General features: G+C 36.9%; 7 protein-coding genes and 1 pseudogene across 7 annotated transcripts; 6 read left to right on the top strand and 2 right to left on the bottom strand.

Moving 5' to 3' along the window:
• The first annotated feature begins 236 nt into the window (after positions 1-236).
• LOC121430202 lies at positions 237-1,923 on the top strand. Its single transcript, XM_041627480.1, has 2 exons — positions 237-592; positions 1,278-1,923. Exons 1-2 carry the CDS (start codon positions 321-323, stop codon positions 1,921-1,923), a joined length of 918 nt encoding a protein of 305 aa, XP_041483414.1. The 5' UTR covers positions 237-320.
• Positions 1,924-7,911: 5,988 nt separating this feature from the next.
• Positions 7,912-11,618, top strand: LOC121430065. Its single transcript, XM_041627339.1, has 2 exons — positions 7,912-8,267; positions 8,953-11,618. The coding sequence occupies exons 1-2, from the start codon at positions 7,996-7,998 to the stop codon at positions 9,596-9,598; spliced, it is 918 nt and encodes a 305-aa protein (XP_041483273.1). The 5' UTR covers positions 7,912-7,995; the 3' UTR covers positions 9,599-11,618.
• A 3,249-nt stretch (positions 11,619-14,867) lies between these two features.
• Positions 14,868-16,877, bottom strand: LOC121430355. The gene is made up of 2 exons (XM_041627635.1): positions 16,569-16,877; positions 14,868-16,366 (listed from the first exon to the last, which is right to left on the bottom strand). Exons 1-2 carry the CDS (start codon positions 16,844-16,846, stop codon positions 15,718-15,720), a joined length of 927 nt encoding a protein of 308 aa, XP_041483569.1. The 5' UTR covers positions 16,847-16,877; the 3' UTR covers positions 14,868-15,717.
• A 645-nt stretch (positions 16,878-17,522) lies between these two features.
• LOC121430329 lies at positions 17,523-20,335 on the bottom strand. The gene is made up of 2 exons (XM_041627607.1): positions 20,018-20,335; positions 17,523-19,193 (listed from the first exon to the last, which is right to left on the bottom strand). The coding sequence occupies exons 1-2, from the start codon at positions 20,302-20,304 to the stop codon at positions 18,548-18,550; spliced, it is 933 nt and encodes a 310-aa protein (XP_041483541.1). The 5' UTR covers positions 20,305-20,335; the 3' UTR covers positions 17,523-18,547.
• A 3,913-nt stretch (positions 20,336-24,248) lies between these two features.
• On the top strand, positions 24,249-27,064 carry LOC121430356. Its single transcript, XM_041627636.1, has 2 exons — positions 24,249-24,609; positions 25,924-27,064. The coding sequence occupies exons 1-2, from the start codon at positions 24,338-24,340 to the stop codon at positions 26,558-26,560; spliced, it is 909 nt and encodes a 302-aa protein (XP_041483570.1). The 5' UTR covers positions 24,249-24,337; the 3' UTR covers positions 26,561-27,064.
• A 1,285-nt stretch (positions 27,065-28,349) lies between these two features.
• Positions 28,350-33,373, top strand: LOC121429918 (echinoidin-like). Its single transcript, XM_041627179.1, has 3 exons — positions 28,350-28,691; positions 29,520-29,688; positions 32,489-33,373. Exons 1-3 carry the CDS (start codon positions 28,561-28,563, stop codon positions 32,735-32,737), a joined length of 549 nt encoding a protein of 182 aa, XP_041483113.1. The 5' UTR covers positions 28,350-28,560; the 3' UTR covers positions 32,738-33,373.
• A 2,071-nt stretch (positions 33,374-35,444) lies between these two features.
• On the top strand, positions 35,445-37,998 carry LOC121430342 (annotated as a pseudogene).
• A 1,017-nt stretch (positions 37,999-39,015) lies between these two features.
• LOC121430053 (echinoidin-like) lies at positions 39,016-41,748 on the top strand. Its single transcript, XM_041627327.1, has 3 exons — positions 39,016-39,353; positions 40,612-40,780; positions 41,378-41,748. The coding sequence occupies exons 1-3, from the start codon at positions 39,223-39,225 to the stop codon at positions 41,624-41,626; spliced, it is 549 nt and encodes a 182-aa protein (XP_041483261.1). The 5' UTR covers positions 39,016-39,222; the 3' UTR covers positions 41,627-41,748.
• Positions 41,749-53,757: the final 12,009 nt, after the last annotated feature.

Here is a 53,757-nt window from a genome sequence, read left to right on the forward strand (position 1 = left end):
ACCCCATAAAATGCTTAGTTTTTAAACTTGTGAAAATGTAGATAATTATTGTGTTTTTCCTTAGGGAGTAGATTTTATTTCCAACATGTTCTTAGAATAATGTTTATCTAGGAACTTATGTTTAATCAGTTCATTCTATTTACAATGTTCAAAGGTCGGAAATTATGTTCCCCGCCAATTATCAATATTGAATATTGTAATGTTTGTGTAAATAAAGGTGAGTTGTTATGCTCTATGTAGTTCTCTTCTATTCAGAACCAATCCTTCTTAAAGATATTAACGCAACTCGTCCGTTTGTATTTTGCTCTTACTTGACCAAAATGGCCGATTCCAAACAAACCCCGGTTAAAATAATCGGATGGATCTTGCCAAGAACCATCTCCACGGCTCTATGCAAGTGCTTGAGTGGCATCGACGGAATGGAAATATGGTTTGAACGGTTTTCACGGGCGTACAGTGTGAAGAAGGAGTACGAGAAACAGACGGGTGAAAAAATGCCCCTGGAATATGAGGGTAATGAAGACAAGGTACGGGAAGCTATCAAGTTGTTCGGCCGTCTCAGTGGAATGGACTTAGTCCCAGAACGAGTGGTGTAAGTACAAAAAAAGAAGTCTTAATAATATTCGTCATTGTTGTATTCTCAAAGCAGATTTTACAGCTTATATTCTTGGGAGGATTGTATATCCCTTTATTATTTTTGGGACGGGGCAGCACAGGTTCAATTCATTTCATTTCAGATAAAAAAATTATCTTCTTCCATTTATATTTTTTTGGTATGAATTGTACAAAATCTTTTCTTATAAAAATATAAATATATAACATTATTTGTTCTTAATTGTGCTAGATTTTTTTCCAGTCAAAATGTCAACATTCTGTGTAAAAGATATTTAATGAGTTTCAAAAGCATTTAAATGTTGGAATCCCCTATATCGTTTTATCATAATGGCAAACTAAGTTTAAATCAGGCATGAAATGACGAAGAAAAGCCATTTTTATTTTGTGGACTGACGAAAGAGGATAGATTTTACGCCAAGGCATAAGTTAATTCGGCCCTCAAGCTATGAAAAAATGAGAAAGAAAAAATAGGATGAGGAATAAAGGGAAAAGACAAAATATGAAGAATATGCATGACAAAGAAAGAAATAACGACAAAAGAAAGGGGATGAGAGCAGGACAGGGGGGGGGGTTCTTGTTTCACTGGGAGATGAAGACAAACTTTATTGAAATGTAAACTAGTAATATTAACATCGATTTAACAATATTTCGTTCTTGTTTAGATACGGAAACGTGAAGAAAGACATTGAACGGTCAAGTAGCAAGTTCATATTTGCCAAAGAAGGGTATTTCGTTTTCGAAGACAAGGCAACTCGACCATACCTACCTTCTGGTTTCAAACACGTATTCTTCATTCGGGATCCTTACAGATTATTTACTTCCTACAGAAAAGCCATGTACAAACACCTTGCAACCGTTGGTATCCGGACGGGGGATCCAGACGATGAAGAAGCATTCGACATCGAATACGACGACCCGATCGCGAAGGCTAACGAGTTCTACAGCGCAACCTTAGATTTCTTTAAATACGTTCGTGAAAATCTGGACCCAGACCCAATCGTCATCAACGCAAACGATTTGTTGGCCGACCCTGCTAAGGTGATGAAGAAGTTCTGTCACCTGACTGGTCTTCCTTACAGTGATTCCCTACTGCATTGGGATGCCTCTCCGGACATCACCAAGACCTGGAAGACAGCGAGCGACGACATCATCGAGTTGTCCGGAGCTTTCTTTGAAACGGCAGTCTTCTCAGACGGGTTTCTCCCGCTAAAACCAACCGTCCCGGTAGAAAAGATGCCACGAGATGTTATCCGACTATCCAAGCAAGCTATGCCCTATTACGAAGAACTGAATAAGTTGAAAATATGAATGAAAAATTTAAACTTTCATCAACTAAGAAAGGGGTAAAGATTGTTGTAGAAAGTATTGATTTTCATGAAATAAATAATGAAATCAAATTAAAACCCTTCCAAATACATGAGAGGATTTTGTTCATTGCCATCTTCTTTTATGTTAAGAAGCTGCTAATTGCATTCAAATGCTTAATGTTTGAAAAAAAATATCAATGAACTTTTTTGTTGTTGCTAATTGTGTTGGATAAAAGTTAGTATACTTAATAAAAAAATTGAAATCATATCAAATTTACAAACACTTTCAAGTAACATATGTAACTGTGATTGAAAAAATAAACGAATGGTTTACATTCTCTGCTGGCGACTCTTATTGTAACACATGTAGTCTATGGAATAAAATTCGGATGGTACTTCCGGTCACTGCGCATTTTCAATTTTGGAAGCATTACATGATGAATATCTGGTGCATTTTTTTCCCAGCTAGGGCTTCATTTTTTGGAACATGACAAAAAGACGGTTAACAATTGTAATGATTCTGAGCAAACATCTCAGATTGTTTAATTTCGATATAATGGAAACCAATATTGTCTACGATAGACGGTATTATATGATGATTCAAAGGAATACTTTGATTAATAGCCATCGAAACACTTTATTTTGTTTTATCTTTAGATTTACATTATCATATGATTGTAATCATGTGCTTATGAATTCATTTGCTTTATATTTCCAAACTTTATAATAACACTCCATCTCTCCTAGAAGGTAAATCGCGATTCACCGACACCCTACTACCCAGCTCCCATATCATGTTAATGCCCGATGTATTTATTTATTTATTTATTTCAATATATTTAACCAGGGTAGCCCACTCAGCAATAAACTGGTCTCCCGTGGGGCCCTGGAATACATGATAAAAACAAGTATAAAAACATTCAAATACATGTAAAATATACACAGAAATATTCTAAATAATATGACTCATATCATAACAGAAAACATAGTAGCAAACATACGACATCGTTAAAAGCATGATACTAATTAACAAAATTACACACGAAGCAGTACATATAAATAAAATAAAGTAGATAGACATAAAAAGTTGATTTCAAATTTAAGAGGCAATAATAAAACTTAGAATTTAAAAAGATGCACTTTAAGCTTCTGTTTAAAGATTGATAAAGATTTTGATTGTTTCAAATTAAATGGCAAGTTGTTCCAAAGCAAAATCGCTGAGTAAAATAAATTTGTACTGTTATTATTATGCGCTCCTCTGATATTTAACCTCTGTGTGTTTGAACATCAGGGTATATCTTTTTACATGACCTGTCTCTTGTTGCTCCCTCATTTCATATTTGCTTCAACTTTTTGCTGATAATTATATTATATCATTATGTATGCATGCACTCACATTTTTTTTTTACTGAAAAGAGAATTAGAGTGAGAGTAACGAAACCTAGAATCCTTAGTCATTTGTGATTGTATTTATGCGACAATTCTAACATGTTCTATAATACTGTAACGAAATGAAACGTTTATTTAATGTTCGTCATGGTTTTGGAACGTGGTGTTTGAAAACATGGTTTTTTGAAGAGCGTAGAATAATTTTAATCCATGAATACAGTTGCAAAGGGAAATTCAGTAATCGTTTGTAATCGATTATGTGCGTATTTTCTTGAAAATGTATTTAAGCACTATTTGCTGAGAAATAACGATGTTTACAACTGTATGATTATGTTAGATATTTATCTTTAACTGTTCTTCACTGTTTGAGTATAAATAATAGTGACAATCACCATAGCTGTTGTCGAACAGATTTATTTCATAACTTTAACTAGTTTTAAAGGATGATTAAATTTTGGGCCTGACAATTTCACTCATGAATCGGTGAGCATAAGCAAGCTCTATGCTCGATTGTGAGCCATGCAGAATACTTGTCAGTAAGTTATTTCAGAACGGAACTCTGGTCAAGTTTTATTGAAACCTGCTGCGACAGGATGAGCATGATTTCTCTTCAATAAAGTTATAAGAACTGAATGTTTTGATTCCCGCTTGTTGTTATTCTGTTGTGTGGAGCTACAAGTATACATGGTCAGAAGAGCAAAAGTACTGACTCGAGAAAGAGTGAGAATACTGAGATACGGACAGTACTGAATTTACCGAGAATACTGAAAATACGGAATTTACTGAGAATACTGAAAATACTGACATTACTCAGATGAGCGAGGATACTGAATTGAAGTACTGAAATTACTGAGGTTCCCAAATACTGAAATAACGGAGACACCGGAATGACTGAGATAATGGAGATGCAGAATAATGGAGATGTTGAAATCCATGAGATGTAATCGAAGTTACTGAGAAGAAACAAAGAGTCAGAAGTGAAGAAGACGGACTTTACACCAACTGGTTGTATATTGCAGCCGAAACGAACCGGCTCGTCAGGATAGAAAATCGGTTCAAGTACAATATATAACTGCTAATCATGCCATTTTGCACAAAAAAGCTAGTTGAAATGTCTATTTCATGATACTGTATTTAAAGATATCATATTCAAATATGTGGACCTCATTGGACGTCATACTTGGCTTTTAGTGGGTGAAAAAGCCAGAGGAGGCCCCAAAGTTGTACCAAAGAAAACCTCGGAGCTAGAAACCTGTATGAGAAATCTATTGTTTGTATCATGACATTACACGAATAATTATACAGAGTGAGTCAGAAAAAATGTCCAATCTTTTTCCAGTTGTCTTGTCTGAAGAATGAACATTTAGTCATTGACCTATTGATATGTCTTGATAGAGTCCCCCCCCCCCGCTCAGTTTGGTACATTTTCATACGGATCTTTGCATGCATGACTGACAACGAGACAATCTCCAGAAGGTTGTAATATCCAAGTTGCGTCAAGTCTCATGGTGAACAATAAAACAAAGTGTGCAGAAAGAAACCCATCACCATAAATCCAAACACAAACACCTATCACCGCATCCTCCTCTACACCCTCGTCCACACGCAAAGAACATATCACTTCACACACACACACCCACACAAACGCAACACTCACCTCTAACACAACGCACACAACCTTCCCTCACCAATGACACACGCCCTGACGCACATACACTACACCCTACTCATGTGTGTGCGTCGTGGTCTAGTGGTTCTGACTCTCGCCTTTGAAACAGAGGGTCGTGTGTTCGGATCTTAGCTATGGCGTATTTTCTTTCAGCAAGAAATTTATCCACACTGTGCTGCACTCGACCCAGATGAGGTGAATGGGTACCCGGCAGGAGTAATTCCTTCCATGTACCGAGCGACCCGGCTAAAGATAAAGTCGGGGTAATAATAGCAGCGCTTTGTATCCTCTGGCAAAAAGCGCTCTAGAAATCCAGCTATTATTATTATTATTATTATTACACAGTGACTGGTGGTTGAAGATGTCACATTGTGTTTGATGTGAACTTCACTTATTAGTCTAATCAGGACGTTTGACCACCCAAAAATTAAACTGTAAGATAGAATTGTTAATTTCAATCAAAATGAATTTATTATATAAATCAATATTGCCAATATCGAAGCTGCAGGCTGTCAAAACATTAAAAAAAATCAATAATCGAGTATCAGCAAATTTTGGAACAAACAATCTGTCTCAATTCAAATGAGTATTTCCACTCTGCGCATGATCGGAAGATTCTGCGCATGCTCAGAGGAAGGTCATTTGTACAAAAGTGACATGCTGGTTTAAAATTTGATGAGACAAGCACCAACTTCGATGTCTTGATTATCTATATATTCTTTTGAATTGTGGTTTTCATGCATCTAGAAAAAAAAAATGCGTCCACGAATGACTGGTGTATTTCACAGTTTGCCAAGTACTTTCTACAACATCCTCCGATATACATTCAAAGAAGAAATGCAACAAATACCTTCACAGAGTGTTCATTGATGTGCTCTTCTCGTCACCTAGTCTATTCAATTTCTTCATTTCGCTATGTAAGGCATGCATACGTAATATCTTGCTTTGAAATCTGCCTATCTTAATGAAAGAAATGAAAGGTCATTTGACCAAGGTTTTTCTTGTTGACACAAATTGGCACAATATGCGAATTGGGACCGGCACGTGCAGCAGAAATTGTCGCGAGGCGACAATTTGTGGTGCAGAGAATGATGACCCTTTGTTCAGCGAACATTTCTTCACATTCATAGCATTCATCGAATTTAAACACATTTTCATAAAAGGTATATATATTTTTATCGCCATCGATATTACGTTGACCCAATTAACTTTTCATTCTTACTTGAGCAAACTTTTTTTTTCTTATTCCAAGCGTTCCCATAACTCTTTAGACTGTGATCATTAAGACCAAATTATCCAAAAAAATATATTAAGTAATAATATTGAGCTTTTTCTAAATCTATATCATTTCAATTTTATTTATTTTATTGGAGTCTAAATGCAAATCAGAATTGTTTATCAAGTTAAAAAAAAGTAAAAAGAAAAAACTACACTTTAATACAACACTTATCACTTAATTCGGAATGATTTTGTTGATTAGATAATGCTTTTTATTGATATATTTGTAAATGGATACCCTCTAAAATATTGGGTAAATGTGCTCCATGAGGGTAATTATGCGTCCAACCAGCGTTGGGCATTTATTTGGGGCATTTTCATTTTTCAAGCTGAAAAATGTCCTTTTCTTGCTAACGAATACAAAGATAATTACTAAAATATATTGACCACCTGGGGCATTATATGTGGCATTTGGTGGGTTATAAAGGCCGGAGTAGGGCCTAAAGTTGTACCCAAATGTAGCATAGGTTGCGAGAAAGGAAACCATTATGCAAACCTGTATGTATATCAGAAGTCTATTTCTGCCAATTACCCCTAAACGGAAAAACACATTGCTTTCGATTTTTTCAGTTAACCAACCTTTTTCACATTACACATCAACTTTTCATGATTTTTTTTGGGGGAAAGCCACTTTTCAGTAACTTCAAAACGCAGTACTTGCACTGAACTTTGGGTTTTCCATGGAAAAACGCAAAAATCTACATTTGCACAAGTTGAAAATATTAAACCTACCATTTCATTTTTTTCAAAGCACTCGAAAATAGTTTATTTCTCAAGTATTCCTATATCGTCAATTGTAGATTATGTATGTGCCTATTTCAGTCGCCAAGAAAACCTCACAAAAGTTGTTGTATTATGAAATAATAGCTTAGATACACGGAGGGCACCCTCTACCAACAAGTACACCTTCTGTGGTAATTTTAACAGAGGGCATGATTTATAGAGGGTGCACTGCTCTGTATTGTCCAAGTGCTTCTAAGCTACAGCAAACACACAAAAATATATTAAGTACAAAGTCAAAGGTTATGAAAGATAAACACAGCAACTCGGGAGACTTGTTCATTACTGACTTTACACAAATGTTTTGAGTATTTAAAAAAAAGGGGGGAACTTTATCACAGAGGGCGCCCTTGTTAGTAGAGCCATTCGTGTTTCTAAGCTATTATTTTTCCCCTTGACTACAATGATTCATTATTTCATTGTAATGAAAACTGAAATGGAATTCTCTTTCTTTTGTAGATACTGCGTTTTTCCATGGGAAAACCGTGCTTCGGTTCGACGTTCCCCCAAAGTACCTACATTTTGTTCCATATTTCAAAAACAACAGTATTTGGGGCTTGAAATAGGAACATATTATATGCTCTTCAACTTCATAACAGTATACTGAGAAATAATATATTTTGGAGCGACTATGAAAAAAAACCCCATAAAATGCTTAGTTTTTAAACTTGTGAAAATGTAGATATTGTGTTTTTCCTTAGGGAGTAGATTTTATTTCCAACATGTTCTTAGAATAATGTTTATCTAGGAACTTATGTTTAATCAGTTCATTCTATTTACAATGTTCAAAGGTCGGAAATTATGTTCCCCGCCAATTATCAATATTGAATATTGTAATGTTTGTGTAAATAAAGGTGAGTTGCTATGCTCTATGTAGTTCTCTTCTATTCAGAACCAATCCTTCTTAAAGATATTAACGCAACTCGTCCGTTTGTATTTTGCTCTTACTTGACCAAAATGGCCGATTCCAAACAAACCCCGGTTAAAATAATCGGATGGATCTTGCCAAGAACCATCTCCACGGCTCTATGCAAGTGCTTGAGTGGCATCGACGGAATGGAAATATGGTTTGAACGGTTTTCACGGGCGTACAGTGTGAAGAAGGAGTACGAGAAACAGACGGGTGATAAAATGCCCCTGGAATATGAGGGTAATGAAGACAAGGTACGGGAAGCTATCAAGTTGTTCGGCCGTCTCAGTGGAATGGACTTAGTCCCAGAAAGAGTGGTGTAAGTACAAAAAAGAAGTCTTAATAATATTCATCATTGTTGTATTCTCAAAGCAGATTTTACAGCTTGTATTCTTGGGAGGATTGTATATCCCTTTATTATTTTTTGGACGGGGCAGCACAGGTTCAATTCATTTCATTTCAGATAAAAAATTATCTTCTGCCAAATATAATTTTTAGTAAGAAATATACAAAATCTTTACTTTTAAAAACATAAATATATAACATTATTTATTTTAAATTGTGCTAGATATTCTTCTAGTCAAAATGTCAACATTCTGTGTAAAAAAAATAATGAGTTTCAAAGCATTTTAAAATGTTGGAATCCCCTTTATCGTTTTATCATTAAGGCAAACTAAATTTAAATCAGGCATGAAATGACGAAGAAAGCCATTTTGATTTTGTGGACTGACGAAAGAGGATAGATTTTACGCCAAGGCATAAGTTAATTCGGCCCTCAAGTTATGAAAAAAATGAGAAAGAAAAAATAGGATGAGGAATAAAGGGAAAGGACAAAATATGAAGAATATGCATGACAAAGAAAGAAAGAACGACAAAAGAAAGGGGATGAGAGCAGAACAGGGGGGGGGGGGGGTTCTTGTTTCACTGGGAGATGAAGACAAACTTTATTGAAATGTAAACTAGTAATATTAACATCGATTTAACAATATTTCGTTCTTGTTTAGATACGGAAACGTGAAGAAGGACATTGAACGGTCCACTAGCAGGTATCTATTTGCCAAAGAAGGGTATTTCGTTTTCGAAGACAAGGCAACTCGACCGTACCTACCTTCGGGATTCAAACATGTATTCTTCATTCGGGATCCTTACAGATTATTTACTTCCTACAGAAAAGCCATGTACAAACACCTTGCAACCGTTGGTATCCGGACGGGGGATCCAGACGATGAAGAAGCATTCGACATCGAATACGACGACCCGATCGCGAAGGCTAACGAGTTCTACAGCGCAACCTTAGATTTCTTTAAATACGTTCGTGAAAATCTGGACCCAGACCCAATCGTCATCAACGCAAACGATTTGTTGGCCGACCCTGCTAAGGTGATGAAGAAGTTCTGTCACCTGACTGGTCTTCCTTACAGTGATTCCCTACTGCATTGGGATGCCTCTCCGGACATCACCAAGACCTGGAAGACAGCGAGCGACGACATCATCGAGTTGTCCGGAGCTTTCTTTGAAACGGCAGTCTTCTCAGACGGGTTTCTCCCGCTAAAACCAACCGTCCCGGTAGAAAAGATGCCACGAGATGTTATCCGACTATCCAAGCAAGCTATGCCCTATTACGAAGAACTGAATAAGTTGAAAATATGAATGAAAAATTTAAAATTTCATCAACTAAGAAAGGGGTGAAGATTGTTGTAGAAAGAATTGATTTTCATGAAATAAATAATGAAATCAAATTAAAACCCTTCCAAATACATGAGAGGATTTTGTTCATTGCCATCTTCTTTTATGTTAAGAAGCTGCTAATTGCATTCAAATGCTTAATGTTTGAAAAAAAATATCAATGAACTTTTTTGTTGTTGCTAATTGTGTTGGATAAAAGTTAGTATACTTAATAAAAAAATTGAAATCATATCAAATTTACAAACACTTTCAAGTAACATATGTAACTGTGATTGAAAAAATAAACGAATGGTTTACATTCTCTGCTGGCGACTCTTATTGTAACACATGTAGTCTATGGAATAAAATTCGGATGGTACTTCCGGTCACTGCGCATTTTCAATTTTGGAAGCATTACATGATGAATATCTGGTGCATTTTTTTCCCAGCTAGGGCTTCATTTTTTGGAACATGACAAAAAGACGGTTAACAATTGTAATGATTCTGAGCAAACATCTCAGATTGTTTAATTTCGATATAATGGAAACCAATATTGTCTACGATAGACGGTATTATATGATGATTCAAAGGAATACTTTGATTAATAGCCATCGAAACACTTTATTTTGTTTTATCTTTAGATTTACATTATCATATGATTGTAATCATGTGCTTATAAATTCACTTGCTTTATATTTCCAAACTTTATTATAACACTCCATCTCTCCTAGAAGGTAAATCGCGATTCACCAACACCCTACTACCCAGCTCCCATATCCTGTTAATGCCCGATGTATTTATTTATTTATTTATTTCAATATATTTAACCAGGGTAGCCCACTCAGCAATAAATTGGTCTCCCGTGGGGCCCTGGAATACATGATAAAAACAAGTATAAAAACATTCAAATACATGTAAAATATACACAGAAATATTCTAAATAACATGACTCATATCATAACAGAAAACATAGTAGAAAACATACGACATCATTAAAAGCATGATACTAATTAACAAAATTACACACGAAGCAGTACATATAAATAAAATAAAGTAGATAGACATAAAAAGTTGATTTCAAATTTAAGAGGCAATAATAAAACTTAGAATTTAAAAAGATGCACTTTAAGCTTCTGTTTAAAGATTGATAAAGATTTTGATTGTTTCAAATTAAATGGCAAGTTGTTCCAAAGCAAAATCGCTGAGTAAAATAAATTTGTACTGTTATTATTATGCGCTCCTCTGATATTTAACCTCTGTGTGTTTGAACATCAGGGTATATCTTTTTACATGACCTGTCTCTTGTTGCTCCCTCATTTCATATTTGCTTCAACTTTTTGCTGATAATTATATTATATCATTATGTATGCATGCACTCACATTTTTTTTTACTGAAAAGAGAATTAGAGTGAGAGTAACGAAACCTAGAATCCTTAGTCATTTGTGATTGTATTTATGCGACAATTCTAACATGTTCAATAATACTGTAACGAAATGAAACATTTATTTAATGTTCGTCATGGTTTTGGAACGTGGTGTTTGAAAACATGTTTTTTTGAAGAGCGTAGAATAATTTTAATCCATGTATTTAGTTGCAAAGGGAAATTCAGTAATCGTTTGTAATCGATTATGTGCGTATTTTCTTGAAAATGTATTTAAGCACTATTTGCTGAGAAATAACGATGTTTACAACTGTATGATTATGTTAGATATTTATCTTTAACTGTTCTTCACTGTTTGAGTATAAATAATAGTGACAATCACCATAGCTGTTGTCGAACAGATTTATTTCATAACTTTAACTAGTTTTAAAGGATGATTAAATTTTGGGCCTGACAATTTCACTCATGAATCGGTGAGCATAAGCAAGCTCTATGCTCGATTACGAGCCATGCAGAATACTTGTCAGTTAGTTATTTCAGAACGAAACTCTGGTCAAGTTTTATTGAAACCTGCTGCGACAGGATGAGCATGATTTCTCTTCAATAAAGTAATAAGAACTGAATGTTTTGATTCCCGCTTGTTGTTATTCTGTTGTGTGGAGCTACAAGTATACATGGTCAGAAGAGCAAAAGTACTGACTCGAGAAAGAGTGAGAATACTGAGATACGGACAGTACTGAATTTACCGAGAATACTGAAAATACGGAATTTACTGAGAATACTGAAAATACTGACATTACTCAGATGAGCGAGGATACTGAATTGAAGTACTGAAATTACTGAGATTCCCAAATACTGAAATTACGGAGACACCGGAATGACTGAGATAATGGAGATGCAGAATAATGGAGATGTTGAAATCCATGAGATGTAATCTAAGTTACTGAGAAGGAACAAAGAGTCAGAAGTGAAGAAGACGGACTTTACACCAACTGGTTGTATATTGCAGCCGAAACGAACCGGCTCGTCAGGTTAGAAAATCGGTTCGGCTATAATATATAACTGCTAATCTTGCCATTTTGCACAAAAGAAGCTAGTTGAAATGTCTATTTCATGATACTGTATTTACAGATATCATATTCAAATATGTGGGCCACATTGGACGTCATACTTGGCTTTTAGTGGGTGAAAAAGGCCAGAGGAGGCCTCAAAGTTGTACCAAAGGAAACCTCGGAGCTAGAAACCTGTATGAGAAATCTATTGTTTGTATCATGACATTACACGAATAATTATACAGAGTGAGTCAGAAAAAATGTCCAATCTTTTTCCAGTTGTCTTGTCTGAAGAATGAACATTTAGTCATTGACCTATTGATATGTCTTGATAGAGTCCCCCCCCCGCTCAGTTTGGTACATTTTCATACGGATCTTTGCATGCATGACTGACAACGAGACAATCTCCAGAAGGTTGTAATATCCAAGTTGCGTCAAGTCTCATGGTGAACAATAAAACAAAGTGTGCAGAAAGAAACCCATCACCATAAATCCAAACACAAACACCTATCACCGCATCCTCCTCTACACCCTCGTCCACACGCAAAGAACATATCACTTCACACACACACACACACCCACACAAACGCAACACTCACCTCTAACACAACGCACATAACCTTCCCTCACCAATGACACACGCCCTGACGCACATACACTACACCCTTCTCATGTGTGTGCGTCGTGGTCTAGTGGTTCTGACTCTCGCCTTTGAAACAGAGGGTCGTGTGTTCGGATCTTAGCTATGGCGTATTTTCTTTCAGCAAGAAATTTATCCACACTGTGCTGCACTCGACCCAGATGAGGTGAATGGGTACCCGGCAGGAGTAATTCCTTCCATGTACCGAGCGACCCGGCTAAAGATAAAGTCGGGGTAATAATAGCAGCGCTTTGTATCCTCTGGCAAAAAGCGCTCTAGAAATCCAGCTATTATTATTATTACACAGTGACTGGTGGTTGAAGATGTCACATTGTGTTTGATGTGAACTTCACTTATTAGTCTAATCAGGATGTTTGACCACCCAAAAATTAAACTGTAAGATAGAATTGTTAATTTCAATCAAAATGAATTTATTATATAAATCAATATTGCCAATATCGAAGCTGCAGGCTGTCAAAACATAAAAAAAATCAATAATCGAGTATCAGCAAATTTTGGAACAAACAATCTGTCTCAATTCAAATGAGTATTTCCACTCTGCGCATGATCGGAAGATTCTGCGCATGCTCAGAGGAAGGTCATTTGTACAAAAGTGACATGCTGGTTTAAAATTTGATGAGACAAGCACCAACTTCGATGTCTTGATTATCTATATATTCTTTTGAATTGTGGTTTTCATGCACATCTACAAAAAACAATGCGTCCATGAATTACTGGTGAATTTCACAGTTTGCCAAGTATACTTTGTACAACATCCTCCAATATACATTCAAAGAAGAAATGCAACAAATACCTTCATAGAGTGTTCATTGATGTGCTATTCTCGTCACCTAGTCTATTCAATTTCTTCATTCCGCTATGTAAGGCATGCATACGTAATATCTTGCTTTGAAATCTGCCTATCTTAATGAAAGAAATGAAAGGTCATTTGACCAAGGTTTTTCTTGTTGACACAAATTGGCACAATATGCGAATTGGGACCGGCACGTGCAGCAGAAATTGTCGCGAGGCGACAATTTGTGGTGCAGAGAATGATGACCCTTTGTTCAGCGAACATTTCTTCACATTCATAGCATTCATCGAATTTAAACACATTTTCATAAAAGGTATATATATTTTTGTCGCCATCGATATTACGTTGACCCAATTAACTTTTCATTCTTATACTTGAGCAAACATTTTTTTTCTTATTCCAAGCGTTCCCATAACTCTTTAGACTGTGATCATTAAGACCAAATTATCAAAAAAATATATTAAGTAATAATATTGAGCTTTATCTAAATCTATATCATTTCAATTTTATTTATTTTATTGGAGTCTAATTCAATGATATATATATATATATTTAAACATGACACATATAAATGCAAATCAGAATTGTTTATCAAGTTAAAAAAAAAGTAAAAAGAAAAAACTACACTTTAATACAACACTTATCACTTAATTCGGAATGATTTTGCTATTTATTGATATATTTGTGAATGGATACCCTCTAAAAATATTGGGTAAATGTGCTCCATGAGGGTAATTATGCGTCCAACCAGCGTTGGGCATTTATTTGGGGCATTTTCATTTTTACAATTAAAATTTTGCCCATTCTAAAGCAATTGCTCCTTTTTAAAAATTTGCTGGACAATATTCTTCCCGCATTGGGTAAATACTGTCCGAAATTGGTTGGAATCACCCTCATGGTGGTAAAAAAAATATTACCCAATATTTTTTACAATTTAGACGCGTCTCGACCCGGGGCTACTCGATTTATAACATGATACCTATGTGCCACACGAAAGTCTAAAAAAGAGGGCTCTGGAACGAAATCTGGGTCTTAAAATAGGCATCTCCGAAACGGCTTTTATATCAACGATTCAATGACGATTAATGCTCTGGAAGTGACCACGTCAAACGTAGGGATCTCCGGAACGGAGCATGGTAGCGGCTAGCTCTAGCAGCAGTGTTAAGGCGCTCCCAAACTACGAGAAACCTCAAATTTGAGGGTCTCTGGAACGGGGAAAATATGAATTTTTGCTATGGCTTTCTAAATTCGTGATGCCCTGGAACGGAAATTATTTAAGCTGAAAATGGGGTCTCGACCGCGGCACATGCACATCACACCGGGGGGGGGGGGGAGGTGGGGGTGGGGGGAGGGTGGGTCACGACGCATCGCGACGGCGTGTTCTACCCGGGTACTTCTGTTTCAACAGATGGGTGAAGGGTGTCCTAGTGTGAATAGCCGCTGACTCGAATCGGTTTGTGACGACAGTCTCCGTTTTCGGAGCGGGAGTTCAATGGATGTGGAGTGAGGGTCACCCCGTCCTTTCCAGACAACCAGGGAGTAAGGGTGGGGGTTGGCTTCTTTTAAAGGGTCGGATAAGTGAGGGGAGTCATGCGCCCTTTAATATTCGCGAATTTATTTAAAAAAAAAATGCAACCTCTCCTCTTCCCACTCGTTGATATTATGTTGTTTGAGTTATTATCATTATTTGATAAAATTAAATGTTTTAAGAAAAAAAAAACATTACTGAAAAATATGGCTTAACACAACCTTATTTTAAAGTCCCCCAAATTTCTTTATATTTTAACGTCTTCAAAATCAATATCCGATATGACTGTTGGTCTGTCGGACAAAACAGACTTGATCGGCCCAAACTCCGACGAGTCCTTACACCGGTGTGTTGGCTCAGTTGGTAGAGCGTTCGTCTCACAACCGGAAAGTCGGGGGTTCAATCTCCGTCCGCGTCAGACCAATAGACGTTAAAAAATGGGAGTTGTTGCTACCCTGTTTGGCGTTCAACAATTAAAGGGATAGAGCATCGTCGATTTGGCGCTGCGCAGTGGCTGCCGGGCCCACGATCAATTTGGCAAAACAAATTTTCGGAGTATTTCATTTCTGGTGTCTATTTCGATGAATAAAATATGGATTGGATTTTTTTATGAAACGCTTTCCAGATGTGGTTCAACAGATGGCTTATTCAGCCATCATTCTTATCCATGCATGTTTAGCTCGGTGAATTATATTTTGAATTCGTTCATATCCTCGAAGAAGTGCATTGAATCCTTTGCAAACTGCATGGCATCTGGCGACAGTCTGTCCTTGCTTATGGGAGGTTTGGGTGGTAGAAACTCGCTTGAGGTTACTGCTGTTCCGTAAAAGTGAACCGCTTTTTCTATAGCGTCACCGCTGGCAACTTTCCAGGTCTTGGTGATGTCCGGAGCGGCATCCCAACGAAGTAGTGAATCACTGTAGGGAAGACCGGTCAGATGGCAGAACTTCTGAAGCACCTCAACGGGGTTGGCCAACAGATCGTCAGCGTTGATGACAATTGGGTCAGGATCAGTGCTGTCACGAATGGATTTCCACATAGAGTGCATCATCGAAAAGTACTCGTTAGAATTCTTTACAAATATGTCATCTTTCTTCAGGTCGAATTCCCTCTCGTCAGCGGCATCACCTTTCCGAAGACCTACGCTGACAAGATGATTGTATAGTGCTTTTCTATAGGAGCTGAAAACTTTGTATGGATCCCTGACGAGAAAGACATGTTTAAAGCCCTTTGGTAGATATTGCCAGACTTTGTCATCTGAAAAACTCACGACACTCTCTTTTACCAGCAGGTACTTGCTGGTAGACGACTCCATCTTCGTCTTGATATTGCCATACCTATAGAAAACAGTGTTTAAAACAAATCAAACATTATTGGTCCTCCATGCAATGCCATCAAATGTCCATAAAACTTATAACAAAAAAAAGTGATTGAATAGGTAAAGAAATTTCAAACAAGCGTGATACTAAAATTTCATCCAAATCGAATGATAATTGGGACATTTATGACATTTTAATTCGGTTTTTTCCTCTAACTTACACGATTCTGTCGGCCTCTACTTTTCCTCCCACAGCACTAGCCAAGATCGATGCTGCTTGTTTGAACGTCTCTTCATTTCCATCATGCTCCGTTGGTAAACATTCCCCAGTAGCTCGAATATAATTTTCCCTGGCCACATGACAGTATGTAAAACATTCAAACCAAACCTCCATGCCGTCCATAAAACTAAGACATTTGGTAAGGGCGGTGGAGATCGTTCGTGGAACATGCCACAGGAAAATTCGCACATTCTGATGTTCCCCATCGTTATCCGCCATTATAGAATATAATGTTGTATGAAGAGATGAAATAGTATACTACTGACATTATGATTAATAAAAGATGAGATTAAACTTTGATTAGGTACACACAAAAGGGGACTTTGATCTATATACCTCCGTCATGACCTGCATTTATAGATATTCGTTAGGGCAAGACAGGAATAGGTGTCTTAACAGTTGCAGCGGACGAGGTGGAGGAGAGGGAATATCCGCAGGTTTCCAAGTTGTGGTTAGAGGAGCGGGGGGGGGGGGGTGGTAGGGTATATGTAAATCATCCCTATGTTTCAAGATATATATTCTTGCAATAACCTGTTGCAAATGAAATAGAATTCTCATATGTGTTGCAGAAGGGTTTCCTTTTTAGCATTCGAGATTTGCGTGGGTACAACTTTTAGGGCATCCTCGGGTTTTAATAACTCACCAAATTCCAAATATTGCGTCCCAGGCGGTCCATTTACAATTATATTTGAAAATGTTATCTTATGCATTCGTTAGCATGAAAGGACATTTTCAGTTCGCTTATTTAGTACATATTGGCACGATTAGCGGTCATATAAGCTGGAATTATCGTGTATGTTAAAAACGTTGCATAAATATCACAAATGATTCAGGATTCAAGGTTTCGTCGTTTTCTTGAAATTCTCTTTTTATTTCAGTAAAAAAAATAATGTGAGTACAGGCATACATACTATGAGATGAAGGTCAAATAAGAAGCAGAATATGTGAAGAGATATCCCCTTATTTACAAACACACAGAGGTTAAACAGTAAAATACCACATAGCGATAAACAGGGGCGGATCCAGTATTTTAGAAAGGGGGTACATTTTCCCGAGGATAAAGTTGACAAGCAAAAAAAATAAATGAAAAAGGCTTTCAACCAAAATTTAGGGAAATTTTTTCCATGACAAAATTTTGCAAGAAAAAAAAGGTCTTCACTTTCAATTACACAATCGAACAAGATATGGAGGCTGCATATCGGAGAGTGTATGGTAATGGTCAATCGCCATCTACCATTTGTGGAAAGGGGTATAATAGACTTTGAAAATATGAAAGTTACACGATCTAACACAGATAAAATCATGAGAACATGATTACATTTACATAAGAATATAAATGAAATCATGTAACAAAGTTAAGTGTTCGATTACTATTAAGAAGCTCAATATCAAAGTATTACATTATTTTGAACCATCAAACCATACAGTCTCATTCTATCGTAATCCTGAGACATGATTTGAAAATACATCAATATTAAACAATCTGAGATGTATAGTCAGAATTGTTATTACTATTTGTTATGTTGCGAAAATGAAGCCCCGGGTAAATTGTACCAGATAGTCATCATATAAGGCTTCAAATAGTGAAAATGCTGGATCACCATCCGAATTTTATTCCACAGACTACATATGTTACAATGGGAGACGCCATCAGAAAATATAAATCATGTTGTTGATTTTTTTCAGCCACAGTTACATGTGTCTTGAAAGTTTCTGCGCAAATTTAATATGATATTTTTTTTCAAACATGAGACCTTAGTAATACAATTAAAAGTTCCATAACATACATACATTACAAAAAAGAGAAGGGGGAAATTAACGTGTGGCTAAATTTTGGAAGGGTTTTTTTTCATGAAAATATTTATGTTCTACAACGATCTACATCCTTTCATTAGTCGACGAATGTTTCAGATTTCTTATTCATATTTTTATCTTATTCAGTTCTTCGTAATAGGGCATAGCTTGCTTGGCAAGTCGGATAACATCCCGTGGCATCTTTTCTACTGGAACGGTTGGTTTTAGCGGGAGAAACCCGTCTGAGAGGACTGCCGTTTCAAAGAAGGGAATGGACAACTTCATGATGTCGTCACTCGCTGTCTTCCAGGTCTTGGTGATATCCGGAGAGGCATCCCAATGAAGTAGTGAATCACTGTATGGAAGACCGGTCAGGTGACAGAACTTCTTCAGCACCTTCGCAGGGTCGGCCAACAGATCGTTTGTGTTGATAACGATTGGATAGGGGTCCAAGTTGTCACGAACGTATTTCAAGAATTCTAAAGTTCCGCTGTAGAACTCGTTAGGTTTCATGATTGGGTCGTCGTATTCAATGTCGAAGGCCTCCTCGTCGTCTGGATCCCCCGTCCGGATACCAACGTTTGTAAGATGTTTGTAAATGGCTTTTCTGTAGGAAGTAAACAATCTGTAAGGATCCCGAATGAAGAATACATGTTTGAATCCGGAAGGTAGGTGTGGTCGAGTTGCCTTGTCTTCAAAAACGAGATACGCTTCTTTGACAAATATGTACTTGCTAGTGGACCGTTTAATGTCCTTCTTCACATTTCCGTATCTAAACAAGACCAACGAAATATAAGTAAATGCATGTTAATATTACTACATGCATTGCAATAAATTCTGTCTTGATCTCTCAACGAAACAACACCCAGCCACCCCCCCCCCCCCCTTTGCTCCCATCCGGTTGCATTTCTCGTTGTTTACTTCCCCCTCATGTTCATTTTCTTCGTAGAACTTTTCTTTCTTTTCCATTTGTTCCTGATATCCTCTTCTTGCATTTTTCCTTCTTTTCATTTTTTAATAGCTTATCTGACCTGGATGGCCGAACGAACTTATGCCGGGCGTAAAGCCCGTCGTCCTTCATCAGTCCACAATCTCAAAATGCTTATTTTTCGTCATTTCATGCCTGATTTCAAATCAGTTTCCTTTACATGATAAATCAAAATAGGGTATTAAATTTGGAACATAATTTTGAATACTTATTATATTTGATAGATCATAAGTATTTTTAAATGAAGTGCTTGTGCTTATTCATTGACATTTTTGTTGTTCCACCTGGTAAAGCCAAATAAGGCCCATCAATCTCTCACAGAGAATTTGGAAATTTTGGCTAGAAAATGATCCAGCAGAAATAAACACAAATATGTTATATATTTATTATTGTATGACAAATGATGTTCGTACACATAATTCACATTGAAAAACGGTAATTGTTAAAAAAAATTGAAAGGTTTTAATGTTTATTCGAATTTAATTGAATCTGTGCTGCTTCCCCCCCAAAAAAATGCAAGGGATCTTCCCACGAATATGAGCTGTAAACATGACGAGTCTTCTTTGAGAATACAACAATAAGGAACATAATTTAATATTCATACTTACACCATTCGTTCTGGGACTAACTGACTGTCAGTTCCAATGAAACGTCCAAACAACTTGATAGCTTCCCGTACCTTGTCTTCATTACCCTCATATTCCAGGGGCATTTTATCACCCGTCTGTTTCTCGTACTCATTCTTCACAACGTACGCCCGTGAAAACCGTTCAAACCATATTTCCATTCCCTCAATGCCACTCAAACACTTGCATAGAGCCGTGGAGATAGTTCTCGGTAAGATCCAACCGATTATTTTAACCGGGGATTTGGGGGTTTGTTCGCGATCAGCCATTTTGATTCAGCAAGAAGAAAAAACTTTGGGGCGAGTTGTTTTTTAAAAATGAATAGTTTTGTAGAGAAGAACTACTCAGAGTATTGACATTGTCAAGGGTGTAGGCTGTGGGTATACACTGGGTGCACGTGCACCCTCCCGCTGAGGCAAAGGAGTTCCGACACTGACAAGCAAAACGAAATTTGCACCCTTTCTTCTGTTTTCAACAGCTGATTTTCAAAACTTAAGTTCCACCTGCCCAAAATGCGCATCCCAATGCCACTTAAGTTTCACCTCCCCCAGGATGTGCACCTCCCCATGCTTAACCAGCCTGCGCTCTTGAATGTACACATACAGAAGCAATATTGATAGTTCGGAACACAATTTTCAACCTTTGAACACAGTGAACAGAATAAACGTAAAAATAAGGCATAAGTCTCAAGATATACAGGGTGATTCAGAAGAAATGTCTCATCATTAGTATAAAGTTGTCTTGTTTAAAGTATGTACATTTAACTATAGATATATTGATATGTCCTGATATAATTATCCCCCCCCCCGCTCATTTCGGTAACATTTTCTTATGGATCTTTGCATGCATGCATTATCCATCACGAGGCATCTCCAGAAGGTCGTTGCTTGGTGAAGAATCAGACAAAATGAGAATAAGTCATTGTGTCCACATAAAAAAGACACCTACATATAATAAAACACACGCAAACACATTCACCCACCTTCTTAAAAATTTCATAAACCCCTCATAAAGCAGTGTTGACATTATTTCCTCATCTCCTTATCTCATTGGCTATGACTTTCATTGATTAACATTGGTCAACTGTCCCATAAAGTAAGAATTGCTCCCAATCGCTTGCCTTATTTGGAAGCAGTCCTTATATGGGACCCTTCATAAATGTGTGGATATGTGTGGGCGTGTGGTGTGTTTGTGTGTGTGTGTGTTGGTGTGTGTATGTGTTTATTATTATCATTATTTTTGTCATTATCATTATTAGGCCTATTGTAATTATTAATTTTTTTATTTTTATTTTATTTTATTTTATTATTATTATTATTATTTTTTTTTTTTTTGGGGGGGGTTATATCCACTTGGTCTAGCAGTAGCAGTTGGTCAGCCTCTTTGATCGTCTAAACTTATTTGCTCTAGTAACAGTTTGATCTAACTTCCACTTGGTCTAATGTATATGACTTGGTCGGTGTAATTGCTGAATCGTCGAACAGCCATATAGTCTAATCGCCTTTTCGTCTAAATCCCAAATGAATAGTTACAGTCTGTTACAGGAATTGACCAAGTGGTGTTAGACCAATTAGATGTAAGACAAATAGAAATTAGAACAAATGGAAATTAAACAGAATTGTAAATAGGCAAAATGACAATTAGACCAAAAGGTAAACTGGTTGTAGGCGAAATTGAATAAGTATAGGACGAGGCTAAAAGTCAAATCGGGTTTAGAACAACTGGCAATTTTATCTTTTGGGAGGCTATTATAGAGAACAGCAGCAGAGCCCGTGGAAAATTCGGCTTTTATCTATAACAACAGTCGGAATGATTCTCCGTTTGTCTAATAACACATGGGCGTAACCCATTTGGTCTACTAATAATTTGGTCTCATTTGCAATTGGTCTAATATATACTTAGTCTAATTCTCATCAAGTCTAATGGACAATTCTTCTAATAGCCAAATTGTCTAATGGCATTTGCAATTCTGCATGACCTATATGTTTGTTTGTTTGTCAAGTGTTAAGTGAAACGGGGCGACATTTTGTGGTGTTTCCTCCGCCGAAAATATCTATTGTCGCCTAAATGAGGCGTCAATTTGTGCAGGGATGACAATTTGTGGTGTCAATTTTTGCACAAATTATTGCGGGGCGACAATTTTTGGTGCAACAAGTAATAATTGAAATAGAAATAAAAAGTATCTTGATAACAGCAAAAAATAAAAATAAATAAATTTAATTCATGTTTTCCGTTGACTGAGCCGGTTCGTACATTATAAAGAACTGAATACAGGTCGCAGGGTAAAGTTACTACTGCAATCTCTAACAAAATAGTTAGCCGAAGGCTTTCAAAAACGTTTAAATGAGAACACCAATAAACGTCACTGAACAATATTTATCGAAGGGCGAATGTTGACTATTTGACCGAAATTCAAGAGGCAAATAATTTATGGTTTACAAAAATGGGGAATTCTGAAATGGAATCAATCAAAGTGCACCATAGTTCGTGATGTCGAACATTTTCGGTTCACATATGAAATAGAGAAGAATGAAGTCAGTAGGTCGACAAAGAAATGTAGTTCTTGTTAGATGATGGCAGCAGGCGGTGACCCCCTTGAATCTTCTAATATCTAAAGAGGAAATAAAACAAGAAAGGAGGGAGAGACTGACAGGGCGTTACTCTACTACTCCTTTATTGTTTTAAGTTAGAAATTATATGATGTCTGCACTCCCTCTTTGAGAATGTACTGGCTTCACCCTTGATGATCATATTTTGACCTTTGATCACACGAAGATATGAGAATAATGACATTGGGGATCTGTTTACCAGTGGCGTATATACACTGTAGCACAAACGGCGCCCGGGACAAGTGCTAAAATCGCCTCCCTTTCAAATGTGTACATAATGGCAATGCGTGTGCAAATATTTTTTTTCAATAGACGTTAAGACGGAATAGTCATTGTTATTTCTTTGTTATCATAAATGTGATTCGTATCTATGCAATGAGTGCGAAGACGAAAAGCGAGCTGAAAATTATTGATCTTCTGACTTGAAAAAGGAACATTTATCATAAATAAATTATGACAGGGAATCAGGGTAGCGTTTCATCAATTTTCATCCGACAAGTTGTCAGATCTGACATCTTACCTTGATTCTGATTGGCTGAGAGGCACTGTTCTTATGGTAACTGTCGGATGAACTGGTACTTGTCGGATAAAATGTCCGACAAGTCCTTTCATGAAACGCCCCCCAGGGATGACTTATCGACCTAATATGAGGGCAAAGTGCGAGCCTGTTTTTTATTATTTTTTCAAGATCGTAAGTCTGTATATTCTACATGTTCTGAACAATTAATGCGAGCGCGAGCCGGAAATAATTGATAGTTAGACCTGAAATCGAAACATTTTAGGGAGAAGTTATCCCACGATGCAAGTTTAACTACGCAATAAGTGCAGGCACGAGCGATGAGCTGAAATTTTCTTTATACATGTACTTACCTGAAAAGGGACAGTTTTAAGGAGTATTCTTATGAATTCATGAACTTCCTATACGTTTCTCATCGGCGTAATGCATGCGCAAAGCGATAGCTGATTTTGTTCATATACCCTCTTCTAAACAGAGACGACTGTTTGTAAAAATTAACGAAGAGGGTTTGTATCTAAGTATCTACCTTATCAAATGAAGGCGTGATTATAAGTCTTTGTTAATCAAACAAGAAAAAAGTGTATATTAGAACTATTTTAAGGACGGTTTGTTGGAATTATTGGAAAGAATAAGCATATCACTGATAAAAAGAAAATTGGCCCGAGTACAGAGTATTCAACCTTGGGTAAAAACATGCAAGATTTTTCTACACGGGTTCGAAGCTGCATGACCATGGTAAAAGCATAGGACGGGGGTATTTATCACCTTCAGTGGTCTTCCTAAACTTTGACTTTTTGGTATTCACAATTGTTGACCATTTTTGTTCATTTTTCCTTTTCTTTATTCACGCGCCCCCATCCCTTTTTGCGCCCCCAAAAGTGGCGCCCGGTGCACGTGCCCCCTCCCCTTTGCCCATCCCTTGATTCACTACTGTTGTTTACTCAATCTCGCAATTCTTCATACGACTCATTTTGACATTTTTATTTGTTCGAAAGAGACAAGGTATGAAAATAAATCAGAGCCCTCACTGCGTAACTGAAACCGTAAACATTGTATCTGCATACTGACATGACTGATACACCTTTGATTTTATTTTCGTTTGATATCTTACTGCAACTAAGGTTAGATTCATTTCTGGTCAACAGTCAAGAGGTTGCTTGATCAACATCACTGAAAATGACAGATTTTGAAAGTAAACCTGTTCGTCTCTTCTTGTGGGTCATCCCAAGAACAATCTCGACGGCTTTGTGTAAATGTCTGAGCGCCATCGACGGTATGGAAGTTTGGTTCGAGTGTTTTATCCCCTGCAATGTTGCTAGAAAGGAGTATCTGCTTGCCACTGGGGAAGAGTTGCCGATGGATTATGAAGGAAATGAAGAAATGGCTCAGGAAGCAGCAACTATATTAGAGCGTCTAGCGGGCAGCAAAGTTGATCCAGAGAGGATAATGTGAGTAATAAAAAGTTATCGCATTTTGTTTGATTTTGCCCCGTTATAGAAAAAGTGATTATTTTTTTATTCTGTTTTTCTTGGTTGTTTTGGGAGCATCCAATTCTAAATGATAATAATGATAATAAACAGTAATAACGTTTTATGTACTCAGAGTAGCCACTTCAGTTAGGAAACTTCTGTACCAACGGGCCCTGCATAACATAATATGTTATTATTACCCTGCTGGAATCTAAATGCTGAGCGCCTAGCAAGAAAGCAGAAGGTCCAAGTCTTTGGTATGACTCGGCCAGGGATCGAACCCACGACCTCCCGTTCATGAGGCAGGCGCTCTACCACTGAGCCACTATGCCACCATAAAAGTAATTTTTGGTCCTAATCATCACCGAGTCAAACTTTGGGGGTTGCGGATTAGTGTAAATTTATTAGCCACAGTTGGATACAATAATTAAGAAAATATGCAGACATCATATCGTAGATTCAAGAGAAAAGTCAAGATCTCGATCTTTCCTCCACGCCCATATCATTAAAGGACAAGTCCACCCCAACAAAAACTTGATTTGAATAAAAAGAGAAAAATTCAACAAGCATAACACTGAAAATTTCATCAAAATCGGATGTAAAATAAGAAAGTTATGGCATTTCAAAGTTTCGCTTATTTTCAACAAAATAGTTAATAACTCTCTCATTTGGATGTAACTGGCTCGTTCATATAATATATGAACGAGCCAGTTACATCCAAATGAGAGAGTTCATCACTCACTCACTCACTATTTCTTTTGTATTTTATTATATGAAATATTTTTATTTTCTCGTCATTGTCATGTGAAATGAAGTTTTATTCCTTCCTGAATAAATGGAATTCTTATTATTCTAACATTTTGTGCTTCAGGCAAGGAGGTCCTAATCGTCAAATTCGTAAAAATTAAATATTGTTTAATTCAAACAATAAAAAACAAAAGAAATAGTGAGTGACATCATCGAATCTCTCATTTGGATGTAACTGGCTCGTTCATATACTTATTTTGTTGAAAATAAGCGAAAGTTTGAAATGTCATTACTTTCTTATTTTACATCCGATTTTGATTAAATTTTCAGCATTGTGCTTGTCTGATTTTTCTCTATTGATTCAAATCAACATTTTTCTGAGGTGGACTTGACCATTAATGTACATACCCATTATGATAGCTACTGAAGTAGTCGTCGTTATTCGTATAGAAATCCGTAATTGTATGCAATCTGCATGTCATCGTGGAATACAGGTCAATATGGCCATTGCCAATTGAATGTAAATATTCTGTTATTTCATTATAGGTACGGTCACGTGAAAGGGAAAATGGAATCCTCAACTAGCAAGTACATCTTAGCCAAAGAAGGTAGCTTCATCTTTCCTGATGATAAATCCCGCCAATACTTACCAGAGGGGTTCAAGCATGTCTTTCTCATCCGGGATCCCTACAAAATCTTTCGCTCCTATAGGAAGGCGATGGTTAGCCAGACGATGAAATTCGGTTTGTGGACAGCGGATCCGGAGAGCTTTGACCTCGAGAAGGACGACCCCTATTTAAAACCTCCAGAGTTTTTCAGCAGCGCGTTTGAAACCTGGAAGTACATCCGAGACAACGTGGATCCCAACCCAATCATCCTCAACACCGATGATCTGTTGGCCGACCCCGCTGGGGTGCTGAAGAAGTTCTGTCACCTGACCGGTCTTCCGTACAGCGATTCACTTCTCCAATGGGATGCCTCTGCGGATGTCACCAAGACCTGGAAAGTGACGGTCGACAAATCATTGGAGGACTTTGGAGCATTTTATGACACTGCGAAATATTCAGCTGGGTTTACGCCACCTAAACCAGCCACACCCGTGGACAGCTTGGAGTCTGATGTCAAGAAGCTTGCGAAAGCTTCAATGCCATACTTCAAGGAAATGAACAAGTATAAAATATAATATATTCACTCGCGTAAATCAAAGCGGTGAAGTAATTGTTCAGGATGTGGTGGTGGTCTATTTGTTTCACCCGCACTTGAAAAGTATATATGACGTCATGGATTTACGCCAATGAAATGAAAGCTACCCATCAATTTTGTTTTTCGATTCATTTTCTTTGTTATTAACCATGTATACCATTTCTTTTCTTCAGATGTAATTTACCGACATGTATACACGTGCTACTACTTTATTGCAAAAAAATAATGTGCAGGAGAATTTTATAGGGAAATGACTTTAAGAAATTAATTTGTATATTATTACTTGTTGTTGTCGATGAAAGACTGGAGCAGTTGAGTGGCGCATGCTTGTTGTAGCATAATGAGTTGTACCTTAAAGTTATTTGTAATAATTTGATCGTTTTGTGATTCTTTGCCAAGTTTGGGATAAGTACGTCAGTTCGCTGAGAGCTGGATGGCGTGCGGTTGTAAGATGTAAGCTCTGAATAAATCAAGTTGATTTGTATACCGAATATCTCCCAAGTTGCTTCATTTGCATGATTTAGGGTGAGTGAGCGGGTGATTTGGTATAATCAGGAATGAGGATAGTAGCGTACCTAGGATTTTCCACAGGGGGGGGGGGGGGCAAAATCGTCCGCCAAAAGAATAGACAAGCAAAAAAAAGGTCTTCAACCACAAATAACGGATTTCAACAGGATATAAAGGGCATTTGGCACCAGAAATAAACTTGACACTCAAAAAAAAATATTTTTTTGAGTGTATAATTCTTATACATGTATACATTAAGATATAAATGTTAAGCGCTTAGCAACTATTGTAATAAGCGCTATATAAATGTACATTATCATTTATCATTAGTATTAAAAATAAAAAAATAAAAAAAGGTCCTAGACTTCAAAGGATGGGGGGCACTGGTGGTTCGTCAGGGAGGGGGGGGGGCAGGGATACGTCCCTTGCATGGGTTGTCACTCGTCAGGGGGGCAGTCAGCCCTCCCCCATTGGTACATGAATGAATGAGAGTGTATCACGTTGTACAATTGACTTCTGTGAGCGAATCTGCCCCCAAAGAGAGATATAAAAGTAAGGAGAAGCGTGGACCAGCTTTTGGAGACTATACCCGACAGAGCCTGGACCGCCACAATATATTGAAGAGAATCCAATAAAAGTATTCTTTCAAAGTAAGATTTATTTTATTATGCTAAGTAGCTACGCTTATAGTGGAAGAGATTCCGAAGCTGTCCCGGTCCACCAACTGTCGGCAAAGGCCTCTCGCCTCTTCATTGTGATTTGACTTGCATTTTCAAAGGAATTTGTGCGTTGTGGGAGTTTCCCCGTAGTCATGGGCAGAAACCCCAGGAGAGTTTGCCCCCTACTCAAAAATAGTAGGGGGGACACAATATCAAATGTCCCCCTATATACTATTTCTGGTCTTTTAGTATGGTAAGTAATTCATCATTCAAAATAACACATTTATTTTAGGACGAGATGACCTTACTTTTGGGATGATAACCTTTTCTTTATTTTTTTGCTTATCAAATTTATTTTCGGCGAAATTACCTGAAATTAGGGGTGATAACCTTTTTTTGTTGCTTGTCAAATTTTCCCGCCCCATATCCCCCCTACCATTTAGGAGAGATTTTCGCCCCTGCCCTTATATGCGAAAAGTCCGGAATGACGAGGTGCTATTACTATTTTACTCCAGTTTTCAGGGCCGGACAAAATAAGGTAACTTTATCACTTGTCTAGGCGGATATTGCCATGTTATCAGAGGAAATGTTTTTGTAATTCAACTCCAACATGGCCTTGTAAGCAAAATACAAATACGTTACGATTCCTCTAAGGAAATAAGGTTTATTCATACGAAGGTATATACTCATTAGATCTCTAATGGGCTTTTGCCTGAAGACTACGATTAATTAATTCGTTCTGTTTGTAGGCGTATTCCATTTCTAAAAGAAAGATTGACGGCTACCTCTTCGACGATTAAAATACAGAGTGAACATGATGTGTGGTCAGAAAACCTTGGTCTTGACCCTGGCATTGGTCTCCGTCATGTTGATGTGTCCTGGTGACTGCCAAGCTTCATGCTGTTGCCCAACCTTCTGGACTGCATACAACAGTAGCTGTTACAGGTAGGTTTACAAGGGGACGGATTCTTAGGTGTAAAAACAATGGATGTGGTCTAAGCCGGCCTGGAGAACACATTTTGCCGGCCTTGGCCTTGGCCCGAGACACGTGTACAGAGTATATGGGATGTTTCATGGGTAAATCATATCATCTATATATAATATTGCTGACCCCCCCCCCCCCCCCCCACCGTCCATTTAGAGGCTGTAATTTTATATGCCATGGTGATGAATATGCATTTTTTTTTTTTTTTTTTTTGGGGGGGGGGCAGGGGTATGAATTAGCTGTTGATTTATAAGCATGTTATTATAAGCATTATGTATATATAGAGGACCACACCCTTAGGTGTTAAAATTACACCCTAGAGATTGAACATAACACCAAATAGTGTAAATGTAACAACCAAAGATGTTGTAATAACACCTATAGGTGTAAAACTAACACCACCAATTTAACACTGGTGTAAAATAACTGGTGTGGTCCTCTATGTACACCGGTTAACACCACAGTTTTGCTGTGAAACCTATTTTCATGAGCGATATATTTCCCTTTCCCTCCTCCTCTTCCCAAGCTCTTACACCGCAAAACTCCGATGTTGATTTAACACCAGCCCACCAGTCCACACCAGAAAAGTATTGAAACAACACCAGTTTGAAATCAAACTGATGCTGTTTTGATACTAATTGGTGTTGTATAAATACCTATCTGGTGTTAGACCAAAACGAAACTGGTCTTCTTTAACACTTCTCTGGTGTGGACATATATAGATTCTGGGTTGGTGTTAAATCAACACCAGAGTTTTGGCAGTGTACTCTTCTACTTTGATTTCGCAGATTGTTCAGTTACAGTATGAATTGGCATGAAGCCGAGGCACATTGCAACCAATTCTCCAGACCATCTCTTGGTGATGGAGACAGGGATAGCTTTGCTCATCTTGTGTCCATCCATTCTCCAGATGAGCACGATTTCGTTGTTTCTTACTTCAGATCTACAGGAATCAAGGTAAAAGATCATTGGAGTGGTGGGGTGGTTAGGCCTACTCAAGCTTTCAAAATCAACCCTAAACGTATATGAGACCCCTCATTGAAATACAGATTATCAGGAATGTTAAAAGTAGCCTATAAGTAGTAGTAGTAGTAGTAGTAGTAGTAGCCTATAAGTATAGTAGTAGTAGTAGTAGTAGTAGCCTAGTATTAGAAGTACAATGTAGTAGTAGTAATAGTAGTAGTAGAAGTAGTAATAGTGGTAGTAGTAAATATTTGTGGTACTGGTAGCAGTAGTAGTAGTAGTTGTAGTAGTAGTAAATATTTGTAGTAGTGGTAGCAGTAGTAGTAGTAGTAGTAGTAGTAGTAATTGTAGTAGTAGTAGTAGTAAATATTTGTAGTAGTAGTAGTAATCAACCCTAAACGTATATGAGACCCCTCATTGAAATACAGATTATCAGGAATATTATAAGTCGCTCAAAAAATCTAGACAAAAGACAAACTCACAAATAATATTTTTCATTGGTGACTGGTGTGTTCCTTTATTATATTGTAAACAGGTCAATACCATATAGTTTGTGCTGTGATCATTATTATAATTATAATCATTAGCATTAAAAGTATTATCCACGTTACTATTATTACTGTTAATGTTATAATTATTATCACTGGAAGTATACATGTAAATATTGGTAGAAGTAGTAGTAAACAGTTGTAATGGTAGTAGTAATAATAGTTGTAGTAGTAGTGGTAGTAGTAGTGGTAGTAATACTAGAAGTAGTAGTAGTAGTGGTAGCCCATAAGTAGTAGTAGTAGCCTATAAGTAGTAGTAGCCTTGTATTAGAAGTACAATGTAGTAGTAGTAATAGTAGTAGTAGAAGTAGTAAAGTAGTAGTAGTCTTAGTGGTAGTAGAAGTAGTAATAGTAGTAGTTGAAGTAAATATTTGTAGTAGTGGTAGTAGTATAAGTAGTGAAGTAGTAGAAGTAACAATAGCCGTAGTAGTAGTACTAGTAGTAGCCTAGTAGCACATAGTAATTTTATTATCATCATCATTATTAATATTATTATTATAGTAGTGGTATTATTATTATTATTAGTAGTAGTAGTAGTAGTAGTAGTAAAAGTAGTAATAGTAGTAGTAGTAGTAAATATTTGTAGAAGTAGTAGCAGTAGTAGTAGTTGTTGTAGTAGTAGTAGTAGTAAATATATGTAGTACTGGTAGCAGTAGTAGTAGTAGTAGTTGTAGTAGTAGTAGTAGTAGTAGTAGTAGTAGTAGTAAATATTTGTAGTAGTAGTAGTAATCAACCCTAAACGTATATGAGACCCCTCATTGAAATGCAGATTATCAGGAATGTTAAAAGTCGCTCAAAAAATCTAGACTAAAGACAAACTCACAAATAATATTTTTCATTGGTGACTGGTGTGTTCCTTTATTGTAAACAGGTCAATACCATATAGCTTGTGCTGTGATCATTATTATAATCATAATCATTAGCATTAAAAGTATTATCAATATTACTATTATTACTGTTATTGTTATAATTATTATCACTGGAAGTATAAATATTGGTAGAAGTAGTAGTAAACATTTGTAATGATAGTAGTAATAATAGTTGTAGTAATAGTGGTAGTAATACTAGGAGTGGTAGTAGTTGTAGACTATAGGTAGTAGTAGTAATAGCCTATAAGTAGTAGTAGTAGCCTAGTATGAGAAGTACAATGTAGTAGTAGTAGCAGTAATAGTAGTAGTAGAAGTAGTAAAGTAGTAGTAGTAGTAGTCTTAGTGGTAGTAGAAGTAGTAATAATAGTAGTAGAAGTAGTAATAGTAGTAGTAGTACTAGAAGTAGCCTAGTAGCACATAGTAATGTTATTATCATCATCATTATTATTATCATTATCATTATTATAGTAGTGGTATTATTATTATTATTATTATTATTAGTAGTAGTAGTAGTAGTAGTAGTAGTAGAACTAGTAATAGTAGTAGTAGTAGTAGTAGTAGTAAATATTTGTAGTAGTGGTAGCAGTAGTAATAGAAGTAGTAATAGTAGTAGTAAATATTTGTAGTAGTGGTAGCAGTAATAGTAGTAGTAGTAGTAGTAGTAGTAAATATTTGTAGTAGTAGTAGTAAGGAGCTAATCTAGTCTCTAATCACAATCCTTTCGGAGTGATACTAGGTACCAAGTGTGCTTCTTTTTCTCTGTCACTCCAAAAACAGATCAAAGATGCAAATCTCACTCGCCAGAACTGGTCCATTGTCTCACTCTCAGAGGCGTGTGACTAGGGACCAGATATGCTAATTTGCATTTAGAGAACCGGGGCCCGCAACAAAAAAGTTAGGAATGATCGTAGAACATTTTAATACGACTACAATTTACAATCAATCGTGAAAATCATGCGCACGATTAATCGCCAACCTTTGTGTTACGGGACCCCGTACTGTTATGTCAAATACGGGCCAGCAGCCTTGCATAACACCACCCTAAGTCCCCAACTATTCAAATCTGACCCGGTTCCTTACCCATAATGTAGCATTCTGAATGGTGTAGTCTTGTGATACAGACCCACTAGGATCATTATGCGAATTCACTACTCAACATGCCGCAATAAATGTCACAAAGGATCCAAACAAGTACCTTTCCTCTAAAAGAATTTCATTTTTTTCTCTCCAAAAGCTAATAGACTAATTTATTCTCCATAAAACAAAAACTGTCCCCATTAAGGTGTATATTTTAAGGCTAAATAAGATAAGACGTAAAGTGATAGTCAGTTCGCTCCTTAATATCATTGATATTATTAATATCATTATCATAATCAGGATCAGGGAGATGATGAATCAACTGGGCGTGACATGTGGGTTGGTTTCCATGACATCGCCAGCGAAGGGAACTTCGAGTGGACCGACCGATCCTCGTTCAACATGAACGTGTGGTCCCCCGGACAGCCCGACAACTCTGGTTCGAGAGAACACTGCGGGGAGATTAGAGGCGTCTACGGCTATAGATGGAACGACGAACCGTGTGACCGAGTTGCTCAATACTTCATGTGCAAGTTACCAGTTTGGTAAATTGAACGCCTTTCCACGAGGCCGAGGATTACGTTGGTCTACATCGAATTTATTTTCTTGAACTGCCTAATCGTTGGGTGATGACGTCTAAAGACAGGAGTGGTTCTAGGATTTCGAAGGGGGGGGGGGTAACCTGATTTTGGCGCCCATGTGTACCTTTCGAACAAAAGTTCCTTCCAAATGCATGTTAAATTATCTTGTTTCATAGTCAAAGAGAAAAAAGGTCAATTAAAGACCGTTTTTTTTAATGATGTGCTCATGAAAAAAAAAAAAAACGTGATATACCTTTTTAAAAAAATGCGAGCGCGAGCGATTTTCTGTTGTCTTTTTTAAGCATTTGGGGGTTAACCATCTCGCAATCTTAGATCAGCTGGGAAGGATCTTTTAAATTGTTCTGTTGTTCAGACCAAGTTTTTTTGCCCATGCTCCCCCTTCACTTTGGAATACTACCCCATCTCCTACACCAAAATTTAAACCACTTTAAAAACAGATTTATTTAAGAAGACTTTTAAATAAGTTAGTACCATGATTGCCAGCAAATTTCTCTCTTTTCTTTGCCTTTTCTGTCTTCTTAAAAAAAGTGCATATCATAAGGGGATCCAGCAGGGGGTCTGAGGGGCCCCGTCCCCTCCTATAGGAGGAGCAAAAAAAAGAAAAAAAAGGGAAATAAAAAAAGGAAAAGAGAGGAGAAAAGAAAGCAGGGGAAACAAGAGGAAAAAGACGAGTGATTAACATAAGATGAGGGGAAGACTAGGACAATAATTTACAAAAATATTTTATGTCACTATACAAAATTTTCGCTCGCGCTTCGCGCTCGCATTGCCCTTTAGGTGATTGACATATCTTGCTAAATATGGAGTTTTATGAAGCTTCAAATATCAAATTTTGAAGTCCATATACAAAACATATTTCAACTCAGAAATCGAACTTTTTTTTAATTTACAAATTGATTTTTAAAAAGTGCTCTTGAAAAATGTCTGTTTTATGGTCTGAATATTAACATTTTCTGCTCGCGCTGCGCGCTCGCATTATTAATGTGGGAAGATTTCAAATTACTCATCCTTTTCATTACTTACAAAACATGATTAGAGTGTCCAAATTTTAGGTGAAAATCTCAAATTTTTTCATCAATTTAGTTATATATTTATCCTTTTCACAATTACAGAAAGTGCTTAGAATTTCCACTGTTTAATGTCAAAATCATTTTATTATTCGATTAGCCCCCTCCCACGGGGTCGAGACGCTATCTATCGCTTTACAAATATTTCAATAAATGATGTCCAATAAACATAATCATTCCGAAGTGATAAGTGCTTTATTAAAGTGTCGTTTTCTGTTTACACGTTTTACCTTGACAATAAATTCTTGTTTGCATATACATGTGTTATTTTTATATGATTTATATATCACTGAATTAAACTCTCATCAAACAAATGAAATGATGGAAAATTTAGAATTCAATATTAATGTATTTTTCGGGGATTTAGGTCTTGATGATCACCGTCTTAAGAGGCATGGGAACGCTTGGAATAAGAAAAAATATGTTTGCTCAAGTAAGAATAAAAGTTTATTGGGTCAAGGTTATATCGATGGCGATAAAAATGTACAGTATACGCCTTTATGAAAATGTGTATATAAATTCGATGAACGCTTCGAATGTGAAGAAAAGAAATGTTCGCTCACATAAAAAAGGGTCATCATTCACGTATTGATATATGGAGGTGATTGAAATACAGATAAAAAGTATCGTGATAACAGCAAAAAAAAAGAAGAAAGAAAGAAAGAAATTCATGTTTTTCGTTTTTTGAGCCGGAAGAACTGAATAAAAGGCGCAGAGGAAAGTTACTACTGCAACCTCTAACAAAATGATTAGCCAAAAGCTTTCAGAAAAGTTTAAATGTGAACATGTTTGAATTTTCATAACCAATACGTCATTGAACACTATTTATCAAAGGACGAATATTGACCGAAATTCTACAATCAAATGATTTATGGTTTACAAAAAAGGGGGAAATTCTGAATCAATGGAATCAATCAAAGTGCACCGTAGTTGGAGGTGTCGATCATTTTTCGGTTCACTAGGATTAATGGAGAAGGATGAAGTCATTAGGTCGACAAAAAATGAATGTAGTTCTTATTAGATGATGGCAGCAGGCAGCGACCCCATTGACTATTCTTATATCTAAAGAGAAAATTCAAAATAAAGAAAAGAAATGAAGAAGAATGTTAACGACAGAGTTTTGGGGGCGTTACTTTATAACTCCTGGGGAGCGTTTCATCAATATTTTCATCCGACAAGATGTCAGATCTGACACCTTTCCATGACTTTGATTGGCTGAGAGGCGCTGTTTCTATGGTAATTGTCGGATAAAATGGGACTTGTCGGATAAAACGTCCGACAAGTCCTTTCATGAAACGCCCCCCAATTCTGTTTCAAGTGAGAAATCAATAGGCCCTAGAATGGCTGCCCTCCGTACTGGCTTCACCCCTGATGATCGTATTTTGACCTTTGATAACTATGTGAAAATGGTGACATTGGTCTCTGTTTACTCAATCTTAAAATTCTTTATACGGCTTATTATGTTTGTTCGAAAGAGGTAGGGAATGAAAATAAATCAAAGTCCTCAACGCGTTCAACAACCGGACCCGTCAACATTGTAACCGTAAACTACGTAATACGCCTATGATTTTGATCTCGTTTAAGAACTTTGAGAACCAAGGTTGGATTCATTTCTAGTCGCCAGTCAAGAAGTTGCTTGATCCGCACTTCTGAAAATGGCAGATTCTGAAAGTAAACCGGTTCGCCTCTTTTTGTGGGTTGTCCCAAGAACTATCTCGACGGCTTTGTGTAAATGTCTGAGCGCCATTGATGGTATGGAAGTTTGGTTTGAATGTTTTGTCCCTTAAAATCTTGCCAGAAAGGAGTATCTGCTTGCCACTGGGGAAGAGATTCCGATGGACTATGAAGGCAACGAAGAAAGGGCTCAGCAAGCAGCAACGAACATGGAGCGTTTGGTGGGCAGCAAAGTCGATCCAGAAAGGATAATGTAAGAATAAAAAGTTGTTGGATCATTTCCTGTTACAGGAATAGTGATTGCGTCTTTTTTTTAATTCTACTTTTCTGGGTTGTGGCTTTAGCAGCATTTGCTATCTTCGGTGATTACGCTGTCGTTTAATGTAAATTTCTTACCTTCAGTTAAAGACAACTGAAAGATTACGAAGACCATGCTTGCGTTGCGTAAAAGTTACCATTATGGTAACTTTGACATAGTAACTGTTGGACTATGTTACCGTGGTATTTACCATTTGATGGCAAAGTATTATAGTAACTTGTATGCAATGGGGCCTAGATTCAGACATCAAATCTGAGATTCAAGAGAAATGACAAGATCTCAATCCCTCCACACACCCATATCGTTAATGTAAATTAACACTCACTAGGGTCGGTCTAGTTTTATTGTCTTGATCATCAAATAATTCAGGTAGTCATTGTTATTCGTATATAAATCCGTAACTTGCAATACACAATTGTTCATTGTGGATTTCAACTTGATAGGTCAATATGGCCGTTGTCAATTGAATGTAAATATAATAATTATGTGATTTTATTACAGGTACGGTCAAGTGAAGCGGAACATGGAATCTTCAACAAGCAAGTACATCTTAGCCAAAGAAGGTGCCTTCATTTTTCCTGATGATAAATCTCGCCAATACTTACCAAAGGGGTTCAAGCACGTCTTTCTCATCCGGGATCCATACAGAATCTAGGACTCCTATAGGAAGGCGATGGTTGCCAGACAATGAAATTCGGTTTGTGGACAGCGGACCCGGGAAGCTTTGACCTCGAGAAGGACGACCCCTACTTAAAACCACTTGAGTTTTTCAGCAGCTCGTTTGAAGCATGGAAATACATCCGGGACAACGTGGATCCCAACCCAATCGTCCTCAACACCGATGATCTGTTGGCCGACCCGGCTGGGGTGCTGAAGAAGTTCTGTCACCTTACCGGTCTTCCGTACAGCGATTCACTTCTCCAATTGGATGCCTCTGCGGATGTCACCAAGACCTGGAAAGTGACGGTCGACAAATTATTGGAGGACTTTGGAGCATTTTATGACACGGCGAAATATTCAGCAGGGTTTATGCCACCTAAGCCAGCGGCACCCGTAGAAAGCCTGGAGTCTGATGTCAAGAAGCTTGCAAAAGCGTCAATACCATACTTTGAGGAAATGAACAAGTATAAGATATATTGAAGCTGCCTAGGATGTTTTGGGAACTATTCTCATTGTTATTAATCTTGTATATCATAGCTTATCCGGGCCCCGGCCGTCTTACACAGACGTGTGTGATTGTTCTGATCAATCACAACTATGGAAAGCCAGCAACGCCAACATCTATTATGCATGTTTGTGTATAATGTTTTGGAGATATTGATGTATATCTATACATTCATCGTTTCATTGACATTTTTAGCATGCTTCTCCCTGATTACAAAAGGTTATGCTCAATTTCATGTAGAAAAAAGTATGACATTGATGGGTATAGCTGAGGTTGATTGGATCGATCGTAACTCTTTGTAAGACGGGGCTCAGATATATTTAACCTTTACATGTGTTGCTCCTTCATAAAAAAAAAAATCAGGGTCCCGTCTTACAAAGAGTTGCGATTGATCCAATCAATCGTAATTCTATGGAAATTCATTAGTGTCATTCTTTCTACAGGAAATTTGCAAAATGTCCTTTGTAACATAGGCAAACACACCAAATTGTCAAGAAATCAATGAATTTATGAAAATCTTGAAACATTTTTGACCTGTATTTTTTAGATATGGGCGTTGCTGGCTCTCCGCGGTTGAGTTTGATCAGATCAATTGCAGGATGGGACCCAGAAGCAGGGGAGTGGAGAAATACAATGGAAAGTGTTTTAGGATAGAGCAAGATTAAAAAAGGAATTTCAGACAAAATAATTCGTATAATGACATGTAGGCATCGATGAAAAATTTGAACTCTCCACTGAGCAGTTGAAATGGCGCAGGCATAATGATATAAATGAAGAGAATACGGTTAAAGGAGCTGAGTTTATTATTCACCTATTATTCTTCCATGTAGTTATTTAAAATAAATACATTTATTTTATAAATCAGAAATTTATTTTATAATTATGATTGGCCGTACATATACTTTTATTAAACAACAACTGTTTTTAACTTGTTTTTATTAAAAACAACTGTCTTTTAAACTTTCACAATTCGCGAATCTTCCCCGAAGAAGGTAGATGACTTATAAAAATTTTGAAAGTGAATAAAGAACTTGTTGGCATTGCAAACTTGCATTACTCGTGAATATCATTTGTTTCGCATTTCGGATGTCTTATTATTGCCAATGCGTGGAAACCAAGATGTAGATAAATATAGATAGATATATATTTATAAATATATTTCAGGACACTGGGAATTATTTTTTAACATGAGAGTGTATAAAATAGAGGTCATTTTAGTCCCGAGAAATTCGAAAAAAGGAGGAAGGTCATTCCGGCAAAATTTATCAATTTTTTTCACACCTTCCAGAATTCCAGGGGGTGCTGCATATGGAGGATAATACCCGTAACACACCTCCCCCCGGAAAATCTTGGGTGTGTTTCACACCAGCCCCCCCCCCCCCCCCCCCCACTCTCCCAGGGCTATTTAACATTTTCTATTCTTATTGAACGCGGTAAAAAAAAGTATTCAGGAAAATACTTGATGCTCAACATAGCAGAAAGCTAACTTGAGCATCTGGAAGTGTTGTTCTTCACTCCAAAAGCAAAAATTTATAATGAAAATTTTACTTTGTTTATGAATATATTTGGATTTAGCTCCTTTTGGAATGAGACAGAAAAGACACGTCCCTGGAAAATACAGAAAATTGGCATTCGATTATATTATATACAGTGCATCCCACAACAAAAATAAGGAAGAACGATTTCAGAGTAAAGAGGAGATTCTAAGTTTTACAACGGTAGGTCACTGACTTGTTTATTGTCTATTTGTAATCAAGTTATGATAAATAATCGATAAATCATCGATATATATATAAATCATGAAGTGATACCCCCCTTTCAAATTTACTTCAGACCCCCAGAATATATAAACGAACAAAACAATTGTTCCCAGGGCCCGGCATGCTAACAGCGGAAATGTTTTGGTTTTTCATCGCCAAATCGACCCATTATATGAACAAAATACAATATACGTTTGCGTGCGATTCCCATATGGAAATCAGATTTATCTATAAAACGAAGGTCTTTTCTTGATCATTTTTATAAATACATGTATGCTTTTGCCTGTCGACCACAATTCAAGTCAATTCGTTCTGCTGTAGGCCTATTTACTTTCTCAAAGACTGACGGCGTTTAAAATAAATCTCAACAAGAGGATAATTGTCAATTAGGCCTGTTCATCTGTAGATTTTCGGTTAATTCTTCAACGATTAAAATAGAGATCAGGCATGATTTATCGACAGAAAATCTTGGTCTTGACCCTGGCATTGGTCTCTGTCATGTTGATGTGTCCTGGTGACTGCCAAGCTTCATGCTGTTGCCCAACCTTCTGGACTGCATACAACGGTAGCTGTTACAGGTAGGTTTGCAATTAAGGGGATGGGTACGTTGTTAAAAAAACACAAGGGGCCCCGTTGCATAAAACTTTTTACCTCAGAACACTCGGGTTGTTTCACCGGAGCGTTTGCCCTATGTTAAAGCCAATGACAGAAATCAGACTAACCATAGTTTTCAGTTTTTGTTTACCAGAGTTTTCTCAGGTAAAAAGTTTTATGCAACAGGTCCTTTGCGGTTCAAACTGACTCCAGGGGGAGCGTTTCATGAAAGGACTTGTCGGACGTTTCAACCGACAAATCAAGCTTTATCCAATAGTTACTTCAGTGCCTCTCAGCCAATCAAAATCTAGGAGAGATGTCAGATCTGACAACTTATCAGACAGAAATGTTGATGAAACGTGTGTGTGTGTATTTGAGTTTTGTCAGACGTGCATCAATCAGATATGATTATTTACGTCTGGGACCGACCTTTAACGTCACTATCCGAAATACGTGACCAGGGCTCGAACCTCGAACCTCTGCATCAATTTGTAACTTTCCCACAGCTTGGATTACAGGCGAACGCCACAGCGCCCAGTTAGCTCCCCGATGGTGCCCGTAGAGGGCCGCACCCTACGTTGATGATCCTATGATCATGACACTAAAGACATCAAAGGGTGTAAATGTAGCAACCAAATATATTTTGTAATAAAATCCGTATAGCTCTATAACACCAAAACTTGAAAGTGGAGTAAAATGACTGGACAGGTGTAATCTTCAGTTTACACCAATCAATACCAATACCACATTTTTGCTGTTGTCTATATAAAGTCAACCCAGCCTGTTCATATTTGAATTTTGGCTTTGACAAATGGATTGTTTACAAGCCACATTAAATGGTTTTAGGCTAACCAAGATTGACAGGGTATACCACCCGGAAAATATGAAAATTGGCGAGGTTATCTAGAATTGTTTTGGTCAATTTATTCATTCAATCTTTATTGATCTATATCTTTGTTAAATACTACCTCTAATCCTTGGTTTCTTCTAAAGAGAATCTTTATACATGTATATAAAGCAACCTTTGACTCAATTACATATTTAGTGGGTAGATCACATCTCCTATAGGCCTGATATTGCTCTTTTTTGGTTTTTTTTTATGTTTATGAATTATGATGCATGGTATCTCCTTCCGCCCCAAACCCACTTTGAAAAATACTAACTCATACTGGTATGCATGTCTAGAATCTAAAGGAGGCTCCTCATTTTCCCAACATTTGTTCCTCGACTTTAACTTCGCAGATTGTTCAGTTACAGTATGAATTGGCATGAAGCAGAGGCGTATTGCAATGAATTTTCCATACCATCCCTTGATGATAGAGAAAGGAATAGCGTGGCTCATCTTGTATCCATCCATTCCCTAGATGAACATGATTTCGTTGTTTCTTACTTCAGATCTACAGGAATCAAGGTAAAAATATCATTTTCGATGGGGGGGGGGGGTACTTAGTTTTCAAAACCAACCCACATGAATTACACCTCATTATGGGATTAAAGTTAATCAGGGAATTTCGAAAGTCTTTCCGAAAACTGGAGAATGAACTCAGAAACAACACATTTTACAGGTGATTGATGCGGTCCTCTATCGGGCACCGGTTGTTGTTCCTGTGATCAGTGTCATAATTATTAGTAGTGGAAGTAGACTGATGTATTCATTACTAATAAAAGCTGTTTCAAAATGTGTATTTTTAAAGTTTGCTGATATGAAAGTGGAGGGGGATGGCCATATAACTTTTTACCTGAGAAAACTCAGGTTGTTTTTACCGGAGTTTTTGCCCTGTGTTAAAGCCAATGGCAGAAATCAGACTAACCTTAGTTTTCAGTTTTTACCAGAGTTTTCTCAGGTAAAATTTTTTATGCAACAGGCCCCAGATAGTCATTTTTACATTTTTTTGTTCACGGTTTTGGAAAAGAGTTGACTTAAGTCCCCACCCCTCCCTGCTCCGTGGCCCCTTCAATTTCACTTAATTAATGTAATTGTAATCGTCATCATCACTATCATACTCAGGATCAGGGAGATGATGAATCAACTGGGCGTAACATGTGGGTTGGTTTCCATGATACTAACAGCGAGGGAAACTTCGAGTGGACCGACCGATCTTCGTTCAACATGAACGTGTGGTCCCTCGGACAGCCCGACAACTTTAATTCGAGAGAACACTGCGGGAACATTGTTGGCGTTTACGGCTATAAATGGAACGACTACCCGTGTGACGTAGATGCTCAATACTTCATGTGCAAGTTACCAGTTTGGTAAACTGATCAGGGACTTCCCACGAGGCCAGGGCCTTGGGAACGATTTTCTTTTTACTGGAGGTGCTGAGGTAAATTTGACAAGCAAACAAAAAAAAAAGAGAAAGAAAGTTCATTACAAAATGAAGATAAAAGTATTTGCAAGATGATTTTGATTCAATATGTAAATGGTTAGACTTAAATAATATGCATTTACACCCGCAAAAAACAAAAGCCATGGTATTTGGTCAAAATAAAAAGTTGAGGGGTGCTCATTTGCCAGTGAAATTCAGGAACATACAATTAGAAAATGTAAAAAAGATTAAATACTTAGGTGTCATGCTCGATCCGGGCTTGACTTGGTGTGAACATATTACTAATATCGTTTGTAAAATATCTCGAGCAATAGGTTGTATAAGGCGGATTAAGCATTTACTGTCCTTTGATATCATGAAGAAGCTGTACTTTTCTATGATTTTACCTTACATTGATTACTGTAGTACATCTTGGGGAAGCAGTGCAAAAATACATTTAGATAAGATACAAAAACTTCAAAATAAATATGCCAGGATGCTTTTGAAAAAAGATTATAATACATCACAAATATCTCTGTTGCAGTCACTGAAGTGGCAATCAGTAGATCAGCGTATAAAATATCAGTATTGTGTTTTTGTATATAAAATAATGAACAATTTAGTTCCAAATTATTTAAAACCTTTAGTATGTAAACGGCCCGTGAAATACAGGACACGGTTTTCTTTGCGATGCCCCCTTCAGCTTCCCAAAGCTAGAACTGAATATAAAAGAAAATCTTTCGCATATTTCGGACCCAAATTATTTAATGCACTTCCTTCAAATTTACAAGCCTGTACGTGTACCTCCTTGTTAGTTTTTAAAAAAATTATGCAAAGCCTTTCATACGAATTGATGAAGAGCGAAATAATATTCCATTGATTTACAATGCTATGTACTTGTATGTTTAGATTGTCACTTCCCACTCTAAATTTTTTTATGTTAATTGTTTCTGATGTTAAATAGTTTGTATTTTGTATTTTTGACATTGAATGTTTTTTGATGATATATTTTATATTTATCTTGACATGTATTTTAAACTGCAGGGCGCCTTTGTAAAGCAGTTTTAAGAACTGAACAGGCCTACCCTGCAGTATAAAATAAATAAAACAAAATAAATAAATAATAATAATAAATAAATGATACATAATAATTTTGGTCCGTAAGAAGTGGACATGCAAAAAGGAAAGAAAAAAAGTGATTTTACTACAAAATAATTTTGGTTACATTTCTCCATTTTTTTAAAACCCACTAGAATTCAAGGTGTTTCAGCACCCCCGCTTCCTAGGGCCGTGCACGTTTGTGTACATCAATTTTTTTGTGTGCTTATCTTAGGTTGGTGATACACATGACATAATGTACGTCTAAGGAGGACTGAGGCCGGCGTTGGAGGCGGGTCGATTTATATTTGTAATACTTCCCGTAGACCCCGTTGGTTTGAAGCCGGCTCGGACCGAGTCCACCTTTGAATGTAATTTGAAGATGGCGCGTCGGCTTTGACATTCCTGTAATAAGTAGCCCTATGTGTAACATCCCAGTGGGCTCATACTCGTAAAAATCAAGCTACGTATGATTCTTGAAGCTCCGTTTGATTGACACGATTATTACATTAAACAGACGCAAACAAAGAGAACAAAAAATCCTTTTTCTTCCCTCCTGAAATATTGTAACGAGGGTACGCTTTTCTATTGACTTTCAAAAAATTAAGACAAAATAAAAACAAACAAGATTTTTATCATAAATCACTGCTATCTAGTCATCCCATCTGTGGAGCATTTCATGAAACTCAATGGTCGGTGACATTCATTGATTATTGTTATTAGCTACCGAAATCAATGAATTTGATTGGCTGAGGACAAATCCTGGATGCATTGAAACCATTATTCGTTTCATAAATCAAGCCCCATATGCATACATGTATATTCAAGGGTTCCCATCCGAAAAACCCGTTCGAGCACATATGCTGGCGCTGTTGAAATCGCAGTAAATCGAGTCTTTAGGATCGTGAACAGCAACATCAACAAAGTTGGACCAATGGCTTTAACTCCGAGATATATTGAACGGTTGAACTTAAAGGAGAATGAAACCTTTGGAACGAGATAGCTTGAGAGAAAACAGAAAAATCAAAGAAACAAATCAACGAAAGTTTGAGAAAAATCGGACAAATAATGAGAAAGTTATGAGCATTTGAATACTGCGATCACTAATGCTAAGGAGATCCTCAAATTGGCAATGCGATACCACTTGCGAACAACTCTCCCCATTACTTTAGTATATATTTCACTTAAATGGCCTCTTTTATCACCCTCTCCGTAGATCATGTGTTCTTTCTAAAGGAGGGCATGTAATACAGATTTTCAACTAATACATCATGGATAAAGTTTGTATCACCAAAAGAAAAATAAAAAGAGACATTTCGATGGTATTTTATAGTCCATCAAAGGGAAAGTTGTTTACATGTGACATCACACATCCTTGTCGCATTGCAAATGGGAGGATCTCCATAGCATTAGTGACTGCAATATTCAAATGGAGAATGAAACATTTGGAACAAGATAGCCTGTGTGAAAACAGAAAAATCAATGAAACAGATCAACGAAAGTTTCAGAAAAATCAGACAAATATTGAGAAAGTTATTAGCATTTGAATATTGCAATCACTAATGCTATGGAGATCCTCACATTGGCAATGCGACAGAGATGTGTGATGTCACTTGCGAACAACTCTCCCCATTACTTTAGTATATATTTCACCTAAAGTGCCTCTTTTATCAAATCTATCTGTAGATCATTATAGGAGGGCAGATGTTTAAAGAATACATTATGGATAAAGAGTTTGAATCACCATAATAAATATAAAAGAGACATTTTGGGAGTATTTTATAGTCCATCAAAGGGAAAGTTGTTCACATTTGACATCACAAATCCTTGTCGCATTGCCAATGGGACGATCTCCATTAGTGATTGCAATATTAATATGCTCATAACTTTCTCATTATTTTTCCGATTTTTCTAAAACTTTCTTTGTTTTTATTATTTGATTTTTCTGTTTTGACACAAGCCTACTTATTCCAAAGGTTTCATTTTCCTTTGAATACCCTTTCAATCAAAACCCAAAGTTGGGACAAAAAATAACCCCCTATTAAAAAGCGCTTCGTGACTTACGTTTTGGAAAAAAACGATCTCCCAAGTCTTGACTGACTGAATATATAATTAAAATCTTTTGTAAAATTTTCGATTTTTTTTTTCGTCTCAAATACTGAATCACTGAAAACTCATGCCATATTGATTTCAGGTGAACTTCTTCAATTATTTTATAATTGAACCTCATTACTATTTACAAGATCCTGATGTCATTCAATATGCCAATGTCCTTTGGTATACTGCATTCTTTCTTTGGTTACATGAGGATTGAAAGTGTGAATAAATGAAAATTACAACTTACTGTTTGGGCGGTACCATACAGTACAAATAACACAATATAGCTTGGACGTGAACTCGATCGCTCTCCATGTATATAGCAATACACTGGTTGAATTTCCATGATTTGTATATTATTGGAATCTTTAGAGAAGGGCAAAGTCAAATGTTGAATTCGACTTGACAACATTATTTTCTTCGTCCGTACAACGGTGTTTACAGTACATATATTGTTAACATTTTGTTTACTTACATGTTTCTTTGATTTGTTCTTTTCCCTTTTCGCTTGTATTATAAAAAATCAAATTATACATGGTTTTATGATGAGTAGGGTCGATCTTTATTATTTCCTTGAACATAACATGTAAACTGTTGTCCATGCTTTGCTTCCGTGTGAGTTACTTGGATATAATTTTGATATTTTACATACAAATAAAGTTGAACTTTAACATTCATTCGTAAGTTTTGTATAGTGATTTCTTGGCATGTTCCTCTCCATTCATCTTTACTGAACTACTGCTCTAGCTAACATTTGTACGAACGTCACGTGAAAACGTTGTTCATCTAATTTACGCAAAATAGATGAAAATTTCATTTTCCGTGACATCTTAAAAGCATCTCCCAGAATGCGCTTTTCCGGTCTGGGTTATTTCTGCTGCATGGATCTGAGGAACGTGATCCATTTACATTGTGCAGTAGCATCACCGATAATAATTGATATGTATTAGGTATATGCGCGTGCGCAAATTCTATAAAGAAGATTTGATTTGGTTTTGTGATGACAGAAAGGAAAATAATTTGTATCTGAAGACGATGCAATAGTTTACCTTTGACCTGAGCATTCCCAGTCACCCCGGACGAAAATCGGTACAATGCGCTCCAATTTTTGGAGATAGATTGTGAAATGTTATGGTCGACTCAATCAGAGAATCAACGTTAATTTTTTTTCAAGCTACTTTGATCAGTCGATTAAGGCTGGTTTGTACTTTCAGTGAAATCAGTTACGTAATCAGTGCCAGTTTGACTCTGATGTTAATTTATATCAAAGTTTGAGATAAACAGTACTTTCAATGACAGACCCGGGTCCCGTAACACAAAGGTTAGCGATTGATTGGAAATTGTACTCAATGGAATCAATCGTAGAAAATGTTCTACGACCATTGCTAAATTTTGTGTTACGGGCTTCAGGTGGGTGTTTCATAAAGCTGTTCGTAATTTAAGAGTGACTTTAAGAACGACTGGTGATCCTTTCTTGTGGTAAATGGTATATTCATTGTCGATGGTGGGCGCGTAAGAAAGGTTCGCAAGTCGTTCTCAAAGTCGCTCCTAACTTACGACGAACGGCCCACTGGTACATATTCAGTCATACGAAAATAAACACTCAGTCTTCAATCCGTTACACCGTAATTCCGAAGGTTTTTTATTCCGAAGGTTCGTAATTCCGAAACACGTAAATTGCCTATACCTCGATGTTCGTTAATCCGAAAACATAAAAAGGTTCGTTAATCCGAAAACGAAATAAGGTTCGATATTCCGAAGGTTCGTTAGTCCGAAAACGAAATAAGGTTCGTTGTTTGGAAGGTTCGTTAATCCGAAAACGAAATAAGGTTCGTTGTTCCGAAGGTTCGTTAGTCCGAAAACGAAATAAGGTTCGTTAATCATTACGTTTCGGACTAACAAACCTTCGGAATTACGAACCTCATTTCGTTTTTGGATTAACGAACCTTAGGAATTACGAACCTCACTTTGTTGTCGGACTAACGAACCTCATTTCGTTTTCGGACTAACAAACATTCGGAATTACGAACCTTCGGAAATACGAACCTTCGGAATTTCCGAACCTTCGGAATAACGAATGTATGCCCATCAATCTACATAGCATTACAACGCTTTTTCATGGTGCGGGTGGGTGTGTGAGGGTGAGGTGCGGGGATGGATGTGAGAGAGAGAATGTGTGTGTTGGTATTAACGGTCAAGGTGTTTTTGTTTGTGTTTGTGGGTGTTGTTATACAAATAATGAATGTTTATGAGTGCAATGGACAGAATACTTCATGAGGAGAAAGATGAAATGATCCATTCAACAAGGCATAGCCGAGTTGAATGGATCATTATTTCATCTTTCACCGAATGAAGTATTCTGTCCATTGCACGAATGAAAAAAAAATCATTATTTGGTTTATATGACACACAAAAATTGTTTTTTTTTTCATGTGAAATTTATGAATTTCAATGCAAAACATGCTCATGCAGTGCAGTTCGGTCTGTTCATTGTTACGTCATTACACCATGCGTATTTATTTGTCCATGAGCTGTCTCGGTGCGCACGTGCAATGGACAAAATCAAAATCATATGGATCAGGGGCCTGTTGCAGAAAGAGTTGCAATCGATCGCAACTCTAAAAATCATGCGCAACTTGATTTTCAACCATACAGTTATATAAACCTAAACACTCAACAGCGCGCATTTGGGACTTGCGATTGATTTTTTGGCTTGCGTTTAAACGCAACTCTTTCTGCAACGGGCCCCTGGTGGGTGTTTCATGAAGCTGTTCGTAAGTTAAGAGCGATTTTAAGAACGACTGGTGATCATTTCTTGTGGTAAAGAGTATATATACCAAAATGTTCATTGGCGATGGTTTAGCGCGTAAGAAAGGATAACCAGTCGTTCTTAAAGTCGCTCTTAACTTACGAACAACTTTATGAAACGGACCCCAGGTATGGATCCAAAATTGCACGATGAATGGATACAAAATTGCACATTTGATGGCGTCATTGCAAAATGGGCTGAATGAACGATATCAAACAACCAATCAAATCGCAAGGATCTATCTAGGTGTCATATAAAACTAACTATGCTTACATGCATGTATCCACGTATGATTTTACATTATTTTCATTGATAACTGTGTTTGATCGATCCATTAATTTTATCTTTTTTTAATTTTGAGGAAGAAGAAGTAAAATATATTTTTTTAACATTTCGTTTCATATCAAAAAGGAAGCGAACGTCATCTTCATCCCCTCAATAATTGAGACTACCTATACAAACAAAATTAAATTTAGAGAAAATTCTATGAACGATAACGATAAGGCAGACTTTCTATGACTACAGGGCATACGACAGTGATTTCTTTTACTAAAAAAAAACGCTTCCCTCCATTACTGTTTCTAATTTTCGACTAAAAGCAGGTGATTCAACAATCTTACTGAAAAGAAATTCTTGGGCCTATTTCCCCCCGCTTTCCGATTTTATACAAAAAAAAACTTGTTGGTCAATTCAATTCTTTATTACATTTCCATTCAAACGTAATTCGAAGAAATATAAATTAAATGAATGACATTTCAAAGAAAAACAGGATAACGTAGAGTATATTGAAATGAGCAAAACAATGCTTGTAAAGTGTGGTCAATTCGTTTTTTGAATGGTTCGTCGTCAAGTACGCCATTAATAAGTCGTATCACTAGATTTGACAATATTTATTGAAAGTTAGCCACTTTATACGGCGACGTAACCCTAGAAGGACAGGGGCATGATGCCCCCCCCCCCCGACGATTCGTGCGATATTTCCGGAGCGCGTAAAGATTGCAACGCAATATTTTAGGACTTTTTGCTTTTGAAACCAACTTCGAGACGTATGGGTATAGCAACGTTACGCCTCGTGACTTTTTATGAGACAATGTCATGCCGGAGATGGCTCATTTTTATACTTGTGTACAAAGTCTATGGGAGATGAAATTTATAAAAGTTATTTTTTTTTCATTTTTATTGGTCTGTTAACTTGGTTTAGGATTTGATATAGTTGTTAAATGGTCTGTAAAATTATTTCCATAAAGACAATGAAAAGCGAAAGATGAAAAACAACAACAAAAAAATGCATAAGAAATTCTAAAAACAAAGACATACATCAGGAAATATTTTGGTTTTCGCACGGACATGAAAGTCGAAATGTTAGAGCAACCACTGAAAATTTAAAAACCAACACATATAATTTAAAAATCCATTATAACGATGTGAAAATGCGTTTGGATATTCTTTTCGTTTATTAGATGGCTACATGGCAAACCTTTGCCTTTGTTAGAGACAAAGTGATAACATTTTTGTGATGGTTGATTGTATACAATAATTTGAAAAATTGAGAAAAGTTTGTCATCATGTTGCATCTTTTGGAAAAGCCGGTATTTGAGAAGTTACGTATTATGTTTTCCATGGGATTCCATATTTTGACGTCTGCAATTTGAAGTCCAAAGGGCTAAATAAAGAATTCTGATTTTTTTTTAGGTACATGTATATTTATTATGGGGTCATGAGGAAGCAAAAATCTAAAATGCTGTAAAAGTTCACTTCAACCAGTTTTTTGGGCCAATAATCACTGACCTTTGGCTTGCTTTTAAGTGTTAAAAGAAACATTATCGATATACGTGTCATTTACTCCGTAAAATTGATAAAAATACTTATCATGCACTAAGAATATATTAATGCATGAGTGATTTTAGTAAAACAATGACAGTATTGAAAGAACATCTAAATCTTATCCAAATCATAAAATATCATCAAAATATTATGTATCAAAGCGTTACATGAAAAGATTATTGAACAGTTGTCATTTTTCTAATCGAACCCATATTTAGTATTCTAATGTATAAAGCAAGACATAAATGTGTTATTATAACAGTGGATGTCCTCGTTTCAATGCTAATTTTAGCCTGCTCAGGATATTGTCGCCTCACTCATGTTATTTCCTGCAGATCATCCCTCATCCCACCTCTTCTGAATCAAAACAGTTGTTACTATACTTTGCATGAGTTTCCTCCTCATCCTGCTTTATTTATAGATACAATAGCTATTATTAGCACTACATGTTGTCAACTTCCGGAAGACAGAATTTTAACTAGAGCCTTTACTCACGACCCAACAGATTATATATAAAAAAGTTAAACATAATTCATCCTTAAATCATTCAAACAAACATGACGAATGAGTTCAGAGTGTCGAAGGACCTTTCGCAAATGACCAAAGCTCTCTTGCATATAACATACACTGTAGGGGAAGGCGGGGGTAAGTTGAGCATATAGGGGCAAGTTGAGCCACCACCCCCAGGCTAATAATGAATGAGACAGACATTGTAGTGGTGTCATGTATTGATGACCCATTGCATAACCCTTACCCCAACCACTTTATTTCCAACTTTGAACAAAAAGTACTTTTTTCAGAGGGAAAAATACAAATTTCAGCCAAAAAAAGTAAAAAAGGGTGTGAAATAGATAAGTGCTTTTTACCCACACACGTCTTTAAATATATTATAGAAAAACGAACAATATTGTTAGTCTAAGCATGGATTCTCATTCTTGTCACAGTTTTTTACATGATGAATGCATAAGAAATGTGTGGATGTGCAAATATCGTTCGGACTGGGGTAATTGAAGCCAAATCAACATGAGGCAAGTTGAGCCATGTTAATTCTTGTGGTGATGTATAATAAAAAATAACAAAAACGTAAAAAGCCATTGGTATGCAGGCAAAAAGGAGCAAATTCACATGACAGTTCTTTTAATTTCAGAAGATGTTAGAATTTATAGAGAATTAGCAAGCGAAAAGACTTTGAATGAAAAAATGACATCCTGGTTCTTTCCGCATACATATTGTACATAGTTTTTGTGGCTCAACTTACCCCAGACGGTGGCACAACTTACCCCATAATATATGGAGCAAGTTGAGCCATTTGACATCGGTTTTTTTTCAAAGGTCACGATGACTTTCAGTGTGGGGGTAGAAAGTTATATGTAGGTGAAAAACATTTCCCAAGAATCAAATTTAAATATAAGGTACTTATTTCTACAATAGTACTGGTCATATCAATTCTATAACATGCAAAATGCAAAAAAGTGTCACAACTTACCCCGCCTTCCCCTACCAAACGAAGGAATATCGTTGAAATAAATAAAAAAAAAAGAAGTGAGAAAGTCGTTAAGAGTGAGTTCAATATTCTTTAAATTCAAGAATTCGAAAGAACAGGGATATTCATCGTTTGTACAAACATTTGAGACCGTACAATGCAAAAACTCCGGTGTTGATTTAACACCAGCCCGGAATCTATATATGTCCACACCAGAGAAGAGAAGAAAACGGTAAATGTATTGAAAATGTCCGCCAAATGACAAGGCACTGGGGTGTCTCTGTCCAGCAGTTTCGTTCTAAGATTTATAGAGCGGACGAAAATTGCATATACGTCATTATCTAGAATAAGGATTGAACTGCTGTTGTTTTTTTTTTCATCAATTTATATCAACAAAGACTTCCTTATTGTTCTTTGTCATGACGGGAATTAGATAATGGTTTTCTACGTTCTTGAATCACCCATACGACCCAGAGTAAAAACTTTCCATTGAAGTGAAATATGACTTTGCTCAAATACGTGGTGGATATTCAATATTCCAACTGACAGCATCGTAAAAAAACCAATACTCTCACTACCTAGTGAGCCGACAACACACACTTTGTCCCTCATTTTGTCCAATATACTTATTATGTATGTATATAAGGGGCCTATTATTTTGACCCTTGTGCACAGGAATGATGTTTGGAACCAGTTGATACTCAAAGGCGTCACTATTAATCTATTTTCAGGTGATATCCAGGATTGCTGGTGAGTGATATGACACACAAACACAAATAAAAGTGACGCTTGGACTTATACAAAAGGACAGAATGATAATGTAAGGTACGCGGATGGTCCACGTGTAGTCGCTTTGGGGAGATCGCACCTTTTCTCGTTGCTAACCAAAGAGTGAAGAACACTGAAAATTGCCGGATCGTTGTTCCAGTTTTTATAAAAACCTGATATGGTTCAAAACAGGATGTCAAACCTGGTCATTTTTGTGATTCACAATGTACTGTATTCTGTATCTGTACATAGTTTTCAATTATATCATAGGGGATTGAGCGTTCAAGAGCGAATTCAGAATGTTATATGCACTTTGTCCTCTTTGAACTGCTATTATAGTTTCTGGCATCATGGCATTTCCCTATAATTATCTAAGTAAAGTCTATAAAAAGTTGTACTTTTCACTTTCAATAATACCATTGAATTATTACGTAATATAGGGGTGGATCCAGGATTTTCCGAAGGAGGGGGGGGGGCACATTTTTCCGAGGAAAAAAATTACAAGCAAAAAAAAATTAAGGACATTGCGTCCCCAAAGGTCGTCACTTTCAAGGGAAGGGGGGGGGGGGCACGGTCTTCTGTTTTTATGGCATTTTTACATTAAAAATTTAAATTTTGCTTCTCAAAGGGGGGGGGGGGTACGGGCCGGCTATGCCCCCCCCCCTGGATCCGCCAGTGACTTAACAAGTAACATAGATGACGCCGGGAAATGAAATAATTGGTTTTCGCGAACGTAAAGAATGTATTGTCAAAAACAGTTTCGTCCGTGATTCTCTAGACAAACGATAATATTTGCAATTTTTCGTCATTTCCAAAAGGTAGTACGAAATTGCTGGTCTGATGCACCAATTTTTGACAAAGACCTCCCAGCTTTTCAACGCGGTTTGACTTGCATTTTCAATGCAAATTTGCTGTGCTTAGAATTCGTTCTGCGTCGCCATGCGAAAAATCCCTTTTATAGTGCACACAACACAGACACGCTCCGCGCTGCATCAAAACGGAGCCCGCTATTTTGTCGCAGCGAAAACTGAAAATAATTGCCGAGTAGTTGCTACAGAGTTGTAGCAGTTGTTATTATTGTCTTCCCGTGCACGCTTCGTCTGTTCTACAGTGATGGAGCCTTTGCTAGGTCGTAAGAGGGTCCTTCCTAGTCAACCGGAGTCCCGCTTTGAGAAATGTTGGCACGTTCATAGTCCTTGTAGCCAGAAAATGGGTCTCTGGAGATCAGTTATGTGGGGGGACATTACAATGCAGTGCTAATCTTTTTTTAACAACTTGAATCGGGCTTATCAGAGTCTTCAAACGTGGCACTTGTTTTATGCACTGAATAACACAATAAGCTCACAAAGAAGTGGAGAGAAATACATTTTGTGGTTTGAAAATATATCATTATAAAATAATGATAATAAAAAAAGGTTTATTCGGTGCTAGCCCCCGCTGGCACATTAGTGAAACAGGCCAAACACATCTTAGAGGTGCGATTGGTCTTCCTCAGTGATGTCATTCGGAGCAGTCCATTCAATCCACTCATACTCTTTGCCTATCCTCGAAAAAGAGATGTTAATCGCCAGGACGTCCATGGACCATCGGAAGAAATCCTGTGTCTATACGAACCAGGAAATGACGGAGAGAAACCAGAGAAACACAGGAAGAGAGAAGGGATTACTTATATTCAACTGATTTCTATAAGTATCATTTAACGCTATTTTCTCGATGGATAGGCATATCATCTATATATCTTGAGAGACCGCATGGCAAGATGTATATGTATATATTCTTCGGGTCGAACCGCTTTATCCTTTTTTCCCCATCCTGACACCTATTTAGTATTTCTCACACTCAAGCGTTCTGCGTCATAGGAAAGACTTTCATTATACAAACTAATACACCTTCTGGCACCAGATTCTCTTCCTCCAATTTGAATTTGATGAGAAAAATCCAGCATCACTATAATATTAATTGAATTCGATTTAAACGAGAGATGAAAAAAAAATCATTTAAAA

The sequence above is a fragment of the Lytechinus variegatus genome, chromosome 16, assembly GCF_018143015.1.
Source record: "Lytechinus variegatus isolate NC3 chromosome 16, Lvar_3.0, whole genome shotgun sequence".
NCBI classification, from domain to species: Eukaryota; Metazoa; Echinodermata; class Echinoidea; order Temnopleuroida; family Toxopneustidae; genus Lytechinus; species Lytechinus variegatus.

Bases quoted from the DNA above. Each gene is read 5' to 3' on its own strand.
- LOC121429918 (XM_041627179.1), top strand. From the start codon at position 28,561: ATGATGTGTGGTCAGAAAACCTTGGTCTTGACCCTGGCATTGGTCTCC. The intron at 28,692-29,519 runs GTAGGTTTACAA...TTGATTTCGCAG, and splicing joins TACAACAGTAGCTGTTACAG to ATTGTTCAGTTACAGTATGA. The intron at 29,689-32,488 runs GTAAAAGATCAT...TATCATAATCAG, and splicing joins TCAGATCTACAGGAATCAAG to GATCAGGGAGATGATGAATC.
- LOC121430329 (XM_041627607.1), bottom strand. From the start codon at position 20,304: ATGGCTGATCGCGAACAAACCCCCAAATCCCCGGTTAAAATAATCGGT. The intron at 19,194-20,017 runs GTAAGTATGAAT...GGTCTTGTTTAG, and splicing joins TTAGTCCCAGAACGAATGGT to ATACGGAAATGTGAAGAAGG.
- LOC121430356 (XM_041627636.1), top strand. From the start codon at position 24,338: ATGACAGATTTTGAAAGTAAACCTGTTCGTCTCTTCTTGTGGGTCATC. The intron at 24,610-25,923 runs GTGAGTAATAAA...ATTTCATTATAG, and splicing joins GTTGATCCAGAGAGGATAAT to GTACGGTCACGTGAAAGGGA.
- LOC121430202 (XM_041627480.1), top strand. From the start codon at position 321: ATGGCCGATTCCAAACAAACCCCGGTTAAAATAATCGGATGGATCTTG. The intron at 593-1,277 runs GTAAGTACAAAA...GTTCTTGTTTAG, and splicing joins TTAGTCCCAGAACGAGTGGT to ATACGGAAACGTGAAGAAAG.
- LOC121430355 (XM_041627635.1), bottom strand. From the start codon at position 16,846: ATGGCGGATAACGATGGGGAACATCAGAATGTGCGAATTTTCCTGTGG. The intron at 16,367-16,568 runs GTAAGTTAGAGG...TGTTTTCTATAG, and splicing joins GTAGAGGCCGACAGAATCGT to GTATGGCAATATCAAGACGA.
- LOC121430053 (XM_041627327.1), top strand. From the start codon at position 39,223: ATGATTTATCGACAGAAAATCTTGGTCTTGACCCTGGCATTGGTCTCT. The intron at 39,354-40,611 runs GTAGGTTTGCAA...TTAACTTCGCAG, and splicing joins TACAACGGTAGCTGTTACAG to ATTGTTCAGTTACAGTATGA. The intron at 40,781-41,377 runs GTAAAAATATCA...TATCATACTCAG, and splicing joins TCAGATCTACAGGAATCAAG to GATCAGGGAGATGATGAATC.
- LOC121430065 (XM_041627339.1), top strand. From the start codon at position 7,996: ATGGCCGATTCCAAACAAACCCCGGTTAAAATAATCGGATGGATCTTG. The intron at 8,268-8,952 runs GTAAGTACAAAA...GTTCTTGTTTAG, and splicing joins TTAGTCCCAGAAAGAGTGGT to ATACGGAAACGTGAAGAAGG.